The sequence below is a fragment of the Argiope bruennichi genome, chromosome 1 (assembly GCF_947563725.1).
Source record: "Argiope bruennichi chromosome 1, qqArgBrue1.1, whole genome shotgun sequence".
In the NCBI taxonomy this organism is placed as follows: domain Eukaryota; kingdom Metazoa; phylum Arthropoda; class Arachnida; order Araneae; family Araneidae; genus Argiope; species Argiope bruennichi.
This window is the reverse complement of record NC_079151.1, coordinates 134,425,424-134,497,512: the sequence shown is the minus strand read 5'-3', so window position 1 is coordinate 134,497,512 and position 72,089 is coordinate 134,425,424.

Here is a 72,089-nt window from a genome sequence, read left to right as displayed (position 1 = left end):
ATTTACCGTAGCTAATTTTTTTTTTATAAAAGGGGATGTTCATATCATATAAATAACCACAATTAAATTTACGTTTTCGCAATAATATGCAAAATATTGCAATTTTGTACTAATCTGTCATTATTAATATATTTTATTTCTCCCGTTATTCGTCCTTAAAACTAATTTATCTCTTTGTAATATTTCAATTTTTATATAACTGTAATATTTCATATTTTGTAATATAATATTCAGGAATTCCCTTGACTAAATTGTTTTTCATCCACTCATTTTTGTAATTAAATATAGTTAATTTTAAATTTCTGCCTGGATATAATATTATAAATATTATTTCTTATGAGATAAAGAATTTTCTATATAAAACAGTTTTAGATACATACATATGAGACGCATGTAAAAGAAAAATAAGTAAATTCCAAAAAAAATAATCATTCAAATAAAAACAAAAGAAACACGTTTCCCTTTGGTTAAAATAAAACATTAAATTTCAAAGCATGTTTGTATTTCATAATTGCGAATGCTATTTAGATATCGATTTTTAAGATTCAAAATTTAATTTGAATTTCTGAATGACAATATTTAATAAAGAAAATTAAAAGCTAAGCACATGGGAAGTATATTTGGAAATGTAATTATTACAAATGATAAAATATGCCATGCAGTGACTGAAAGTCTTAGATGTAAATCTTAAGCCAAACAGCCTATTTATGGTAACTTCTCAAGGAACAGCCCAAAAAAAAGTAGGATGTATAATTTCATTTACAAATATTAAAAGATAATTACGTGAACAGTTAAAAACACAATTATTAATAAAATTTTCTAGAAATTTAGAGCATTTAAAATTTGAACCATTACGAATATCATTTTATATCTTTATATAGCCGCAATGACTTTTATTCATAATAAGAAATCTGAATACGCTAATGTTAACTAATACAATTAATTTTAAAAAAATGGATTCTTAATTTTTTTTTTTCCTTAAAATAAAAGGAAAAAAATAATTCTTTAATTATTATAAATAAAATTTCCATATCATAATATCCCATTATTAAAATTTTCAAATCACAATTGAAAAACCTGAAGCATATATTCAGAAAAAAATATAACCTGGAAACGTCTTAATATCCCTTAGAAATGTCTACAGATTTCGGTATATGGATTTAATTTAAATATCCATAGTTGAAGGTTTTGTTTGTTACAGTGATTCATTTTGAAAATATACGAAGAAGAATTTATTAGAATTCACAAAGTAATTCGAAACATACATTTATTGCCATTTTTTCCATATCAAGCTTTTAAAAATAGGAACTAATATTACTGGGAGGGGAAGGGATTTCTTACTGTCTGTCCATGACAAGAATATTGGTAGACAATCTTCTATGTTTACGGCGGGCGCTATAGAAACAGGTTGCGGTAGGGATGATCCATTTTCAATGGGTGGAATCGGAAAGAAGTCTGGGGGGGGGGTATTCTTTTCCTTGGCGTCAATGTGAAGCGATAACAGAAAATCTATTGCTCATTCGTCTTCTCGCTTTAATCGCAGTTGCACGTATCTTTATATTCGCTTAACTTATTTCTTTTATATTTTATTAATCTTTTCTTTGGTTAATATTAACTGCATTTTATTATTTAATATTTTTTTTTTGTCTCGTAAATTTTGACATCCTTTAAAATGCCTTTTCGATTTAAGAAAGGAGAGACTTTAAAATCACAAGCACGTAAAATTGTGCATAATGTTGCAGAGTTCTGCTCCGAAGAAGCTGCAGCAAAATCTTTGAAGGTTCCTCTTCCACAAGCCATGAAAAGAGCTGCTCAGGCGACTGGAGTGTCGGAAGGCACTATTAGGAAAATTAAAAATGAAGTTTCGACACTGGACAAAACGGAAGTTTTGAGTACTCCTGGAAAGCACCGTAAAAGGCCTATTGACCGAAATTGTGAAATTGACGACTTCGACAAATGTGTTATTCGTCAAACAGTTCAAGATTTTTACGTCCAGCAAAAGAAAGTGCCTTCTTTAAGAAAATTACTTCCCGTATTGAGAGAGAAGTTGAATTTTCATTGGAATAAGGAATCATTGAGGAAAGTTTTGCATTCAATGAATTTTCGCTGGAAGAAATGCGCGAATAAAAGAAAATTTCTCATCGAAAGACCTGATATTGTGTTTTGGAGAAACAACTACTTGCGAAAAATGAGGCAGTACAGAAAAAGTAAATGCCATATAGTTTTCATTGATGAAACGTGGGTCGACAGTAATCTAACATTTAGAAAATGCTGGCAAAGTGATACAATTTCAGGAGCCGAAATAAATGTAAATTCCAAAAATCGATTGATCATTGTGCATGCTGGCTCGTCCACGGGATTTATTCCTGGCGCTCAATTAATTTACAAAGCGTCAACTAAAACTGGTGATTATCATGGCCAAATGAATTATGAAAATTTTGGAAATGGGAGTTGGAAAAACTCATTCCAAATTTGCGCCCAAAAAGTGTCGTGTGCATGGACAATGCTCCATATCACACAAAAGTTGCAAATCCGACACCTACCAAATACAGTACGAAGAAAGAAATGACCGATTGGCTGATTAATAACGGAATAGAATGCGATATGAAAATGAGGAAAGCGGAACTGTATTCGCTAATTGATAGGAATCGCCCTAAAGAAATCATATATAAAATTGACAGCATAATAAAAGAAAATGGGCATTATGTCTTGCGACTTCCCCCCTACCATTGCGATTTAAATGCGATTGAATACGTTTGGTCTTCAGTCAAAAGACTCATCAAAGAGAGAAATATAACAGGAGACTTAAGTTTAGAAAACTTACAGAATCTGTTGTGCGATGCTTTGGGCGGAGTGTCTTCCAAGGAATGGGAGGCTCATTGCCGTCATGTGGAAAAACTTGAAAATTCTTATTGGGAAAAAGATGGAATTTTAGAGGAAGTAGTAGACGAACTGGTAGTTCAAATTGGAAGTACTGAATCGGATTCCGATTCAGAAGAAACGGAATCATGTGACAGTGATTCAGAATTTTTTAAAGAAACTACACAACTGTCACTCGATCTCTGCTAGTTTTGTCATTTTAAAATAATATAGTTTTGCATTCTTTTAATCATAATTAATATATTTTATAAATAAAAAGTGAGTTTTAAAATTGCTTTTTTATTTCTTTTCGATTATTGAATTATAGATTATAGCAGAATGGAATTGTATTTAGTCTAATACATTTTGTTTCTGATACATTGTTATTATTTTCTATTTTTTTCATTAATGTGTTCTTGATTTCTACCATTCATGTTTGTGTTAATAATCAAAAGTTTCAGTTTAACATAGTTTTGATTGTCCTTATTTTTTAAGGTCTGTTTTATTTATTTATTTTGCAGATTTTACTAAATTTAAAGCATGAAATTTAGTTAGTTAATTGCTGATTAATTAATTTTTATAATTGTTATGATAATACTTTAAATTGTAGAAAGTGAAACGAAGAAAGAAACAATAGATTCTAATATTTATCAGGAAATAATAGAATATTTTAGCATGAAGTTACTATGGGCTAAATTAAGATAAAACCTTGGAAATTAATTAAATTGAAATTAGAGTTTAAAATATCATTATATATATACTTTTATAGCTTTTTCTGGATCAAAAACTTTTATTTAATGTTATAAACTGAAATTTAATAAAATAATTATCGTAAATTAGAATTTAACTTTTTAGCATAAATAAGATCGCCTTTTGAATTGATCGATATATGGAACTGGAAAATATAGAAATCCATTTCAGATTATATTTATAAAAAAAAATGCACAGTTCAAACTTTTAAAGCAAATTATACTCAGCTGTTTGTATAAGTAAAATTAATTGATCATCCATTTTGAATTTTTTATTTGAAAAGTGTATTGAAAATTTATTAAAAAAAAAGTTCTTGCAGGGAACTTTGAATTCCATTATTTTTTAAACAAGTATATTTCACAATTCAGTATTTTATTTTCATCGAAATTATTGAGTAATTTCCTTAAATCTACAGGTATAATTAATTTAGTTATCTACTATCACAATCATTGTCAAGATAAAAAAAAATGAGGAGGGGAAAAAAACCCCGTTGTTTTAACCTTTTGCTCTTAGTGTTAAATAATAATTATGAGAAATTGTATTTATAGTTTAAAAAAAAAGAATTACTTTGAAATTCAAAATAGTGATTCTATTATGCTATATGAAAATATTTAGAGATTAAAACGATTTAATTTCTTTTCTGGAATTGAATGAGTATATGCAATTATTAAGAAGTAATTCTATTAAATTTTTATCGCTAAATATTATTCAACTATATAATGGTATGAAAAAATATTATATTATAGGTAGCGCATTACTTTTTTTTCAATAAAATAAAGAAAAATAGTCATTTATTGAGACTTGTTGTCTCGCCTCTCTGTAGTTTCAATAGCTTTCCTTCTTAACTAGGATTTCAAGAATCTAAAAATTGTATGCACGTTAATGTGAGTTAGAAGGATTAAAGTATTTAACGAGATTCCTTTCTACTCAGGTGCACTGATTGTGATAGTAAAACGGTAGCAGATATGTATTCTCAAACGGTATTGATAGGCTTTGAATAGAAATGTGAAGAACATTAGGAGTGAAGAATTTTCAATCCCGAAATGATAAAATGCATGCAGGAATTTGGATCCTTTATTGCTTAGAGGATACATTGAAAGGAAAAGCTCATTTATCACTCTTATTTGAATTGACAGCTCGTGAGAAAATTTTTTCTTTGAAATAATTGAATTTCTTTTTCAAGCCGGGGGAAATGAATAAATGGTAATCTGGAATACAAAAACAAACTTTTACCGCGGTTTTCGTAGAATAATGTAAAGCGATATTGGGCTTATTTAGTTGGGTTCCTTTAAGTCTGGGACATCTGGCACGTGCATGAATGAACACTTGAATTATTTTAAATTCAGAATACTTTTACATATAAACTTTGCGAAATTAATTATGCTGTAAAAAGCTTGGGCATATTGAAAATAAGTTACAAATCACAGTTTGATTTTTAAAAATCTGAAAATTGATAGTGTGGTAATCGTTAATTTTGTGTTTCGGGAAATAGTATATACATCAGAAAAATAAATATAGATTTGGAAAGGTTTCAAACCTATTTAACAATGAGCATTTTACTTTAAAACAAAATAAAAGCACTTTTATAAAATTTATGAAATAAGTACGATTAATTATGTTAAATTACGATTAATTATGTTAAATTACGATTAATTATGTTAAATTAGATTAAATCGCGTTTGCTGCGGAGAATTTGATATTAATAACTTATATAAATTTAGAGCAAATGAAATGAAGACGATTAATGTTTTGTCATGCATGATTTTACTTCTTAATTTTTTTTTCTTCTTGTGTAGTCGTTAGACATACAAATATTTATTCAGTTTTTCTATTTGATTTGTTTTGTTCTTTGTATACATATGACAGGAATGCCGGATATTTTCAATATTCCGAGTATGGAAATGATTTTCAGCTGAGTGAATTATTTTTTTAAATTTATTTTCAAGAATTAAATGCAATAATACCAAATATCGCCACTTTGGCGCTAAACGTGCCAATGTAAGAAACTTGAATGAATTTCTACCTCTGCGAAATGAACTCTTCCTACAGTAACCTGTTTCTATAACGCCCGCCGTAAACATAGACGAATGTCTAGCAGTATTCTTGTCGTGGACAGACAATATGTTTGAAGAAGCATTTCGAGAATTTCAATATTCTGATTGCCCACGACTCCGAAGATCTTAGAATTTAGATGATTAACACTCAAAAGCAGTCGTTCATATTGTTAAAAGTATTCAGAAACAATGCATAAAATTATCTAAATAAAAAGTATCCAAAAATGAAATTTCCATCGTTTTATCTAATTATAAATCGAGGACAACAACTACAAAGCACAATGTTGAAATCTTCAATTGCTTGTAAACAAGTTTATTTACTGCTAACAACAAAGTAAGTATAAAGGGTTTTGCTTTCAGTATTTTCTATGGATGATAATCTTAAATACATAGCCCACATAGTCTGGTTACCTTTAAATTCGCACCAATAAACAAAGACACACTCTTTCCTTAACCTTCCCTCATTTTAGAAGTTTCACTAAGAATTTCTGAAATAAATAAATAAAAGCGTTTGATAAATTTTCAGTAAAAATAAACGATCACGGTCACGTTTTCGGGAACTTTGTCGTTACGGCACAAGCATCGTTAAAAATGAGGAAAAAGGAGGCGGACTAGACCGTTACGTGAGGAAAATATAGGACAGATTCAATAAAGGAATGACTTCTGCGCGCTGCTTTTATATCTACTAGATAGCGCGGAAGACAATGCCGCTTCCATAAATTGGAGGTTTATATCCTGTGGAAAAAATCAGTTGTGTATATAGAAAATTCGAATACATTGCGAATGCGAATTTCGCTTTTGTCCGAAAGAGCACAAGTATATGTTTGACAATTTCAACTTCGCCACATATTAAAATATAGTTTTGAGTTAATATTTTGTTTATCTAAAATTTTTAATCTTTGGATTTAGTAATAGTCTGGATCTTAATAATGTAGAAGCAGCTACAAAAATGGTGACAATTAGGGATTGCAATACCGGGATACCGAATGCCGGTATTTTGAGCCATTTGCACAATTTTGTAATACCGGTGTTCACAAGTTTAAATACGGGTTTTTCGGTATTTACTAGAAATTTTTAAAATTGTCTCCACTATATGTTCAGGTATCGCGAACATAGCAATATAGTATACGTTTTTGTTTTTAGGTCACCCTAACGGGAGAAATTAGCTAATTAATGGCTTAATTAATTGCTTAAATCTAAATGAGCGAAACATGGATTATCCCTGAAAGAAAATATCGTATCCATAACGACTGATGGAGCAACAATTATGAAAAAAGAAAGTTGATTGGTGCAAATTAGCAGTTGTGCTATGCACATGGAATTCAATTAGGAGTAATAGATGTATTATACCAAAAATATAAAGAACAGAAGAATCCAAATACTGTGGATATAGGAACTTCGGATTCCAACTTTGAAAATAGTAAGAGTGAGAGTGATATTGACAATGAAGATAATGGCAATGTAATTGTCGAAGAAGATATTGCTAATGAGGATGAAATATTAATAAGTAAATATCTTATGTTATTTACATAATTCTAATGATTTTAAAAATGAAAATGAAAAGAAGAAAAGAAAATATCCAATTCAAATCTGATTAAGTTAGAGTAAAGTTTCTTTTAAAAAAATTTCCCACAAACCTATCCACATTCAGAATTTGGTTCAATTATCGAAGATTATGATGTCACTACTGTCGATAGTGAAAAGGAATTATCTCTTGAACAAAAATTAGAATTAGTGATAAATAAAAAAAATTCAACGAGCCAAAATACAATACAGAAATCAGCTATATCCAAAATCATTCTACGGGAAATCGATTTATTTGAAAATGAGGAATTTAGAGGTAAATACTTGAAAAAGCCATATCGCACATTGCTAACAGTACCACCAACTAGCGTAGATGCCGAAAGAGCGTTTTCGACAGCTGGTAATTTTTACACAAAATTACTTTTCAGGCTTAATGACAGTAAAATTGATGCATTAGGTTTTTTAGATCACATTTCAAAAATTTGTAATAGTACCACAAACTGAATAGTGATATTTACACTTTTTTTGTGATTTAAATAAATAAGATGTTTCTTTACTTTTTGTGATTATATACTGTTATAATTTATAAGTTTCAGATTATTTTTTGTGATATTTACACTCTCTAACAAAACTGGCAAATAAAAAAGAAACATCTGTGTTTTCTTTCTTTTTCCAAAATTTCTAATGCCGGTATTAAAACCGGTATCCCGGTATTAAGATTTAAAAATACCGAATACCGGTATTGCAATCCCTAGTGACAATCGAAGAGTTAATCATCAATCTTAATATAATACCTCTCTTTGAAGGCGCATCTAGTCATTTGCAGTGGTGAGTTTAATCCATGTTGTTAATACACCCACCACGGTGTCGAGAACCAACCACCACGACCTCCATTGAGATTATGGCGATATTAAACTTAAAAAAGTGTCATATAAAGAATAGAACGAATTATGGTTTAGGAAAATTCCACTAGAAACTATATAAATAAATAAATGATAAAATTTTTACGCTAGAATCTTCCACAGCAGATAAACATCTCCTATTTAAATCAAGATGTTATGAAATAAATATTTATTATAAGATGTTAAATATTCTTTTTAACTAATACCCGAATTTTAAAAAAATCCTTTTTAAACATTTTAATGGAATTTAGTCTATAACAGCATGTACGATTTAATTAGCAGCAATTAAATATTTTATAGTCTTTTTGTTAATAATATTTTCACATTTTTCAATTTTGAATTTAATTTATTGAAACTGTGAGTATGTGCTTTAAGCACTAAATTGTCTTTCCTTCTATAAAAGTTTCCAATTTGTCTTTAATGCTATAGAACTGCTGTAAGATTAACACTATTTGGAATAATCCGTTGATGAAATGACATGTCTACCAAATTAAAAATAATTAGAATATCAGATGCAGTACAAAACAGGTATTGGAACACTTAGAAAATCTTCTAAATTATTTCTGAATATTCAAATATCTCTCCGTAAATGTTTAAGTGCGTAACTTATTCACGACTTTATGTCGGTCGTAAATTTTACTTTTCTCACATTTTTTCGTTTAAAAAATAAACAATGACTTTCAATTAGTATTTAGGAACCAGCAGGAGCAGGTCTCACCAAAATCTTCTAGTATAATCTTTCATAAAGATGTTATCCCAGAGAGCCCTTCGCATATATTTGGCGTACAATAATTACAAAATACTAACTTTTGGCGTGAATTTAGCACTTTTACTGAATCCATCGCGTCATTATTAGCGAGTAATTTGGCGATTAATCACGGGCATGCTGTTAACAGTATTCGAAATTCGAATCCATGTTCTGCATGTGTTGTTACCAAGTGATTGAAGTAAAAATTAGACCCAAAACTACACTTGTAATCAAAAATTTCCATATCAAATTTGATAAATCATTGCATTTCTGAGTTATCGTGTTTACATGTTTTGGCACAAAACTTGACAGGCATCTAGACTACAGATGCTAATTCTGTGTATATGATTTTATTTATCAGTTCTATTAGTTTTGAAGCTATCATGTTAACTTATATTCGAACAGCCGGAGAAATAGACTTCAGCGGATTGGAGTTAGCTCAAAAATTGAAAAAAATCTACAACTTTGGTATAAAGACCGCATACCAAATTTTAGTCTTCTAGCTCAATGAGTTTTTGAGTAATCTTTGCCTCAGACAGATAAACAGATAGACAGACATTTTCCATTTTTTTTATTCCATTATTTCAGAAGGGTCTAAAGCATGGAGGACAGACAAAATTTCGAGTTCGAATTTCTTGACGATTACTTTGCTTTCTTTACTCTACATATACGAGAAAGTAGAAAAACCCATTACGAAAAAATAATTTTAAAAAAAGGATTATGGACACTAAAATAAAATACATTTATTATGTTGGGTAACAGAGCCGCCCATCAAAATATAAACAGGTGTAATATAAATATTAAATGAAAGAATACAGTAGCGCACTTTTTATGTCAATGAAAAGTCAAGAAAATTTAAAAAATAGGGTATCTAAGTCAAAAAGAAAGAAAAGGCTGGTTGGATATGTATAACAGATTAAGTAAATTGGTATTCATGATCCAAAATACAATTCTATAAATAAGAGAAAATCTTCTAAATAAAAATAAGAGTACCTGTATCAGTTGGCGCCTATAAGGACATATTAGTTGAGAAACAATTATTGAAATTGACATAGATATAACTTAAAGATAAAAATGTTAATTTGGAAATGTTGCTTTCGAAATTTTAATACACATTCTAATCATCAAAATTTAAATGTGCTTCGGTGCATTCTCACTATAATTCTTGAAACACCATATTTATCAATACAGTATTTTTATATATTCTAAAATTATATATATATGTGTGTGAATTTAATTGTTTTGCGAATTTTCATGTTAAGTTTTTAGTATTTTTTAGAACATATTTTTATTCCATTTCTTTGCTGACAGCACCATTTTATTGAATGATGTTGTCAGCAAAGAAATGCAATTAAAAAAAATCTTCAAAGCCATACATTTATAAATCTAGCTAATAACATTGAAAGAAGAAAAAAAAAGCGACATTTTTTTTTTTTCAGTGCCGATAAACATTAATTTTCCAGAAAGCCCTTAGTTAAGATGTTAGCAAAAAAGTTTCTGAAATAAACAAAATTCAACGATAAATATTTGTAAAAATAAGAAATTCCTTCGTCACGTCTTCTGGAATGTTTTTACATCATGGAAGTATCGTTAGAAATAAGGAGAAAGGCTATGGACTAAGCTTTTCTGTGAAGACAATATCGACCAGATTAAATAAAAGGACATCTTTCCTTATATTTTATATATATTTAGGGTACTGAAGTCAGTCACAATGAACGTCGAAAAATTGATTCCACTTATAAAAATAATATGCTGTACTTGTAAAGAGGCATTGAATTTAAAATGAAAAAATAAATATCCGAAATAACAAACATTTTTAAATTGATTCAACTTATAAAAATAATATGCTGTGCTTGTAAAGAGGCATTGAATTTAAAATGAAAAAATTCATATCCGAAATAACAAACATTTTATTCCTACTGTATACATTCGTATTGCCAAGCAAGATATTCCAAGGATATTCAATTTTATTTCGGGTTGGAAAATAAAACTTTTATTGCTTAATATATATAATATTTATATATCAGAAGAAGAAGAATAAATATTGCATGTCCAGGAAAACTTTTGAATCAATACTTTTTATACTTCGCAGATAACAACTTCGAGTTCATCTGAATTATATCTATCATATTTTATTTTTAATAAAATATTTAATTCAAATTGATAATTTCATTGAATCAGGAATCAATTATGTAAATATTGCATTTTTTATTGTATTTATTTATTGCATTTTTTATTGTATTGTAGCTATATCATCAAACTGCTCCTACCTAGGGCACATCAAATATAAGGACGAATAAGCTCCGTTGTAGTAGTTGTTCTTGCCACCTTTGTGTACATAGAAACAACATGGTGTTGGCTATCCTCTGCTGCTGATGATACGTGCCTTTTACTCCATATGTTGCACCACAGCAAGTGATAGCTCTTAGGATTTAACTATAGTTTTCATCAATGCTGTCCTGGGGTCCAGATCTTCAAACTATCTCCTGATGCTTTAAGTTGAGATAGATATTGTAGCTCTACTATAGTTACCAGCAAACTATCAGTAACAATATTTTCTTCTGATAAATCTTCTTCTTTAGGATATATCCATATTATGAATCAAAAGACGAAATATAATAAACTCAATTGAAATTATAATATTCTTAATTGTAATTGCAAAACAATTTGTAGCACATAGAAACTTATCTTAACCAGTACTAATATGCTTTGGAACCTCGCTAATGAGGGTTTCGATGTTCTAGCATGTTTTCGAATAGCAAACAATATGCTTCTTTAATGTATATGATCATGGTTTGTAATATTATCCTTAGGTTAACAACTAAAATTTAAAAAAAGAATAATATAAAATATATCTTCTTATTCATTGGAAAATCCCCATTAAAATTACTATGCATATTTCCACATGAATATTATAACTTTCTTAGACAAATAACATATAACTTGAAATGTCGTATTTAATAAGGGTATTGGAAATTCTCGACAGTAAACTTTCTTAGCATCATGTGCTGGCATCATGTGCATAGAGGAATATTATTCGGCAAATTCTGCAAAATTATGCTTTTTGCTCTTGGGTTTTTTTTTTTTTTTGTCTATCTTCTTCATGCTGTCACTTCTCTTCATCATTTCTCTCTACTTTCCTAACAGCCATTACAATTTTTGTTTTTATTAAAAGAGAATGTGGTGAAAGAGAAAACAACTTGCATCCTCTCAAGTTTAAATTTCCTTCTCATTAGCCAATCTAACTTTTACATTACGAATCTGTTCTTTTTTAGAATTTCCATACGATTCAAACTCAAAATTCACCTAGCTGACTTTTTCAACATATTCCACATAGCGTTTGTCTACCATCAAACTGCACAAATATAAAAGTACTCAGACAGTACTTTATTCAATCTGTCTTGTATTTTTCTCACGTAATGTCCTGCCTTCAATGCTTTTTTTATTTTTCAACAAGTCTTTTACTGTAATAACGAAGTTCTCATGAACGTGATCGGATCATTTATTTTTCAGTGACTTTTATTTATGTTTCACAAAAAAACAAAAACAAAAAAATATATTCTGAGCTTCTAAGTTTCTCTGAAATTGGAGATAACTTGTGCTTATCGGCATAAAATGAATTTCTGAAGTCACTTTCAAATAGATCAAGAATAAAATTTAACGCCGTTATTCAGATTTCTAGTCTATTTAACTCGAAATGTTTTTGAATTTCTTATGAAAAATGACGGTATAAATTTTGATTATAGATATTTCATAATTTTGTTAGTGGTAATGTTATATTATTTCCTTTCACATGATTTTTCCTTTATTTATATAATAGCAATAATTTCTTCCAAAAGTGTATTAATTTGTAACTCGGATTAATATGACTAACACTAAATCGCTAACATCATTAACACTACATCATGACAAATTAATGTGTAATTGACAATACAGAAACCTGGAGGTAATATTAGATTATAACATCAATTAGTGAGTTGTGGATAATCAACTTTTGAATGAATGTAAAAGGAAAACAATCTCTGACCAAAGAGAATATTTTATAAAAATTACTCTTGTATTTTGCCTGGAAGACATTTAGCTTCTAAACATCATTAATTACTAAATATGTTAAAATAAGTAGGCAGTTTTTAAAAGAATTAGGCAAATATAAATTCAAATTAGGTAAACATGAAATTCAAAGTAGGCAATATTATCCTAGAAATGAATATATTAATAATTTAGTTGAGAGATTATAAGATAAAGGACAAAAGGGTTCATCATCAACAATTGAATAATAAGCGAGTCTTTTAGGTAATATACATCAAAAAATGATAATAAATTGTGCAAAAACTGTAAAAAGCCTATACCTGCAGCCAGGTTGTTCCACTTTCAAATGATCATAAAAGGAAAACTACTAGACCAAATGTTATCAAACTTGGTAATAGTTTAGAAAATAAAGGGAATTTCTTTTCCGAAAAAAAATCAATAATAGAGTGAAATGGCGCTGTATGCAATATTGTTAAGCAAACCAGGACATGAAGACACCAGTTTGAAACGTCTTACAAAGCATGTTCAATGTGAGTTATCTCCAAAACACTGTTTATGGTGATAATTTAAACAATTTGGCGGCACTACGATACATCTAAATGTGCGTGACATTACTTCTGATATGCTAAGAGCTACTGTTGAGAATGCAGTAAAGTGATTTAACTTGCTTTCAGAAAATGGTCTATTCCACATTGAACATGCTTTGTAACACTTTTCAAAAACGATTAAACACATTTTAAACCGGTATCTTCACGTCCTATTTTGCTCAACAATATTGCGTTCAGCGCCATTTCCCTTTGGTAGTAAATAAATTGCATTTTATAAAACCGACTATTAACTTGTGGCCTGCTGTCTCGGTTAGAGGGGCAGATGTTAAATTAACCAGACTACGCATTGGTCACACCCGCCTTACGCACAGACATCTTTTGTTTGGTCAGCGTCCACCGATGTGCTTAGACTGCAATGCTAATCTTACAGTTTTACACATTTTAATTCAGTGTCCTAAATTTAATTCTCATCGTGTGCGGTTTTTAAATTCATTAACATTGGAAGTGCATGAATTGGTGGGAGAACACCCTCACAGGAATATCTTTGAATTTTTAAGAGCTATAAATTTTTTCCATTTTATATGAAAACTTTTGGGATTTTAAACATTTTCTTGGAATTTTTTCCATAATTGGAGTCTGAATTTTAAGATCTTTGTCCTTTAAACTTATTGCGCTTTCTTTTTATAAGTGTAAAATGTTGTTTGTATTTTACCCTTGAGGAAATGTTTTGTTTAACAATCATATGGTAATATACACCTACCACTTGTTTTGGCGCAGCATAGCCACTTTTTATTTTTTTTTAACGGAAAAAAAAAATACCATGACCTCTTTTAAACTATTACCAAGTTTGATAACATTTGGTCCAGTAGTCCTTTTATGACCATTTCAAAGTGGAACTTTCATTGTAATCACCCTTTATATCTTCATTTTTCAGTTGCATAACATTTATTCTATTAAAACAATATTTATTTAAATCAAAATATAATATTTTTCAGGAAACTAGAGATAGCATACGTTCATTAAACTAATATAGAATGTTTGTATGTAATGACTAAATATTTGCACAGTAAATTCAAACATGTTAAAATTAACATCTCTGAAAGAATGGACCACGTGCAGTACGTAACCTTCAGCTAGGCTGGAGTATCTCTCAGATCTCTTGGATTCTATTATATCCTCGCTTATTTAATTATCTTCAAAAAAATTGCAGAGAGCAGAGATAAACGAGATTCGGCTATCAGTAAAACTCTTCAATAAACCGCACATCAGATCTAACGGATAACCAGGTCAAAAATCTATTTCTTTCAATTTGCACTTTATTAACGCATTTATAATTACACATTATTTTAATTTTTTACATCAAACTGGAATTTGGATCATGAATGACTGAACATTTGAATTTTTAATAAAATTGTTGCAATAAAAATTCGTAAGCATCTTTATAATATCACAATAACCTTCAAAAGGCTGGGAATGTGTAAAAAAATTCCGAATGTTTTCGGAAGCAATATGAACAGAACTAAATATGCTTCTTACATTTAAACGTAATTAATTATAAAAATCAACGACTAAGACATTTCGCATAAAAATATCTGCGAGATCATCGGACATAGTAATAATCAAAGTTAAAAGAAATCTAAAAACTTTCCATCTGTTCAATATTTTAAAAACATCTTAAGATGGCTTTCTTACTCTCTCTATTCTCTAAAACCGTCTTTCCAAAGAATTAGAATTTTTAATATATTTCGACATAAGGGATTACCATTAATTTGTACTTTTCTAAAATTACTGAAAATAACATCTAAAGAGCCTCCATTGAAGAGAATGTTATAGGCCGATGAGCTATAAACGTTGACTTGAACTCTAAAATGTCATGACTATTATTTTAATAGATATTAAAGATATTTTTTTGCTTGGTTTTGGTAAAAGATTAAGGTTACCTTGTGTAATTTTACGTGGAATATTCGGTGCAGAACTCTTAATCCGAATTTTTGACAAATTCCAAGCTACATTTTAGCTAGCATTTCCACCTTTCATCAATTATTGATTTTGAATTCATCGGTTAGGCAATTAAATGTTTAGATTATTAAATAAATATTAAAATATATATATATGGTGGCAATAATAACACTGAATCTCTACGAATGCAATTTATATTTGGAAAAAATGAATATATTAAATGAATAAATTAAAATATTTATTATTTAATACACGTGATCATTCATATAAAATATGTAAGAATTCGAACAAAATATAATAATAATATTAATGCATACAGAAGCATATAAAATGAAGTAACATGCAATTAACGCCCAGAATCGATTCTGAAATATAGTGTCAAAACTTCTTTTTAGTTACTCTCAGTTTGAAAACAATAATAATGCCATATAATGTTAATATATGTCACATTCTATGTTACGCCATACATTAGACTTAAATTTCGTCTTTCCTATAATATATTTTGTTATCAATTTATGTCATTCCATATTCAATTCAAATATCGTATGAACATAATTGTTTTAGAGATTCAAAATTTACCCCTATTTGCATCCAATCCAGTAGCATTTCTATTTCAAATAGTTCCATTAAATACTAACAATATTTTTTTCTCCATTTCCTTCTAGAGTTCGAAGGGCAATTGATAACTTAAATTACAGAGCTGAATCACCCTCCTGTTTATCTCTGCGAGTAAATTGCCACCTGTCCTAATTTCCTTTTTGGTCAGTTTCGTCAGAATGGTCATCGGGGCTGTCATTTGAAACGAAAATAATTGCTGGGGCTGTTATTTCTAACGGCACCCTTGAGAGATAAATTAGTGCGAAATGTTCTGAAATATGTGGAAAAATGAGAAATTTTTTTATCACCTGTTCTACTTGGTTTAAAGATTTTCTTAATTTTTTTCCTATAGATTTTATCTTTTTGATGAATAATTGTAAGGATTTCAAAATATCATCTTTTAAAAGGGAAGTTTTTACGAAGAAGATATAGTCATCATATATGAGATAAGGCAAAGACCAAACAGCAGAATTTTTTATATTATGATTATATGGATCTTACCATATGTAATCAACCTAAAATTAAGAGTTTAAAATTTTAAAGACTAATCCCTATGTATTTATTTTTATAAATTCTTCTTTGTATATCGATTCCTGATTAGCTGCATCATTCAATATTGCTGACATGATGAGGATATCCAGATACATTTCAAGGTCCTTTGAAAATTATTGATACGATGACAAGGGTGATAAAGATAAAGATCGTCAATATTGTGGTATATTTCTTCTTCTGAAATTATATGAATAGAAAACTTTTATGATACTCCTGTTAAATTAACCGAAGATTGCAAACTGAGGCATTTCTGTTGTCTTTGAATTGTTTGAAGATATAACATGAATCTTCGGTAATATATTAGATGCAACATTTATATGATTGAAATTTAGAACTTCTTCACTCTCTGTACTTTTTTTCTAAAGCATGCTTCAGATTGCAATGTATTTTTGTGTTTGTATGTTATTAACAATATTTTATATCGTATTGCTCTGAACCTAAGCGAAGAAGTAGATTGCTATTTATGAAAAGTTACATAAGCCGAATCGTTCTTGAGCCTCCTATTCCTTCCGTAACGTGATATTTAACCAGCCTTCTGAGCGAAATATCTTAATATAATATAGAAGAGAACTTAAAAATCATATTACTATCGTCAAAGAAAAGTCACTATTAACATAAATAGAAACTTATTCCTGTCTTTGGCTCAAGAAAAGGTCGCCATTATGTTGATTGAAATGGAAGTATCTTCCTAAAGGCCATAAGAGTTAAGGCCAATTAGAGATTATAAACAGTAATTAGCAATTACATTAAAATGTGAGATAATACTTTTGAATGAAATATCCCTAATGTTTTTCTAAATAAAATCCATTCCTGATCGAATCAAAGGTCATCATGACGGTTAAAGTGAAACATTCTACAATTTCACATTTAAGCTTCTTTATTTTTGAATAAAAATCGAAAAATCAGAACATGGACAAAAAAAATCAGTATTAATATACCTATATTCATTCATTAAAATTTCCAAAGTTTTATATTAATTTAGCCCTTAGTAAATTCATTCTCTTATTAAATGATACAATTCCACTTTCTCTACTTAATTAATTCAAAAGAAGCTTTATAAAATTGCTAAATCGGCTAAACGCCGACACTTTCACACGCTCGGCGTGAAGGGGTAAAAAATGTCCAATAAGCATATTCTTTTTTAAAAGATCCATGTGTTTCCCTTACATGTGATTGACATGCGTCAGAAATTCCTATCAGAATCTTTTAATATATTAGCACAGTAAAGAAATATTTTCCTTATCAAAATCTAAGGTTATATAAGACGAGGGATAATTTATCTCGCGCTTCTTCCCCACTTCTGCTTTGTGTCGCGCTGTGGCGGACGTTGCAATGTCCGCGTCTTTGCTTGTAAATGATTATACTTTCCCAATGGATTAAAAATAATTTAAAAATTACAAAGTCTCTTCACTGCTGGTCGAACCTGCATCCTGCTTCATATATATATATATATATATATATATATATATATATATATATATATATATATATATATATATATATATATATATATATATATATATATATATATATATACAAAAGTATTAGAATCAAGTTAATAGGAAAAACAAAAAATCAAATAAAAATTAAACTAAAAAAAAATTACAAAAAATATAAAAAGAGAATCCGGCTCAAGGGTCACCCTCAGGCAGGGATTCAAAGAAAGGGATTTTTTCTGTGAGGAAATACATACATTGTCTAATAATGATTCCTCGTGACTCGAAAATCCCCTGAAATTATGTTCAAGAGATATACCATTTTAACAGAAAGGAAAACAAAACAACAAATTAGAAGAAATTAACCACAACAAAGTAAAAATACAATAACAAAAATAACAATAAAAACAAAATATAGCACTAAAATTAAAAATTAAAAACGAAAAGGCCAGTACATACCATCAACAGTCAAGGAAACTTTAAACTATCGATTGTGATTCCCTGTTTTTAAAAACTAACGGTAAATTATGTAAACAGACGTAGGCACCCAGCGCCATCTATTGAGTGATCCAATATGCAAGGAAAGTTCTATTTTTATTTAAGCCAAAGGATTAGTCCCAAACCATACCTTGTTTAATTAAAAAATTGACATTACAGTAATTTCTAGGAAATTCATTTTTAATTAAATTTTTAAGGAGGTTGTTTGATGCTTCAATATAAGAATTTTTATTATTGCAAACCCTTTTGATCTTGTTAACTTGTGAGAAAATAAGATTTTTGAAAATTTTAGAGTTTAGATTGGAATGGTAGTTACATAGTTTTGTTATTTTAAAGTTGAAATCATCCCTTTTATCGTATATACCAACTATTGTTTTATCATTAGCAATTTCGATTTTTAAATCCAGAAAGGTAGCCTCAAGTTGATTTTTATTTGTATCTTTTAGAATTAAATCTTTTGGATAGCAATTAGTAATAATGTTAGTATTGTCGAAGTTAATCAAAAGTAGGTCATCAATATATCTCCACCCGTTTATTAAATTATATTTAATTATTTTTTTCTCATAGTAATGCAGGAAAATATTAACTAAAGCACTTGAGAAAGCTGTTCCCATTGGAATGCCCTTGACTTGTTTATAAAAATTAATATCATTAAACACGTAATTTTCAGTAATATTAAAATTACATAACTGAAGCCAGTTATTTTTAGGAATGATATTTTCATTTAAATATTCGTCATATATAAAAGTGCAGACCTTTATTAATTTTTCATGAGGTAGATTAGTGTATAAATTTTCGAAATCAAAAGTATTAAGTTTATTAATGTTGTTATCTTTAAGAAAATCCAATACTTCGTTGTTACTAGAAATAATAAAGTTGTCTTCATTTTTTATTTTGTCCAGGATAATTTTTAAGTATTTAAAGAAATTTTTACCCGTATAGTAATTATAACTGCCAGTGCTACAGGTTACGAATCTGAATTTTAATGGATTTTTATGAAATTTAACTGTTGGGAATAAATAAGGATAGTTAAGAGAGCAAGTCTTAGTTTTGGTTTTTTTTTGCGAAAGCTAGCATTCTTTTATCTAATTCCTTTTTTCCGGTGTTCTTTAACATATAAGTTGCATTAGAGTTATATTCATTAATTAAAAGTTCTTTATAATAATATTTACAAATTAAACAGAAATTATTTGCTGATTTATCTATTACTGTAATAACAAATTTTTCTTTTAAATTTTTTATTTCGTTTTTTAATGTTTTACTAAAATAAATCCCACGTTCTTTAGATCTGTCAAAATCAGTATTCATTTTTAGTTTAAATTCCTTTTAAATTCTCACTTTCAATTCCCCGAAACCTTCCGCTGGCCAATGTTAGTTTCTAGATAATTTGGCAATAAAAACATCCAAATCATTACCAATAGAAATAAAAATTTTGTTATGTTTTATTTTTTCTCTTAATCTAAATTTTGTTCCTCTTCCCATCAAATCTCTTAAAGAGTTGGATTCAATAATTTTTAAATTACCTGTAATAATATGACCTTTATCAATATCTATAAAATCTTTATATTTTTCTTTGTTACAGTAACAGTCTGTTTTATTTATTTTATCTAAATTTTTGCTATAGTAATTATAATTACAAATTTTTTTCTTTAAAGTTGAAGTGTAACTAAAAGCTATTGAAACAGTTGTTTTATCTGCAAGAGGAAAAAATATATTATTATTATGTATAATTTTGGGTAATGTTAGATATTCGAAGTAAATATTAAGAATTTAATCGCACAGTATTCTTTGTAAACATTATTTTTATTATTAAAAAGTAAATCGTTTTTTTCCAATGTTAAGTTTACATTTAATAAGATCTAGAATAATACATTTAGTGTACGAATTTTTAAACTCTAATTCCCCGAAAACTATGTAACTACCATTCCAATCTAAACTCTAAAATTTTCAAGAATCTAATTTTCTCACAAGTTAACAAGATCAAAAGGGTTTGCAATAATAAAAATTCTTATATTGAAGCATCAAACAACCTCCTTAAAAATTTAATTAAAAATGAATTTCCTAGAAATTACTGTAATGTCAATTTTTTATTTAAACAAGGTATGGTTTGGGACTAATCCTTTGGCTTAAATAAAAATAGAACTTTCCTTGCATATTGGATCACTCAATAGATGGCGCTGGGTGCCTACGTCTGTTTACATAATTTACCGTTAGTTTTTAAAAACAGGGAATCACAATCGATAGTTTAAAGTTTCCTTGACTGTTGATGGTATGTACTGGCCTTTTCGTTTTTAATTTTTAATTTTAGTGCTATTTTTTGTTTTTATTGTTATTTTTGTTATTGTATTTTTACTTTGTTGTGGTTAATTTCTTCTAATTTGTTGTTTTGTTTTCCTTTCTGTTAAAATGGTATATCTCTTGAGCATAATTTCAGGGGATTTTCGAGTCACGAGGAATCATTATTAGACAATGTCTGTATTTCCTCACAGAAAAAATCCCTTTCTTTGAATCCCTGCCTGAGGGTGACCCTTGAAAAAGTCTTCAGGCCGGATTCTCTTTTTATATTTTTTGTAATTTTTTTTTAGTTTAATTGTTATTTGATTTTTTGTTTTTCGTATTAACTTGATTCTAATACTTTTGTATCAATTCATCTGTGTTTTAGAAGTAGCTGCAATTGCTCTCTCTAAATACTATGAAGTTCTTTTTTGGTTTTAGTTTAAATAGGTTATAAATTTAAGTAGTGATTTCGAAACTGTTTTGTTTCGTTTTCATTTTAGTTCCGTTTTCAAACTTTTTCTTACTTAAGATTGGTTACTCGTTCTTGCATTTGGTTGGAATTTAACTGCATGTGCGCTGTTCCACGAACTGCAAATTTTTAAATAAAATATTTTTTTTTTGGGGGGGGGTCAATAGGCTTTTTGGTGTATTGCCTAAAAAATTTAAGAATTTTCAGATCATATTTACTTTTTCGAGAATTTCTTGTTTTTTGGCGTTTGGGAAATATATTTTCATTTTAATGAATAAATTAAACTATGCAAAAAGTTAATAACTAATTTATCATAGCGCATGGCCCGTCGCGCGCTCTACCAAGGGGCACTGTGGATAGCTTTGTGTCAGGAGCATTCGCGGAGAAAAAATTACTGATACAATTGTTTTGTTTAAAAAATATTAAAAATACAAAAAAATATAAAATTTGTGGAAACGGAAAGTGTAAGACATGTCCATTAGCAGATAAGGAACAGATCAAAAATGAAAAATCAAAATTACAAATATTCTGTAAAAACAAAAATTTGATTTATCTCCTTAATTGTTCAGAATATAATTTAAAATATATTGGCCAAACTAGCACCGAGCTTAATTTGAGAATTAACAATCACAGATCCGATATAAAAAACTTCATAAAAAATAGGAACACTGACTTCGAACTGGAGCATTTTCAAAACCATAACTTTAACAATATTAATATCTACATTCTAGAAGACAATATTAACGAATTAAACAAAAGATTAGATCTGGAAAACATTTATATTTGCAACCTGAAAACTTTATTTCCTTATGGTCTCAATAGTAAATTAAATGGGGAAGGTTATGCAGATTTAAACAATAATTGCATTTATAACAAATTTAACATATTTATAAATTTTCTAAATAAAGATAACTTTTCTAAAAGATTTAAAAGAGGTAAAGGGAAAGGAGGCAATTTTCAAATTTTATTTGAGGAATTTCAAAATTACTGTAATCTGGAACACAATAGTGAAAACATTCACAAAATTAGGAAATACATTTTTGTCTTAGAAATAATAAAATGAAATGTTTTTAAATAATAAATTCGGGGAATTAGAGTTTAAAAATTCGTACATTAAATGTATTAGTCTAGATCTTATTAAATGTAAACTTAACATTGGAAAAAACGATTTACTTTTTAATAATAAAAATAATGTTTACAAAGAATACTGTGTGATTAAATTCTTGGATATTTACTTCGAATATCTAACATTACCCAAAATTATACATAAGAATAATATATTTTTTCCTCTTGCAGATAAAACAACTGTTTCAATAGCGTTTAGTTACACTTTAACTTTAAAGAAAAAAATTTGTAATTATAATTACTATAGCAAAAATTTAGATAAAATAAATAAAACAGACTGTTACTGTAACAAAGAAAAATATAAAGATTTTATAGATATTGATAAAGGTCATATTATTACAGGTAATTTAAAAATTATTGAATCCAACTCTTTAAGAGATTTGATGGGAAGAGGAACAAAATTTAAATTAAGAGAAAAAATAAAACATAACAAAATTTTGATTTCTATTGGTAATGATTTGGATGTTTTTATTGCCAAATTATCTAGAAACTACAATTGGCCTGCGGAAGGTTTCGGGGAATGGAAAGTGAGAATTTTAAAGGAATTTAAACTAAAAATGAATACTGATTTTGACAGATCTAAAGAACGTGGGATTTATTTTAGTAAAACATTAAAAAACGAAATAAAAAATTTAAAAGAAAAATTTGTTATTACAGTAATAGATAAATCAGCAAATAATTTCTGTTTAATTTGTAAATATTATTATAAAGAACTTTTAATTAATGAATAAAACTCTAATGCAACTTATATGTTAAAGAACACCGGAAAAAAGGAATTAGATAAAAGAATGCTAGCTTTCGCAAAAAAAAACCAAAACTAAGACTTGCTCTCTTAACTATCCTGGCCTGTTCACCCTATACGAGAGGTTGATGTCAAATTGACACGCCTCCGTATAGGACATACACGCTATACGCATAGACACCTCATTTTTGGCGAGGCGGCACCTAAATGTCCCACATGTCGTGTGGATTTCACCATTAATCATATTTTAATCGAATGCCCATCATTTAATTCCTCTCGTTTATACTTTTTTAAGTCATCGTCATTAACTTTACAAGACCTGGTGGGTGAGAAATTCCACCCGAACACTTTTAAATTTTTAAAATCCATTGGCTTTTACACCTGTATTTAATACTTTTAACTTTTGTTCACGCTTGACTTCTTCAACGCTTTATTGTAATGCGTTTTTTGCACCACTGTTTCATTTAGATTTTAACCGTGTACGTACTGGAACATTTATTTTTGAATTTGAATGTAGATAACTTTTTCTTTTATACTTTATCATGTCTGGTTTTATAGTTTGGTACATGATTTTACCATTTGCTTGGCGCAGCATGATCAAGTATGGTTCTTGCGCCAAAAAACCCTAACGAACCAACCAAACAACCTTAACTATCCTTATTTATTCCCAACAGTTAAATTTCATAAATATCCATTAAAATTCAGATTCGTAACCTGTAGCACTGGCAGTTATAATTACTATACGGGTAAACATTTCTTTAAATACTTAAAAATTATCCTGGACAAAATAAAAAATGAAGACAACTTTATTATTTCTAGTAACAAAGAAGTATTGGATTTTCTTAAAGATAACAACATGAATAAACTTAATACTTTTGATTTCGAAAATTTATACACTAATCTTCCTCATGAAAAATTAATAAAGGTCTGCACTTTTATATATGACGAATATTTAAATGAAAATATCATTCCTAAAAATAACTGGCTTCAGTTATGTAATTTTAATATTAGTGAAAATTACGTGTTTAATGGTATTAATTTTTATAAACAAGTCAAGGGCATTCCAATGGGAACAGCTTTCTCAAGTGCTTTAGCTAATATTTTCCTGCATTACTATGAGAAAAAAATAATTAAATATAATGTAATAAACGGGTGGAGATATATTGATGACCTACTTTTGATTAACTTCGACAATACTAATATTATTACTAATTGCTATCCAAAAGATTTAATTCTAAAAGATACAAATAAAAATCAACTTGAGGCTACCTTTCTGGATTTAAAAATCGAAATTGCTAATGATAAAACAATAGTTGGTATATACGATAAAATGGATGATTTCAACTTTAAAATAACAAAACTATGTAACTACCATTCCAATCTAAACTCTAAAATTTTCAAAAATCTAATTTTCTCACAAGTTAACAAGATCAAAAGGGTTTGCAATAATAAAAATTCTTATATTGAAGCATCAAACAACCTCCTTAAAAATTTAATTAAAAATGAATTTCCCAGAAATTACTGTAATGTCAATTTTTTAATTAAACAAGGTATGGTTTGGGACTAATCCTTTGGTTTAAATAAAAATAGAACTTTCCTTGCATATTGGATCACTCAATAGATGGCGCTGGGGGCCTACGTCTGTTTACATAATTTACCGTTAGTTTTTAAAAACAGGGAATCACAATCGATAGTTTAAAGTTTCCTTGACTGTTGATGGTATGTACTGGCCTTTTCTTTTTTAATTTTTAATTTTAGTGCTATTTTTTGTTTTTATTGTTATTTTTGTTATTGTATTTTTACTTTGTTGTGGTTAATTTCTTCTAATTTGTTGTTTTGTTTTCCCTTCTGTTAAAATGGTATATCTCTTGAGCATAATTTCAGGGGATTTTCGGATCACGAGGAATCATTATTAGACAATGTCTGTATTTCCTCACAGAAAAAATCCCTTTCTTTGAATCCCTGCCTGAGGGTGACCCTTGAAAAAGTCTTCAGGCCGGATTCTCTTTTTATATTTTTTATAATTTTTTTAGTTTAATTTTTATTTGATTTTTTGTTTTTCCTATTAACTTGATTCTAATACTTTTGTATCAATTCATCTGTGTTTTAGAAGTAGCTGCAATTGCGCTCTCTAAATACTATGAAGTTCTTTTTTGGTTTTAGTTTAAATAGGTTATAAATTTTAGTTGCGATTTCGAAACTGTTTTGTTTCGTTTTCATTTTAGTTCCGTTTTCAAACCTTTTCTTACTTAAGATTGGTTATATATATATATATATATATATATATATATATGTATATATATATATATATATATATATATATATATATATATATATATATATATATATATATATATATATATATATATGTGTGTGTGTGTGTGTGTGTGTGTGAAGCAGGTAATAATTTAATTAACTTGGTAATAATTTAAAAGAGGTCATGGTATTTTTTTTCCGTCAAAAAAAAAAGTGGCTATGCTGCGCCAAAACAATATATATATATATATATATAGTTCCTTTATTCTTTATATCACAATGTCAAATGTCAAAAAATTGGTTTACTAAGTTCTATAAATTCTGAATTTTTGAACAACTAAGTATTATAGATCAAAATGTTTTCCAAATATAAATGAATTTGTTAAATAAAGTTTGTTTGTTTGTATGATCAATCTTATATGTCGCGTAACTTAAGTCTAACTATTAATTATTTCTTTTTTGTTTGACAATATGAGTAGAAGAGTTGCTCTTTATTGCTAATTAACTAATTAAAGATTCATACTTTTTCGTATAGAGTTATTGGTTAAATTTCAATGAAATACGATTTCTTTTTTCAAAATTCGATAATGCAATAGATTATTTAGATATTTAAACTTACTAGAACGATACATGGAATTTTATTTCAATGAGTGACTAATTTTTTTTTTAAATGAAATAACACCATAAGTCGGTACAATAAGGTATTTTGAGATTGTATAATGTGCATTGCGTTTGGTAAATAGTTATTAAATATGTTCTTAATTGCACACTCATATTCTATCGTCCTTTACAATGAGAATGTCTCAACATTTTCTTTTTGAAATATCAATGTCCAGTTCATCATTTTCAAGGAGATCTTAATTGAATGATATATCAAAAGTATATCAACTATCTTGAATGAATCATTCAAATGAATAGAAATGGTCTTTTCATTACCTAACCAAACGCCTCTCTTATTTCGAGAACTCTCTGTTCTTGATAAAAAGAAAAACAATGACACTCCAAAATGGATCCAGAAAGGGATTATGAAACATTTGAATGGTTTTAATCATTAAAATTTAAACATCTTAGAGTATTTCCTATATTCACTAAAGAATATATGAACCTTAGGCATATGAAACCTGCCTATCATTGGAAATAAGCATGTTTTAAGCAGCTTCTAATAACCTCACTATTTTCCAATTGGCGAAACAGACTTTGATGGGAAGAAACATCAAAAATAGTATCAATTAACAAGGAATGAACAGAAGAGCAAAGTGGAAGTTAATGGAAATGTTTAGTGTTAATGGATCATTTGATGGTTTAGAAACTTGCGCTTTCACTTCCAGTTTCCAGAGAAATATCGATTTTGAGTGCATCCTGGCAGTTTAAGTCGCAGTCTCTAAACCATTATTTGATTAAATAGATTACTGTAATATTTAAGTACATACAAGTATTGTATGAGATCTTGAGATAAGAATGATAAGCAGACATTAAATATTAATTTTTAGATGTCAGTGCAGAAGTAATTAGTGAAAGAAATCAATGTTGTTTTTATGTTTTCAGTTTTTCTTAAAATGAAATTTGAATATTTTGCAATATATACGGTGCTGAGGATTTATTACAAAAATATATATAAAAATTACAAGGAATATTGACGCCTTTTTAATGTTGCGTATTATTAACACGTCTTTAAAATGCTTTCTCATTGCATTTTGTTATTCCAAAAATCCAACCGAGGGAGCTAGATGCGGTCTGATGGCAATTCTGGAAGAAGTTTGCAATCAATATTCATGTTATCCAATTTTCATATTTCGTTCGTTTGGATATTTTTCATGGGATTTTATGTGGAAATATCTATGCTTCAGAAATCTCTTGCTCTAATTTACAGAAATCTGTGCCCATAGTAGTTTTGAAGTAGTTTAAAACATTGGATTTCAAAATTAGATCAATATTCTATCTATATACATTTGTTACCTCCGAGTTGGGATTTTAGGATTTATTTCTCTGTGGCTAAAAGGGGGTAAAAAAACTGTACCAAGTAAATGAATGAGCCTTTACGTGCTGTTTCACATCGATATTGACAACCATTTTGATAACATCGATGATCATGAAGCCCATCAGCTCGGTTATTCACAAGTGAACACATTAAATCAAAAATGAGCAAATATGCAATAATAAGGTCTGAATTATGGTTTTAACATAAATTTGCATTAAATTGTTCTTTAAGTTCAAAATGCTGATTATTTATGGATCTTTTTTTCGTGCATACGTGTAAAGATTAAATGCAACAAATACAAATAAACTAGTTTGATATTATGTACTTTATACAAAATTTGTAAGTATGTATTAAATCAAAAAATATTAAAATGCCCGAAATACCAGTACAACGAAACTATGGCGGGAGCCCGAGACATTTGGATATCATATCGTAATTTTTTCGTCCTGCATTAAATGTGGCTGAGTGAATATTGGAAACGTGTGCTTTGGAAACGAGTTTGCTGGATAAGGAGTTTTGATGATTATTCTCAACAAATGTCCGAGAAAAATATTGTTAATAACAATCAGAAAAGCGGTTTTCTATTTTGTATATCAGCTCTGTAATTATATAGGCTATCATTTTAGAGTTTGAGGAAGGTAGGGGAGTATTTTTGAAAGAGAAACTTGGACTTTATAGCATTTTGAAGTGTCTATACACGTATAATCTTATTATTGGAAAGGTTAAATCTTCAATAGAATTGACGAGCATTAAAATGCTCAAATCGAATTCTTGATTCTCTTAATTCAACAAGAGCTGAGAACAAGTTACTCGGTATGTTGTATAAGGAGATATAAATGTCAATGAGCGAAGCATTCGATTTACAGAAAAAAACCTTTAAATAATTCTTTAAACCAAATCTGAAAGGAATATGACATTTCACATGATTGGAATCCAAAGAGATAATAATAATTTATATCTATAAAAAGATAAATATTATAAGATCTTTTACTACTTTGATTCACAAATAACAACCGTTTCAGTATTCTTAGGCAATCTTACTTATTTCTCAAAGAGGTTATTAGAAATAACAACCAGAGTTATCATTTGCCTTCCAGATGACCATACCATTGCCTAATCGGTAGAACTGACTTTGGAAGGAATCGAAGACAAGGATTGGAATTCAAAGAGATAATAATAATTTATATCTATAAAATGATAAAATATTCTAAGATATTTTACTATTTTGATTCACAAATAACAACCGTTTCAGTATTCTTTGGCAATCTTACTTATTTCTCAAAGAGGTTATTAGAAATAACAACCAGAGTTATCATTTGCCTTCCAGATGACCATACCATTGCCCACTCGGAACTGACTTTGGAAGGAATCGAAGACAAGGATTGGAATTCAAAGAGATAATAATAATTTATATCTATAAAAAGATAAATATTATAAGATCTTTTACTACTTTGATTCACAAATAACAACCGTTTCAGTATTCTTTGGCAATCTTACTTATTTCTCAAAGAGGTTATTAGAAATAACAACCAGAGTTATCATTTGCCTTCCAGATGACCATACCATTGCCCACTCGGAACTGACTTTGGAAGGAATCGAAGACAAGGATAGAGACGGCAGGTATTACTTTAATACGTCGGAATCAGGACAAGAGAGATTCAGTTCCGTAATTTGAATCATAAACAACACTTCGAACGACATAGAATGGGTCAGTGGAAACATTTCGGCTGGAAGTTAATGGAAAAGCGTGATCTAAATGGAAGGGATCATGGGTCGAATGCCGTTGAACATTCATTTCTACTAGCTGGAGAGATACCGCTTTTAAATGCCTAATATCTTGGTAGAGCTAATTGTTACAGAAGTTGAATTATCAATAGACTAAAATATTTAAGCATAAAATTGCTACTAGGGGTGTATATAAAGAAAATTGAGGGATTAATTTACTTATTTTTTCTATTTTATAATAAGAGTTAGAATAAAGAAATGTAATTTGTTAGTTTCTCTCTTTCTTAATAGTAGCAATATATACACATTTTTTGCATAAATTGAATTGTTACAGTACTAAAACAAATGCATATTTTCATAATCGCTTTAGGATGCATCATTTTATTAAAAATATATCTTACTTAAACATAATAACTCTAAATTGCAGGGTTTAAAATATTTGATGTCAAAATTATTTCTTTGTTATTTTTATTTACCTTTTCATGTTTTATTTTTTAGAGTTACATTTCAATTGTTTCGTCCACATTTTTATTTAGATAAGTTCCAACAATTAATTTATTTGTTACATAACTAATTAATTCGAAAAATTTATGTAATTATTAATAGTTTTCAGTATTTCATAGCTTTTTATTGTTTAATTTCAGGTAATTATAAATATTTCTTTTTTAAACTTGGCATTTATATCTTTAAAATTCAATGTCTCTTAGTCTCATTTAGTTTTTTTATTTCTTTATTTAATTGTTTAAAATTACTAAATTATTTATGAAAGAAATACTAAAAGATTTATATAGATATATCTTCAGGTATAAATTCTCTATTTATTTTTTGATACTTATACATATTTTACAAGAATACAAATTCTGTTGGTAGAACCTGAAATGCATGATGAAAAATTTCAAGTTCTTTTAAAATAAAACATATAATATTTATTATATAAATTGTATTATAAACATATTTATTATATTATATAAATTGTATTATAAACATATTTATTATAGTATATAAATTGTATTAAATAAATTGTTTTGAAGAAGATTTTATAAAATTTTTCTACTATAATAATATTATAAATGTTGTAATAACGTTATGCTTTTTAGTATGAAAAATTACGATTAGTAAACGAACTTTAAAATAGTTTCCTTTATACAAAGTGGTTATAATTAAAGTACCACTTTGAAATGGTCATAAAAGTAAAACTACGGTACCAAATGTTATCAAACTTGGTAATAGTTTAAACGAGGTGATGGGGATTTCTTTTGTGGAAAAAAATTCACAAACTCACCACCAGGGATGAAACGGCGATGCATGCAATATTGTTAAACAAAATAGGGCTTGAAGGCATTGGTTTAAAATGTGTTTAATCGTTCTGAAATATGTTACAAAGATTGTTCAATGTGGTGTCCACCATTTTTACCACACTTCCCACCACAGTAACTCCACAGTAGCTACTGCTCTTAACATATCAGGAGGAATGTTAAGCACATGTCTGTGTATCATAGCTTTCAATTCCGCCAAATTGTTTAGATTATCACCATAAAAAGTGCTTTTAGTTAACCCCATATCCATAAGTCATATTGGTTGATGTCTTGTGACAGATATGTCCTAGAAATGGGGACGTTTCGGCCTTATATCCGTTCATTCGTAAAATATTGTTTAAGTAAGTGCATGATAGATGACCAATATGCGGTGACGACTCGTCCTGCATAAAAATCGTGATGTCTAAAATGCCAAGTTGCTGGAGTTCAGTTAACACGAAACGTTTCAACATTGACTTTAAGTTAAAAGCAATCACATTGTATGCAATAGATCCAACTGTCGACTGCTCTTTAAGAAAAAAAAAAGTTCAATTATGAAATTAGCTGTCATGTTATACCAAACGAAAACTTTAGGAGAATGCAGTGGAACTAGGTAGATATCATGAGGGATCTTATGAGGGAGAGATTTAATTTTCTTTCAGAAAACGAAATCACTACTTAAATTTATAACCTATTTAAACTAAAACCAAAAAAGAACTTCATAGTATTTAGAGAGAGCAATTGCAGCTACTTCTAAAACACAGATGAATTGATACAAAAGTATTAGAATCAAGTTAATACGAAAAACAAAAAATCAAATAACAATTAAACTAAAAAAAAATTACAAAAAATATAAAAAGAGAATCCGGCCTGAAGACTTTTTCAAGGGTCACCCTCAGGCAGGGATTCAAAGAAAGGGATTTTTTCTGTGAGGAAATACAGACATTGTCTAATAATGATTCCTCGTGACTCGAAAATCCCCTGAAATTATGCTCAAGAGATATACCATTTTAACAGAAAGGAAAACAAAACAACAAATTAGAAGAAATTAACCACAACAAAGTAAAAATACAATAACAAAAATAACAATAAAAACAAAAAATAGCACTAAAATTAAAAATTAAAAACGAAAAGGCCAGTACATACCATCAACAGTCAAGGAAACTTTAAACTATCGATTGTGATTCCCTGTTTTTAAAAACTAACGGTAAATTATGTAAACAGACGTAGGCACCCAGCGCCATCTATTGAGTGATCCAATATGCAAGGAAAGTTCTATTTTTATTTAAGCCAAAGGATTAGTCCCAAACCATACCTTGTTTAAATAAAAAATTGACATTACAGTAATTTCTAGGAAATTCATTTTTAATTAAATTTTTAAGGAGGTTGTTTGATGCTTCAATATAAGAATTTTTATTATTGCAAACCCTTTTGATCTTGTTAACTTGTGAGAAAATTAGATTCTTGAAAATTTTAGAGTTTAGATTGGAATGGTAGTTACATAGTTTTCGGGGAATTAGAGTTTAAAAATTCGTACACTAAATGTATTATTCTAGATCTTATTAAATGTAAACTTAACATTGGAAAAAAACGATTTACTTTTTAATAATAAAAATAATGTTTACAAAGAATACTGTGCGATTAAATTCTTAATATTTACTTCGAATATCTAACATTACCCAAAATTATACATAATAATAATATATTTTTTCCTCTTGCAGATAAAACAACTGTTTCAATAGCTTTTAGTTACACTTCAACTTTAAAGAAAAAAATTTGTAATTATAATTACTATAGCAAAAATTTAGATAAAATAAATAAAACAGACTGTTACTGTAACAAAGAAAAATATAAAGATTTTATAGATATTGATAAAGGTCATATTATTACAGGTAATTTAAAAATTATTGAATCCAACTCTTTAAGAGATTTGATGGGAAGAGGAACAAAATTTAGATTAAGAGAAAAAATAAAACATAACAAAATTTTTATTTCTATTGGTAATGATTTGGATGTTTTTATTGCCAAATTATCTAGAAACTAACATTGGCCAGCGGAAGGTTTCGGGGAATTGAAAGTGAGAATTTAAAAGGAATTTAAACTAAAAATGAATACTGATTTTGACAGATCTAAAGAACGTGGGATTTATTTTAGTAAAACATTAAAAAACGAAATAAAAAATTTAAAAGAAAAATTTGTTATTACAGTAATAGATAAATCAGCAAATAATTTCTGTTTAATTTGTAAATATTATTATAAAGAACTTTTAATTAATGAATATAACTCTAATGCAACTTATATGTTAAAGAACACCGGAAAAAAGGAATTAGATAAAAGAATGCTAGCTTTCGCAAAAAAAAACCAAAACTAAGACTTGCTCTCTTAACTATCCTTATTTATTCCCAACAGTTAAATTTCATAAAAATCCATTAAAATTCAGATTCGTAACCTGTAGCACTGGCAGTTATAATTACTATACGGGTAAAAATTTCTTTAAATACTTAAAAATTATCCTGGACAAAATAAAAAATGAAGACAACTTTATTATTTCTAGTAACAACGAAGTATTGGATTTTCTTAAAGATAACAACATTAATAAACTTAATACTTTTGATTTCGAAAATTTATACACTAATCTACCTCATGAAAAATTAATAAAGGTCTGCACTTTTATATATGACGAATATTTAAATGAAAATATCATTCCTAAAAATAACTGGCTTCAGTTATGTAATTTTAATATTACTGAAAATTACGTGTTTAATGATATTAATTTTTATAAACAAGTCAAGGGCATTCCAATGGGAACAGCTTTCTCAAGTGCTTTAGTTAATATTTTCCTGCATTACTATGAGAAAAAAATAATTAAATATAATTTAATAAACGGGTGGAGATATATTGATGACCTACTTTTGATTAACTTCGACAATACTAACATTATTACTAATTGCTATCCAAAAGATTTAATTCTAAAAGATACAAATAAAAATCAACTTGAGGCTACCTTTCTGGATTTAAAAATCGAAATTGCTAATGATAAAACAATAGTTGGTATATACGATAAAAGGGATGATTTCAACTTTAAAATAACAAAACTATGTAACTACCATTCCAATCTAAACTCTAAAATTTTCAAAAATCTTATTTTCTCACAAGTTAACAAGATCAAAAGGGTTTGCAATAATAAAAATTCTTATATTGAAGCATCAAACAACCTCCTTAAAAATTTAATTAAAAATGAATTTCCCAGAAATTACTGTAATGTCAATTTTTTAATTAAACAAGGTATGGTTTGGGACTAATCCTTTGGTTTAAATAAAAATAGAACTTTCCTTGCATATTGGATCACTCAATAGATGGCGCTGGGGGCCTACGTCTGTTTACATAATTTACCGTTAGTTTTTAAAAACAGGGAATCACAATCGATAGTTTAAAGTTTCCTTGACTGTTGATGGTATGTACTGGCCTTTTCTTTTTTAATTTTTAATTTTAGTGCTATTTTTTGTTTTTATTGTTATTTTTGTTATTGTATTTTTACTTTGTTGTGGTTAATTTCTTCTAATTTGTTGTTTTGTTTTCCCTTCTGTTAAAATGGTATATCTCTTGAGCATAATTTCAGGGGATTTTCGGATCACGAGGAATCATTATTAGACAATGTCTGTATTTCCTCACAGAAAAAATCCCTTTCTTTGAATCCCTGCCTGAGGGTGACCCTTGAAAAAGTCTTCAGGCCGGATTCTCTTTTTATATTTTTTATAATTTTTTTAGTTTAATTTTTATTTGATTTTTTGTTTTTCCTATTAACTTGATTCTAATACTTTTGTATCAATTCATCTGTGTTTTAGAAGTAGCTGCAATTGCGCTCTCTAAATACTATGAAGTTCTTTTTTGGTTTTAGTTTAAATAGGTTATAAATTTTAGTTGCGATTTCGAAACTGTTTTGTTTCGTTTTCATTTTAGTTCCGTTTTCAAACCTTTTCTTACTTAAGATTGGTTATATATATATATATATATATATATATATATATATATATATATATATATATGTGTGTGTGTGTGTGTGTGTGTGTGTGAAGCAGGTAATAATTTAATTAACTTGGTAATAATTTAAAAGAGGTCATGGTATTTTTTTTCCGTCAAAAAAAAAAGTGGCTATGCTGCGCCAAAACAATATATATATATATATATATAGTTCCTTTATTCTTTATATCACAATGTCAAATGTCAAAAAATTGGTTTACTAAGTTCTATAAATTCTGAATTTTTGAACAACTAAGTATTATAGATCAAAATGTTTTCCAAATATAAATGAATTTGTTAAATAAAGTTTGTTTGTTTGTATGATCAATCTTATATGTCGCGTAACTTAAGTCTAACTATTAATTATTTCTTTTTTGTTTGACAATATGAGTAGAAGAGTTGCTCTTTATTGCTAATTAACTAATTAAAGATTCATACTTTTTCGTATAGAGTTATTGGTTAAATTTCAATGAAATACGATTTCTTTTTTCAAAATTCGATAATGCAATAGATTATTTAGATATTTAAACTTACTAGAACGATACATGGAATTTTATTTCAATGAGTGACTAATTTTTTTTTTAAATGAAATAACACCATAAGTCGGTACAATAAGGTATTTTGAGATTGTATAATGTGCATTGCGTTTGGTAAATAGTTATTAAATATGTTCTTAATTGCACACTCATATTCTATCGTCCTTTACAATGAGAATGTCTCAACATTTTCTTTTTGAAATATCAATGTCCAGTTCATCATTTTCAAGGAGATCTTAATTGAATGATATATCAAAAGTATATCAACTATCTTGAATGAATCATTCAAATGAATAGAAATGGTCTTTTCATTACCTAACCAAACGCCTCTCTTATTTCGAGAACTCTCTGTTCTTGATAAAAAGAAAAACAATGACACTCCAAAATGGATCCAGAAAGGGATTATGAAACATTTGAATGGTTTTAATCATTAAAATTTAAACATCTTAGAGTATTTCCTATATTCACTAAAGAATATATGAACCTTAGGCATATGAAACCTGCCTATCATTGGAAATAAGCATGTTTTAAGCAGCTTCTAATAACCTCACTATTTTCCAATTGGCGAAACAGACTTTGATGGGAAGAAACATCAAAAATAGTATCAATTAACAAGGAATGAACAGAAGAGCAAAGTGGAAGTTAATGGAAATGTTTAGTGTTAATGGATCATTTGATGGTTTAGAAACTTGCGCTTTCACTTCCAGTTTCCAGAGAAATATCGATTTTGAGTGCATCCTGGCAGTTTAAGTCGCAGTCTCTAAACCATTATTTGATTAAATAGATTACTGTAATATTTAAGTACATACAAGTATTGTATGAGATCTTGAGATAAGAATGATAAGCAGACATTAAATATTAATTTTTAGATGTCAGTGCAGAAGTAATTAGTGAAAGAAATCAATGTTGTTTTTATGTTTTCAGTTTTTCTTAAAATGAAATTTGAATATTTTGCAATATATACGGTGCTGAGGATTTATTACAAAAATATATATAAAAATTACAAGGAATATTGACGCCTTTTTAATGTTGCGTATTATTAACACGTCTTTAAAATGCTTTCTCATTGCATTTTGTTATTCCAAAAATCCAACCGAGGGAGCTAGATGCGGTCTGATGGCAATTCTGGAAGAAGTTTGCAATCAATATTCATGTTATCCAATTTTCATATTTCGTTCGTTTGGATATTTTTCATGGGATTTTATGTGGAAATATCTATGCTTCAGAAATCTCTTGCTCTAATTTACAGAAATCTGTGCCCATAGTAGTTTTGAAGTAGTTTAAAACATTGGATTTCAAAATTAGATCAATATTCTATCTATATACATTTGTTACCTCCGAGTTGGGATTTTAGGATTTATTTCTCTGTGGCTAAAAGGGGGTAAAAAAACTGTACCAAGTAAATGAATGAGCCTTTACGTGCTGTTTCACATCGATATTGACAACCATTTTGATAACATCGATGATCATGAAGCCCATCAGCTCGGTTATTCACAAGTGAACACATTAAATCAAAAATGAGCAAATATGCAATAATAAGGTCTGAATTATGGTTTTAACATAAATTTGCATTAAATTGTTCTTTAAGTTCAAAATGCTGATTATTTATGGATCTTTTTTTCGTGCATACGTGTAAAGATTAAATGCAACAAATACAAATAAACTAGTTTGATATTATGTACTTTATACAAAATTTGTAAGTATGTATTAAATCAAAAAATATTAAAATGCCCGAAATACCAGTACAACGAAACTATGGCGGGAGCCCGAGACATTTGGATATCATATCGTAATTTTTTCGTCCTGCATTAAATGTGGCTGAGTGAATATTGGAAACGTGTGCTTTGGAAACGAGTTTGCTGGATAAGGAGTTTTGATGATTATTCTCAACAAATGTCCGAGAAAAATATTGTTAATAACAATCAGAAAAGCGGTTTTCTATTTTGTATATCAGCTCTGTAATTATATAGGCTATCATTTTAGAGTTTGAGGAAGGTAGGGGAGTATTTTTGAAAGAGAAACTTGGACTTTATAGCATTTTGAAGTGTCTACACACGTATAATCTTATTATTGGAAAGGTTAAATCTTCAATAGAATTGACGAGCATTAAAATGCTCAAATCGAATTCTTGATTCTCTTAATTCAACAAGAGCTGAGAACAAGTTACTCGGTATGTTGTATAAGGAGATATAAATGTCAATGAGCGAAGCATTCGATTTACAGAAAAAAACCTTTAAATAATTCTTTAAACCAAATCTGAAAGGAATATGACATTTCACATGATTGGAATCCAAAGAGATAATAATAATTTATATCTATAAAAAGATAAATATTATAAGATCTTTTACTACTTTGATTCACAAATAACAACCGTTTCAGTATTCTTAGGCAATCTTACTTATTTCTCAAAGAGGTTATTAGAAATAACAACCAGAGTTATCATTTGCCTTCCAGATGACCATACCATTGCCTAATCGGTAGAACTGACTTTGGAAGGAATCGAAGACAAGGATTGGAATTCAAAGAGATAATAATAATTTATATCTATAAAATGATAAAATATTCTAAGATATTTTACTATTTTGATTCACAAATAACAACCGTTTCAGTATTCTTTGGCAATCTTACTTATTTCTCAAAGAGGTTATTAGAAATAACAACCAGAGTTATCATTTGCCTTCCAGATGACCATACCATTGCCCACTCGGAACTGACTTTGGAAGGAATCGAAGACAAGGATTGGAATTCAAAGAGATAATAATAATTTATATCTATAAAAAGATAAATATTATAAGATCTTTTACTACTTTGATTCACAAATAACAACCGTTTCAGTATTCTTTGGCAATCTTACTTATTTCTCAAAGAGGTTATTAGAAATAACAACCAGAGTTATCATTTGCCTTCCAGATGACCATACCATTGCCCACTCGGAACTGACTTTGGAAGGAATCGAAGACAAGGATAGAGACGGCAGGTATTACTTTAATACGTCGGAATCAGGACAAGAGAGATTCAGTTCCGTAATTTGAATCATAAACAACACTTCGAACGACATAGAATGGGTCAGTGGAAACATTTCGGCTGGAAGTTAATGGAAAAGCGTGATCTAAATGGAAGGGATCATGGGTCGAATGCCGTTGAACATTCATTTCTACTAGCTGGAGAGATACCGCTTTTAAATGCCTAATATCTTGGTAGAGCTAATTGTTACAGAAGTTGAATTATCAATAGACTAAAATATTTAAGCATAAAATTGCTACTAGGGGTGTATATAAAGAAAATTGAGGGATTAATTTACTTATTTTTTCTATTTTATAATAAGAGTTAGAATAAAGAAATGTAATTTGTTAGTTTCTCTCTTTCTTAATAGTAGCAATATATACACATTTTTTGCATAAATTGAATTGTTACAGTACTAAAACAAATGCATATTTTCATAATCGCTTTAGGATGCATCATTTTATTAAAAATATATCTTACTTAAACATAATAACTCTAAATTGCAGGGTTTAAAATATTTGATGTCAAAATTATTTCTTTGTTATTTTTATTTACCTTTTCATGTTTTATTTTTTAGAGTTACATTTCAATTGTTTCGTCCACATTTTTATTTAGATAAGTTCCAACAATTAATTTATTTGTTACATAACTAATTAATTCGAAAAATTTATGTAATTATTAATAGTTTTCAGTATTTCATAGCTTTTTATTGTTTAATTTCAGGTAATTATAAATATTTCTTTTTTAAACTTGGCATTTATATCTTTAAAATTCAATGTCTCTTAGTCTCATTTAGTTTTTTTATTTCTTTATTTAATTGTTTAAAATTACTAAATTATTTATGAAAGAAATACTAAAAGATTTATATAGATATATCTTCAGGTATAAATTCTCTATTTATTTTTTGATACTTATACATATTTTACAAGAATACAAATTCTGTTGGTAGAACCTGAAATGCATGATGAAAAATTTCAAGTTCTTTTAAAATAAAACATATAATATTTATTATATAAATTGTATTATAAACATATTTATTATATTATATAAATTGTATTATAAACATATTTATTATAGTATATAAATTGTATTAAATAAATTGTTTTGAAGAAGATTTTATAAAATTTTTCTACTATAATAATATTATAAATGTTGTAATAACGTTATGCTTTTTAGTATGAAAAATTACGATTAGTAAACGAACTTTAAAATAGTTTCCTTTATACAAAGTGGTTATAATTAAAGTACCACTTTGAAATGGTCATAAAAGTAAAACTACGGTACCAAATGTTATCAAACTTGGTAATAGTTTAAACGAGGTGATGGGGATTTCTTTTGTGGAAAAAAATTCACAAACTCACCACCAGGGATGAAACGGCGATGCATGCAATATTGTTAAACAAAATAGGGCTTGAAGGCATTGGTTTAAAATGTGTTTAATCGTTCTGAAATATGTTACAAAGATTGTTCAATGTGGTGTCCACCATTGTTACCACACTTCCCACCACAGTAACTCCACAGTAGCTACTGCTCTTAACATATCAGGAGGAATGTTAAGCACATGTCTGTGTATCATAGCTTTCAATTCCGCCAAATTGTTTAGATTATCACCATAAAAAGTGCTTTTAGTTAACCCCATATCCATAAGTCATATTGGTTGATGTCTTGTGACAGATATGTCCTAGAAATGGGGACGTTTCGGCCTTATATCCGTTCATTCGTAAAATATTGTTTAAGTAAGTGCATGATAGATGACCAATATGCGGTGACGACTCGTCCTGCATAAAAATCGTGATGTCTAAAATGCCAAGTTGCTGGAGTTCAGTTAACACGAAACGTTTCAACATTGACTTTAAGTTAAAAGCAATCACATTGTATGCAATAGATCCAACTGTCGACTGCTCTTTAAGAAAAAAAAAAGTTCAATTATGAAATTAGCTGTCATGTTATACCAAACGAAAACTTTAGGAGAATGCAGTGGAACTAGGTAGATATCATGAGGGATCTTATGAGGGAGAGATTTAATTTTCTTTCAGAAAACGGTGGACGTCACATTGAAGATGCTTTGTAACAAGAAACGTTTACGCACATTTTAAACCAATGGCTTCATGTCCTATTTTGTTTAACAATATTGCATACATCGCCATTTCCCCCATGGTGATGAGTGTTTGAACATTTTTTGGCGGAAAAGAAATTCCCAAGACCTACTTTAAACTGTTACCAATTTTGATAACATTTGGTCCAGTAGTTTTCCTTTTAAGACGATTTGAAAGAGGGCATTTAATTATAAACACCCTATATATTGATCCATTCTTTTTCTATCATGATTTGACTAAAAAACGAATTTCGATATTTTGCTTACATTGATAAAAATAAGAATTATAAAGGTATTCTTTATATTTATTAATATCTTTACTAACTTAAGGTACAGCACAGTTAGATATTTGTTGGTCTTTCAGACGTGTTTGTTTAATTGATACGTTTCCCCTTTTCTGAAATTGTTAAAATTGTTTTTAGATGAAAAACATGGTTTCCCAACATTTATTTCAATTTTAATGATCAACTTTTTACCACCTTTAATCATTTAGGTTGACTATTTTTTCTTCAAAAACAATCATCTTTTTCAACCTCCTTTGCTTTTAATTCCAAATCTGTTGGATATATTTCAGTCTTCCAAAGAAAAATATGTTTTATTTTCTGTCAAAGCAATTAGTTCAGCATCAGAAATGGAATATATGCGTAGGTTGGAAAAGCCAGAAAATATCTCTATGGTTTTCATTATTGAAGTTCATTGAAAGCCGATATACTGATCTATACACGACTCGAAATGTAGAATTCATTTCCATTGTTCTTTCTTTCAGAGTTAACTCCAGAGTAATTATTCGCTCTGCAGTTCATGCGCCCCTGTCCATTCCTGAAAATCTGCCATCGCTATTCGATTGATGGATTTGAAGTGCATCAGGCGAATAAGAGAAGCATTGATTAACTAAATAGATATAACAATACAATTCGCCTGTGATAGATGTAAAATTTCCCTTGTAAACTTATAGATATGTTTGGTATAAGAATAATTTATGAATCAGGTGCTAATGCGTTTTCATTTTCTTTCTGTGCACAGTAAATTATGGATTTTTTTGGTGCCTCATTTATTGAATTAAACTAGATGTCATTTATACATACGTTTGTAGGACGAATATTGATTAAATATCATTTCGTTAGCATTTTTCAAGTTTGAAATTGTTAATTATGTGGTGTTATGCAGGAAGGCTCATAAACAGGAAATACGCCATAGTTGTTTAAATATGAATAAATTTAATGGGATTATTATTATTATGTAATTGGATTATTATTCCTGAATTACATTATTATTATGAAATTTTATTATAAAACAGAATAATAAGCTTATAGAATCATTTGCTAATTGCATAAAATATAATGCATTCAAATTCTTGGTTAAATAGTGCTGAAAAATATACATTCTTTACACAAAATGTTCGATAAAAGGGAAGCATTATTCGAACTGAAAACTCATACATTATAAGACGATTTCTTTTCTAGTGAATGCTTAATCGATCTATATAATTTGTGATAATGAAAATTGCAAGGCGACATGTCCGGGCAGTAGGGCGGATGGTCGACCTGCTCCCATCTGAACTTGGCCAGTTCAGCGTTTGTGAACCTGGAGACGTGTGGACGCGCATTATCATAGAGCAGAACCACATCCTCCGCGAGTAGCCCCGGTCTTCTGTTCTTGATGGATCTGCGTAGTCTTCGGAATGTTTCACAATCGGAATTAATGGTTCTTCTGTGCTCGAGGAATTCAACAGCTAGCTATCCTTGGACTACGAACAAGACGGTGACGGTCAGTAGACCTTGCCTACTGACGCCACGGCTTTGAACTTTTTAAGAGGCAATAACAACGTATGCTTCCACTGCATGCTGTCCCGCTTTGTCTCTGGCTCATAGTGATGGTAACAGCTCTCATCACTTGTGGCGATCCGCTCCAGGAAAGCGAAGTCTTCATGACACCGAAACAGATGTTGAAGAGCAAACCCCTTACGCAGTTCCTTGTGCTATTCGGTCGGTTGCTTTGGAACCTAATGCTTGCACACTCTCCGATAACGCAAACTGTCTTGAACAATTGTCCACTCTGTTCCAACGCTGACATCCACTTTCACCGCCAGCATTCGCAATGTGACACGTTTATCACTTCTCACTAAGTTGTCCATCTATTCGATGAGATCTGCCGTGATGACCGTGTTTGCCTGGTCTGATATTGGATCATCAACCAAACTCTCACGGCCTCCACGAAAATGGGCACTCTATTTTCTCACTGACTTGTCTGACACACAGTCGGATAACGCCGCGCTGCTACTAAATCGTCGGACTTTGAAATGTGAAAGTCATCATGTTTTCACATGTAATGTCACGTCAGTTGAAGAACGGTCTTTATAACAGCATCTGCTCTCTCCTGCGCGTCCGCCTGCCCTCGCATGCCCCGATCTACGCCGGAGACTACAATCGCATCCCTAGATGTCTTGCTACGATCTCCCATAGCGACATAGGCATATATGTTAATGGTTACGTTGTTACGACGATACGTACCTTTTCATTTGAACTCCCCTTGTATAAACATGCCAATCAAATTTTGTTTATCCAATTCAACTCCTTCTTGGTGTAGATAGTTTTTCCCTGTCATTGCATATTTTCTCAAATTATGCTGAATATTTCTTTGAATCTGGAAATGTTGTTTAATTTGAATGTAAAGGCTCTGAAAACAAGTTATATAAAACAATATTATAAAAGTAATAATAGGTATAATTAATGAATTACTACTTTGTGGACTGAAAGTCTCGGAAAAAGCAGTAATGAGTTTTAAAGTATAACATATTTCTCATTTTCATAATATTCCCTATTTATTACTTCATGTGTATTCTGTTATATTTGTGGTATTAAATCTTTACCAGCTTACTTAAATGTAATAATTTTACATGTTTTTATATATTAGGTTCATTACTCTCAATTTGATATCATATATCCAAGCGCATTTTCTGTTGCAATAAACAAAACATCTTTAAAATTCTTTCAAATACGGATGGTTTCACGCAAAAAAGATAATGGTTACTTTCAATTAACTTGCTTTATTTCACATTCACACTTCATTATTATGTTTGAATAAAATCATGGAAAAGAACAAATAAATAAAATATTAGGATCAATTTCATTTTTTATTTAAGAAGTTATTTACTGTTGGATGCCTCTTATAGTTCTGAAATGTTATAAAGAGAAATTAAATGATTGTAGGCAATGTGATAAGATAGATATCGAAATGATATTGAAGATTATATCATATAATATATTTATTTTAGAATTCTAATAAAACAAAGCTTCTTATAGCACGAAGGAAAAAAGATGAACGAAATCTTATGGAATTCTGAATGTAAAATAACTGAAGTTTTTTTATTAATGAATTATAGTCCATCAAGACATTACTGAATTCACCCTTCAATGCGCTGATTAATTTATGCATGTTTTCCCGAGGACAGATTGCCAGAGTAACTAACTCTTTCACAGATAAATGCGAAATATCCGATTCAGAACTGTCCTCCCTTTTCGATTGGTAGCTATTTGGAAGACCAAATGACCAGGAAGGATAGTACGTCCCCGCAATTTGAATAATAAATTACCAGAGAAATGAACGCAACCGGGTAGGCCAGAGGATTTCTGCCAAAATATAATGTAAATATTTGCTCTAAATTATATAGCCCATAGTTAGAAAGTTAATAGATATTTATCTTCTGCTTGTAGTGTAATAACACTTCTCGAACTTTTTTTATATATGTGAAGAGGGAAAAATAAAATCATTTTCCTTTAGAACATTTAATATCTTCAAGTGTTATTAAGCAGGGAATGTACTATGTTTCAATGGAGATTTTCAAGTTTCAATGACGTTTCGTAGTTGATGGAATAATTCAGAAACTGTTTGATGGAATTTCTATTAAAGAATTATTTTCAATTCCTAAGTCCTTGCATATGAAATAATTTTACATACAAATCAACTGATCAGATGCTATTATTTATCAGATTGGATACTATTATTTATTAACTGTGCTGTCTTTCGTTCTTCAAGATTAAGCGTTTTAACATCTATTGCATTCTTCCCTTGCCTAAATCATCTTTTAATTAAAAGCGATATGCATTTATATTACAATATGGCTGCTACGGTCTTTTTCAGTATTCCTACATGACTGACGTTTCAATGAGAAATTAGAAGAAAAAGTTTTAGAAACTAGCAAAATTTACTTGATGTATTATTATTTGCTAATTATTTTAAGAAATATATTAGGCTAATTTCCCTATCAACATTGTTACAAACAATCGAACAACAGAATAAACAATATTTGATAGCGGTTTTTCTGACTTGATTATTGGAAAAGAGAATAGAAATAATCAGGTAGATTTTAAAACGTTTTTTTTCGTAAAGGCACAACAATCACATAAGGGCGGTTCTGCATGGAGAATTACTCATACGTAAGTATTCTATACTTTTAAGCCTATTATTGTGGAAAATTTAGAATTCCATTAGAGCTAATGCAATGATTCAAATCCATATCAATAATCTAATTTTATTTTAACTCTAAGGGAAAATCTCCCATAGTAAGATTTCTCAAATCTTCAAATTGATTTTATTATACACAAGAAAGCTGAAATTTATAACCATCTTAAATTTTACGTTCATAACATATTTTAAACTCTACTTATGTGTTCTTGATCATATGCACATTTTATTTGAAGGGATTCCAATGTCCATAAACACGAACAATCAATAAAAATATTATTTCTATCAAAAATATATTACACGGTAATAGAACAGCTTTCATTCCTTTCTCAAGCATGTTTAAAACATTAAAAAGCACACAAAAAACATAGTTTAATGAAAAACTTTTTATAGGGTAATACTTTCTGAAAAACAGATATTAATTTTAAATTTGATAAATTTAATAATCTTTTCACGCTTAATTATAAACATCAATAGAAAATTGAATAGAAGATCATCATCTAAATAATTGCAATCGTAGTATTAAAAAATAAATAACAATGCTTAGTGTTTAACACATTTAAATATATTTTCTTAATAAATTGTTATTTTTTAATATAAAAACTTATTTAAGCTGGAGGTCATTTTTGCAGATATTTTGATATTAGTTTTAAAATTTAAAAGGATCTCAAATAAAATTGAGCGTACTGTAGAAAAGATATAAAACATGAATTTCTCTATCATAAAAATTGACCATTTTATTTAAAGAAAACGTAAAAAGAAAAAGAAAGTGCTTTCATAAGCTACTCGTACAGAATTTAATTTATTCACAATTTCATTTCTGTCTTTAACAAAAGCCCAGGATTTTATTCTACAGACGTTAAGCAGCTTAAAAGTGCTCACAAAACTTCCACAGATTCTGTCAGCTAATAAGTTCAAAAACTTCGTCCAGACCTTTTTTTGAAAAGTGGTTCTGAGTTTATAAGTTCACAAAGCCGTTCTAAGGTGGATAAATGAAGTTCTGATGAATTTTTAGTAGAAATAAACAACATAGGTCACGTTTCTGAGAACTTTGTCGTTACAGCAAAAGCATCGTTAAAAATAGAGAGAAAAGCGCCGGAGTAGGCTTTTACGTGAGGAAAATATAGGACAGATTCAATAAATGAACTTTACCTTTTTATATTTTAAGAAAACAACACTATATGCTAGAGTCGCCATCGTTTCCATAAATTTAGGCTTAAATCTTGTGGAAAAAATCAATTGCAACCTTGAAGAATACGAATAAACATTATTTAGAATTTGCTTCCTTCCTAGAATTTTCTTGAGCATATTTTAGTATTTTTGTTGTATCTTTAGTTGATATCAGAGCAGATATTTTTAATGAAAATGAAATTTTGTCACTTTATTGAAAATGCAAGAATAGATATTATCGACTATTTATCAAAAATTTAAGGAATTTAATAAAAATGGGGAAAATATCCTATGCTCATTTGGCACATTTTGCTTCAAGGATATATATGAATCAGAATCGGGAAAAGAGAAATTGATATTATAGAGATGATTTTTTTAGTATTTTTGAATGCACAATATTCGTTATATTTCAGATATTTAATTTTCGAAAAACTACAATATCAAATTCAGCAGCGGCACAATTTCCGCTGCCGTGTTCCTAGCGTGTTGCTGTATTTCGTAGAAGTTTCAGCAGATACTTAGTATTGGAAGGTTTTAACCGTTTCACTGCTGTTCCGAGGCAACTCTCCTACATATTCTGTAGTAGATTGCCAGTTTTTGTTTCAAACGATGGTTGCAGGATGTAAAGCAATGACATTATTGCGATAACTCATTTTGCATCCTGAACACCACGGCATAGAATTTGTTTGGTCTTTTGAGACGCAAAAGTAATAAAAAGGTTAAGTATCTAACAAAATGACTCAGCTTTTATTAAGATATAATCTGGGGATGTAGGTAGGTCATCACCGTTATTTTCATTACCAGATATAAAAAATTGCAAAATATCATATGAAATGGATCGTTATCATCCTCTGGAATAAAGAAAAAAAATCTTTTTGAGTTTCTGAAATGGAAAGCCTTTCAACAGAGTTTTTCTGATCAGACAAATTTAATGCGCTGAACGAAACTATGAAGTCACTAAAATAGCATTATTGTTTCACAAAACAGAGCTTGCAAATGGCAGCAATCACATTTTCATTACATTGTCCTGGTCTTCAATAACATAACAGATGGCAAAGTTTTTATCCCTCTCTAATAGCATATATTGGCATTTCCGATTCTGAATGTTGTGATTTAAGATTTATATGTAAATTGTATTACCATATTTTATGTATATGAGACAGATATACTAAAGCATTTCTTTCTTTAAATGCTATTATTTAACTTGCTAATTATTTTGATTACGTTTATTTTTATAAGTTAAGAATTATTTCTTAGATCCTGAAGATATTTTATATTATCATATTTCCCTTTTCATTTACATTTTAAGGAAACGTAAAGACCCCACTACTCTCATATATTTTAAATGTGAGTCAACTTCCGATTTTTAATATTTTTTTCCTCTTCAAGCAAAAGTAACTGCTTTTATTTCAGAATTTTTATGTATTATACTATGTAATATTTCTTACAAAGTCAAAAAAGAAAATCTCGGAAGTTTCAGGAAAATAAATGCTTTTCTTAGTTTCAAAATCAAGCAGTTTAGCAACAAGATGAAAATTATTCATAATCTAACCAGTTACAAGTTTCGAAGTATTTCTGAATCAACTTAAAACAGTTCAACGGTTTCCAGTACTGAAGTTGTAATACTCGTTGGTGTGTTTTCTAAGGCTCCTTCCATTTCCAGTCTCCGACTATTTCATTTATTTCTATGTGTGGTCATGAAGTCACGGACAGATAATTATACGCTCCATTGTACAGGAGAAATTCATATTAGTTGGAGATGGAAAAGAAATGTGTTGCAGCAATGAGAAAGTGGAGAATTCTGCTATGTAGCTGGAGTCATCAATTGACTTTGGAAATAATGGAAGTGAACATAGAAAGAATATCAACCGAAAGCTAATGAGAGGAATTGATGAAAAGAGAATGCTTTATGAGTTAGATATTATTGAGCTTTCGCAGGCATTCTGAAACAGTATAAATATTTGCTATTGCAGCTGGATGCATATTTTTAGAAATTAATCTGACAGCACATTGTAAAATTAAAGAATTGGTTCATAGTATTTTTTTTTCTGCTCATTGTTTAAATTACACTGCAGAAATAACAAAAAAAATTCGAATTTTTGTATTTAACATGTGTTCTAGCTAAATTTCAAACTCTTTAGACTCAAAGGTCCTTTTTTATAAATGTCATCATTACTGGCAACTAGGGATTGCAATACCGGTATACCGGGATACCGAATACCGGTATTTCGAGCCATTTGTACAATTTTGGAATACCGGTATTCACAAGTTTAAATACCGGTTTTTCGGTATTTACTAGAAATTTTTAAAATTGTCTGCACTATATGTTCATGTATCGCGAACATAGCACAATAGTATAAGCTTTTGTTTTTATGTCTCCCTAAAGGGCGAAATTAATTAGCTAATTAATGGCTTAATTAATTGCTTAAATCTAAATTAGCGAAACATGGATTATCCCTGAAAGAAAATATTGTATCCATAACGACTGATGGGGCAACAATTATGAAAAAAGTTGAAAAGTTGATTGGTGCAAATCAGCAGTTGTGCTATGCACATGGAATTCAATTAGGAGTAATAGATGTATTATATCAAAAAAAATAATAATAATAATAATAAAAACAAAAACAGAAGAATCTAAGTACTGTGGAAATAGAAATTTCGGATTCCAACTTTGAAAAGAGTGAGAGTGATAGTGACAATGAAAATAATGCCAATGTAATTGTTGAAGAAGTTACCGAAGTAGAAAATGTCTTATGGTATTTACATAATTATAACGATTTTAAAAATGAAAAAGAAGAAAAGAAAATAAGCAATTCAAATCTGATTAAGTTTAGCGTAAATTTTCTTAAATTTTTTTACCCACAAACGTATCCACATTCAGAAGAATTCGGTTCAATTATCGAAGATTATGATGTCACTACTGTCGATAGTGAAAAGTAATTGTCTCTTGAACAAAAATTAGAATTACAGATAAATAAAAAAAATCAACGAACCAAAATACAATGCAGAAATCAGCTATATCCAAAACCATTCGACGAGAAATCGATTTGCTTGAAGATGAGGGATTTAGAGGTAAATACTTGAAAAAGTATATGGCACATTGCTAACAGTACCACCAACTAGCGAAGATGCCGAATGAGCGTTTCCGACAGCTGGTAATTTTTACACAAAATTACTTTTCAGGCTTAATGACAGTTAAATGGATGCATTATGTTTTTTAAGATCACATTTCAAAAATTTGTAATAGTACCACAGACTGAATAGTGGTATTTACACTTTTTTTGTGATTTAAATAAATAGGATGTTTCTTTACTTTTTTTTTGATTATATACTGTTATAATTTATACGTTATAAATTCTTTTTGTGATATTTACTCTCTCAGACAAAACTGGCAAATAAAATAAAGAAACACCTGTGTTTTCTTTCTTTTTCTAAAATTTCTAATACCGGTATTAAAACCGGTATCCCGGTATTAAGATTTAAAAAATACCGAATACCGGTATTGAAATTTTGGTCCGGTATTGCAATCCCTACTGGCAACCTATGTTTGCCCTTAGTTTTAACGAATCGATTTTACTTACATATTTTAGCATTTAACGTAAAATAATTAAATTTAAAATGGCTCTTATTATATTTTTATGTTTTACATTTAAAATCTTATTTTTTTACACTTGTTTTCTTTGCATGTAATAATATTTGTGGCAGTAATCGTTTGTAGATACTATACCTATAAATGAAATATTGTTTTCTGATTCTATTCAATATATTTTAGGAAGAACTTTCTTTTTAGAAAAGGGACTATATTTAATTTTTTCTTGGCCTTTTGTTCACAAAACTAGAAAATCGACAGTAGTTTGGTGATTTTTTTCAATATTTCATTAATAGCAGTCGTTGTTTATATCATTTCTTATCCGTTTTGGAGTACTGCCGTCTCAAGTATCCGATTTTTTTATTTTTTTTATTTTCTAAATGTTGTAACATATTTATGAAATTTATAATGACAAAATTACAAATCAGATTTAAGCAGATATCAAATTTACATTTATGTAAATCTCATATATGTATTATTCATCATTGAGAAGTTAAAAACAAGCTTTTTCCAAATAAAGGAGTTTTAAATGCTAAATAAAAAATTTTATTAAGTAATCTGAAAAAATTTGAATTTTCAAATTTGATGAAATATGAATCAAACGCCTTACAAATTCTTAACAAAGTATAAAAAAACCAAAGGAATTAAATAAACAGTTCTCTATTATACAATATAAAGTTCTGACAGACAGGTGAGATTTGTCTTATTATTTAGCAGATTATTAGTTTTTATACTTGGCACTGATTTCAATCGAATATGAGATCATGACCGAATTTTACAGTATATTATTTTATTTGTTATTTGTTTTGCTTTTACAAAACCTATTTTATTGTGACGTAAATTCGAAATAATACCTATTCTAACTTCTTCATACTGAAATATATGTGCTTTCTAAATTTAAAAAAAAAACATAAATTTTACTACCATTTTTTTATTAATAAATTGAATTACAGAACTTGGATTATTTTAATTATATTATATTCTTTACTCTTTCATTTATTAGTTCTTTGTATAAATATTATAATATCATTATTATGGAAAAGTTTATATAGGATATATGATTTAAAAATATTTAATAATTTTAACTAAGTTTCGAATTATTAAAATAATAGGGCGTCAGTCAAAACACACAACTAGACGAAGTTTCAAAAGTCATGTATTTCAGAATGGTATGGAAATTGATTATAAAATTCCATCGTTGTAAATAGCAATCATTCAAATTAAATGAAAATTTGCAATATGTATTTAACACGAGTCCTTCATATCTTTTCTTATGGTTTCTTCACCCTGGTTTATATATAGCATAGCTGATTTGGTTATTTAATCAAAAATTCAATAAAGTTACGAATATCAAAAAAAAATCTATGAAATTTCGGAAACGATATACCAATATATTTTGAAACTTGTGAAGGGCCTCTCTTGATTCCAAAATAATTTATTTAATAACATAAAATGATACGGCAGAAAATATATTAAATAATCCTAAGTGTTTCAATATTTTCCTTCATAAAAATGATAACTATCAAAAATTGCCAGTTTCCCCCACAAATAACTTTTGCATAGAATCTAAGTGGAAATTTTATTTAGCCTAACTAAATTAAATCATTCACCAACCATTTGATCATTTCCTCCGAGCAGATTTATTTGTCCGAGTAACCGCTGGAAATAACTACCAAAGTAATTATCGGCGCTTGGATGATTGTGCCAGAGATCATTCGACGGAACTGACCATTGGGGAAATGAAGGGGTGGTGGCAGGTGGCAGTTCAGTAAATCAGAAAGACAAAAGGGAGATTCTGATCGGCCATTTGAACCATTACTCGCTTTCGAACATACCGACGAGGAAAGTGGAAGAATTTCTGCTGGAAGTTAATGGAAATGTTTGGTGTAAATGTAACGATTTAAATGGCTTTGAGAACTCCTTTTCACTTTCAACACCAGTATTTAGAGTTGATTGTTGAGCATGCATTGGAAGAAAATTAATCAAATGAGTGTTCGGATATTTATGTTGTTGAATTGTACCATTGGTATGCTGTCAAACATGTGTTGAGATTAGCTTACAGTTTACGGCCATAGTATTAATTAAATTTTTGTCAGCATCATACTAATGCTCTTTCAGAGATAAAATACTATATATATCTATCTCAGCCAGATTTCCCATTGGCAATAAAGCATGATAATTTGATATAGTGTCTTTAGGAAAAGAACCAAATATATCCTCAGTAGTTAATATACTAAAATCATTAATTAAATGAAATCTACTATTGCAAACTTCAAGTTATCATGGAAGAGCATTATTTTGTTTAAGTCATGTGGCATTGATGCATGATGGACATCCTCGTCAAGTTGTAACTTTTTGTTGGCAATAAGTCGCCAAGTGTGACAACCTTCTTTATCATTTTCTAATAACCTAAAACTGATGCCTCAAAAGCGATAAATCGCCAATTTTTAGGTCTCAAAAACCCCAAAGCAAAATAACTTCTTGTTCTCACATGATAATAAAAAGCCATTAGAAAATTACAAATAACTTTCTTTTTTAAAAAAAATACATAAGATACTCTACAGTGCATACAAAAATTTATTTTTTAACATATATTTTTGATTTGATAATTGTCCTTTTAGTGATTAATGCTCATAAGATTTCTGCATTTCCAAGTAGAAAACGATGGTATAATTTAAAGCTAACCCATTTTAGATTTTCATTCCTTTTATACAAATAATTTCTTTGACGTTTATGCAAAGAAATCTTAGTACTTGTGTAAATAATTGATTTTTATAATATAACATATAGATTAAAAAAAAATTATTGACTTACGCAAACTAATTTCAAAATAACTAACTCTAAAATATGTAAATCTGATTCAATATTTCAATATTATGTATTAAAGTTGAGCTTTGACAATACGAAACTGTTCAAAAGTGTTCAAATATATCAGAAAAAGTATTATATTTGCTCTTTATATATATATATATTTACTTTTCTGGCGGCGAAATATATAAAAAGAAAGTATTGTAACTATTGGAACATTACAGCATAAGATCTCGTCAAACTTTTGATTTTAGACTATTTAAAAATGAAAGGAACACAATATATAAAAATTTAAAAGGCATTAAACGAAATAATTTTGATATGATGTCTTTAAACTTTAGAAATTTCTATTTTTAATTCAATTTCTACAAATCAATGAATGGAAAGTTTATGTTCTATGTATACATATAAAAATGATGTCTTAAAACAAGGAGTTTGAAATATAGGATGATTTAATATTGTAGGAAAAAGTCAGAGGATTGTTAGTAGACACAAGTTGGATGTAAAAATTACAGGGAAACAAGATAGGTGAAAATCCTGAAAAATGCAAACAGGGTCTCATAACGCTGGAATTCGAAGTGCAATAATAACTACAAAAATATTTATTTGATTTATTATTACAAGATTTGTTAAAAATGGTGACCCCCTGGTGGTCTACAAGGACTTAACAACTATTTCCAGATGACAACTTAAGAATGCCAAATATGCTTTTGATGTTTGTCGCTGCAACAACAATCTGCACTAAGAGATTTTCCATTATATTCGCAGTGATTTCATATGATAAAGTCATGTGATCTAAGATCCAGTTAACATGATGGCCAAGTAAAGCGCACACCGCGTCGAGTCCATCTCCTTGGATGTGTAATCTTAATGTGTTTAGTCACGGCAAAAAAAAAAAAAAGTTCTAGATTACCCCAATGCATGAACCACGCGATCGTTGCTTTTTGGCTAGAACACTTAGCAACATTTCCTGAAGGGCGGGCTGTAAAACGGTCCGTTGCTTCATTCGGGCGATTGGTAACAGATACGACCATAGGAGGTAATCATCGAGGTTTCCTGCTCATACATTTATATTTGACCTTTGCTGAGATTCCCATAACGCACTAGTAGGATGTTTAACCATCGGTCGCAACTGTCCGTTGTATGCGTTGCCACTAATTTCTGAACTCAGAATCTGCATGAATTCTTCGCAGTTTTTCACCCTGCCAATGTGATTTGAATCAACGTTGTTTCAATGAATTTGTTGTTTCTATTAGTGTCCGCGAACAATACTTTGAGGTTGTCGGTTCAATATTAGAAATATTTGCATAAAATACAACATTAAATTTTTTTCAAAAATTGTTGAATTGTATTAAATTTCTGGTTAAATTCATAGAGGAATTGGACGCTTGTATGTGTACATCTATTTATGTGTACGTCTGTGAATGAAAGCAAAAACTAAAGAATGGCATTCGAAAAATTATTATCACATTAATATAAAAAATTTAAAGTTTTGACGAATTTTGAGTTTTCTACATAAGGATGTGCTTTTTTTTTGTATACAGGGAAATACAATAAAATTCTCAAATAAGAGGTTTAAAAAAACCTGTGGAACAATTAAATATGAAATTTTAGCCAGTATCAAACATGAAATTCAGGAAATATAAGTGTTCTAAAGCTAGGAAAGCAAAAACCTCAAAGCAATATTAATAATAATAGTTTCATGCAAAGCATTACTTGAAAAAATAGTACAAAATAGCACACAAATATAAATATTCGCTAATAAAATTTCATTCTATTTTTCTTTAAAATTTCAATATGTCTGAGTTATTTTTTTAAGATATAATTCCTAACTTAGTAGATTATAAACTTTATGTTTTGCTTCATTCTAAAATCTTATTATTTCATTTTTTTCTGAATTCATTAAAGTATTTCAAAACATCATTGCTGGGATTATAAGTGAATACTGAATGAGCCCAATCGTACAATTATTATATTTACACCACACATTTCCATTCATTTCCGGTAAAAATTATTTTACTTCCATAAATATTTTCCATGGCGACTAATGACTGAAACATAGGAATTTCCATTTTGTCCATCTGAATTACCAAACTGCCATCTGCCATCGCATTTCCTTCAATCTCATTTCCTCAATGAAAGATCCTTCTACTGGTCTCTGACTCAGTCATCCAGGCGCTGATAAATACTTCGATTATTTCCAGTGGCTACGAGACAGATAATTCTGCTTATCGGACATTATCACATAGATGGAGAGTTATTTAATTTAGTTTGGTAGGATCAGAGATCGGTTTAGAATCTATATAAAGGTTCTTCTTAATAATGTAATTTAGGAATGTCAAAGTAACGAATACATCATTGATTTGTGAAAAAAAATACAGTTAGAAATATTGATAGACTCTAGGAGAATTATTTTCTTTTTCTTTGATTTGTATGAATGGTGACTATAAATCAAAAGCTCTTATTTTTAGTACTCAATATAAACAAAACACTGTGCCAAGCGCCATGCTACTTTATATCTGTGATATTTAGAGAAAAAAAATAGATATTTTGCATAATAGCTGATTGAAGTCAGTTTATCATAACAGTTTAAAGAGTTAATAATGTTGTATGTAAACACATGAACATGAGGACGTTCTGACATTGAACGATAAAAATTATTTTAAGGGCTCGATGCATTAATATATGCATAGCATTAAAACATTTGCTATATTTTGATTTAAAATTAAATTTAAATTTTAATGTAATATTTTATATTTTGGTTTCTTTGAAATGCTGCAATTATCGCTTAATCGCTAAGTAGTACTACAGTATTTAATTTCTATTTTAAAGTGCCTTTTTGAGTTTCTTAACTTTTATTCGTCGATGTAATTGGGCGGGTGTGTTTAATTCAAGGAAAGATGCTTTCTTGTCTTTTTCTTATTTATTTCCTCACACACACTATATAACAACACAAAAGGACGATGATCACACATATATAAGGAAACACATAATATGTACATTTAAAAGAAAAAAATGCCGCTAACAAAAGAGCGAGCGGTACCTGCTGGACCAATTTATACACCAGTTCTCAGGTTGAAGTGCTTACAACAAAAAAGCTCTAATGCGCTTCCCTCACATTCCATATATACAAATGGTCCAGAGCCTATTGCGCCATCTATGTTTAGTATCAATTTGTACTGTATAAATAAGTATAAGAATAAAAAATACAAATAAAATAATGAAATGAAAAACAAAAAATTACAAATAATCAAATCACATAAAGTCGAAGAGTTACTTTTTTACAAGTTTTCAGTAATTTTTACAAACCAAAAATTTAATCAATAATGTTTGTTAAGTATAATTTTATCAAGAAATATGATTTGTTTTACGAATATTTTAAGCACAAATTCCAAAATTTTAAAAAATTTTAAATTTTTGTAATCATTTAATTGAAACCGTAAACATATAACCTCATGATGGGAAGAAATGAAATAAGCAATTCTCTGGCAATAGACAAAGAAGCTAATTATGTTTAAAAAGAGGACAAAGAATGTGATAAAAAAGGATGAAACGATATATGGAAACAAAAGATAACTCGACTCTTACCAGAAAATTCAAAATTATCTCAAAAGGCATCGTGGGATTTCAAAATTAATTGCTGAAATATATAAAAAAAAAAAATCTGCATAGCTAACAGAATTCAAACATTGAGAATGAAAGATGAAAGATCAGAAACCATATAAAAATTTCATAATTTATTTTCTCTATTGCTCAACAAGGTTGCTTTAATAATTCAAATGAAAAATAAAGCAATTTTAAATTTTCCACTTTGTCGCCATTTTATTTTTTCCCCAATCCACACGCAACTCCAACAACAAATCCCGGGAACTCAATTCTCTTCTAGAGAATGAAAGTTGATGTCCAGTAATGTCCAGTTTATAAAGTTTTCAATTTCCATGAAATGTTTCCTCTATCTTCTGGCTGAAATACTTTCTCTTTCCACGCCATATCCTTTGAAAGGCAACTGAAAATTCAAATTATCAAGCGGAATCGCCAGACCTATAATAACCCTAATGTTCCATTTTCAACTTCGGTCAGTTCCTTTTATGGAACGGATAATTACTCCATTCTGTAATTTCCAATGGCTCCGCTTAAAAATAAATGACACCGCCCAAAATTGGAAATGCACTGAAAATAGAGTGCATCCCGATGGTCAATAAATTATAATAATTGTAGTCATTAAACTGTTTTGAGTCGTTCCTGGTTTGGTTTTGAAAGTGACCACTGAGTTGTTTGAGAATCGATTTAGTCTTGTTCCCCTGATGAATAATTCCGAATCAGGGGACATTAGTTCTATTGTTACAGCACATGAACATATTTGTTAACTTCAAATTCAGCTTGAGAATATTACAAAGATTTATTTTACAAGTGTACAATAAACATTTGCTAAAGCAATTACTTTTATTTCGCTTATTGTAGATATAAGCTATTTTAACCATGTTATATACTTTTTCTATATCTCTTCCAACATTCCAACAACACAATGTTTAAATATGACTGAACTGAAAAATAATTGAAAAATAATAAACAAGTAATACAACTGAAAAATAATTTGGCTTCATAGCTGAATATTGTCTTAAAATATGTATAATTTATAAATGTTTATATGCTAGTTTGATTACTTAAATCTATGACTCCCACCAGGGGCGCCTCAGAAATGAGGAGGGGAAGCTTCCAGTATGGTGATTGGTTCTCGCAATCCTGGTGGGTACAGAAATGATGGGGGGTCGGCTACTTCCTATCGATGACGGGTTGTATTTCTTACTGGAAGACGTTCGCCCTTGCCAATGATGGCCCTTATGATTCAACCACAATTCCCGCCAGTCACCAGTGGTCCGATTATTCAGATTTTTAGTTGTGCCTTCGGGCGGGTTGGAGTAACCGGACATGGTTAAGGTTAATGTTATTTAAATCTATCAATACTGAAAGGATTCAAATGCATGTTCAACGGAAGTACGTCGGGTGCGCGGTATTCTTCGATATCACAACGAAATTTCTCTTCCGTTTGTTATGATGATCGAATACCCGAGGTGTCTGCTTTGTTCGTTGAAGATGCTCACCTAGATGGGAATGGGAAATAGTTAGGGGTTCTGAAACATCTCAAAATATGTCCAAGCAAACATTTGCTTAGTAACTATCAGCTAAGTATATACCTTTTTTTGATATCAACTGCCATAAAACATGATCCTCTGACATTGATGCTTTTTATAGGGGAATTTTCTTCGTCTTTGTAAAAGAAACTCGTGAATTCCAATATTCTGAAATATCTGAAATCGAAAAGTCTTAAGAATGAAAGAATTACTAATACAGAAATTGCATCTTATTTTGGTGAAATACAAATATTATTCAAGTTCAGTTGTAAATGTATATAATTATACGTAAAGGAAGTAATCAATAAATGGATTTTTTTTTCTGATAATGACATTCAGGATAATTCCAAAGCTGAAATATCAATAAGCGGCAAAAATATGACTAAATAATTCTTATAATTTTTATAGAATCAGAGTAATTGCATCTTTCAATAGTTTAAACTTAAAAAAAAATCTGTATCTTCTTTCATATGAAATAAAAGAAAAAAACAAGTAATTTGTAGGGTTTTTTAAAAACAAAAAAAAATTCCAAAATGAGTGATATTTCCCTGACTTTCTAGCATACTTCTTTATTTTCTCTTATAAAAATGGCAGACATATTGCAAAGCAAGGATCGCTAGAATCACAAAAATAAATGTATTCCTTTGGAATCGAAAAATATTTCAAAACAAAAGGGAAAAATACTCAGCATGGGAATTACATATATTTTGAATGAAATGTTTGTATGAAAGAAGCAACATATGCAGTTTTGACTCGTCTCTTCTGAATTTCACAATATAGTCTCACTATATGACATGTATTATGCTACCTAACATAACGAAAAAACTTGCAATTTAATTTTTTTTCCTTTTAATTACATGAATCCAGATTGGATACAAGCAAAAATTCGACACACGAGGCCAGATGGTAAATTTCATTGATAAAAATGATTCTCTTTTAAAGTTATGACGTTCATATACACGTGAACATACAGTCTAAATGACGATCATCCCTTTTATATATTTGGTTCAATATTCGAGACGAAATGTTCAATTTTGATTACATATTTAAATCCTAAATTTCATTTATCGAGCCTTTATTTTTTCTGTTTATTATGTTCACAGGCATTCGTATAGACAACAATCATCCTATGCACAAATGATATCGAGAACTTTACCAGAATTTAAAAATTTTGTATAACATGCCAAATTCCAGGCGTTTATCTCAAAGAGATTTAGAGTTATAGTATTTATAGACAGATAGACTAATATGATTAAAAAAAAAAGATTTCACACATTGAGGCAGCATAAATGTGAAAATGATCAAATGCTTTTAAAAGTTTCCATATTTTATCATTTGTCTTTCGTTTATGTTAAAGTAGAAAAAACATAACCATTCTGTTAAAAAGGTAATTTTATTTCTATTCCATGCTTATCGGTCAGACATATAAAAACGAATATAGCTATTGTCATTAAGAAATGAGAATTAAGTAATGTATAAAAATTTGACTCATCATTAATTAGATTCTTTGTCTCGATTATTTCCATACTTTAAGATTAAATAAATGACTAAATAGGGAAACTCAAATAAATAACATCACAGCTAGTCTATAGACTACTGACCTTATCTTCCAAGTACTTAAAAATAGACAAAATAACTAACAGAATCTCAACCGAAATATGTGACGAAAAGTCTAAATCAAAGCCAAATTTGATTTAAAGAAAGGATTCTGCTTTTAAATAAAGGCAATCACAAAATGATCATACTGATCACATATTGTGTGTCAGTTAATTAAGTATAATCCCAAGATCTTTCAGGATATATCGATAAAAAATTTTGGACACTTTGAAGCAGTCAGATTTTTTTTAAACACATTATAATCTTTGTACAAATAATAATTTGTATAATAAACACATTATAATCTTTGTACTTAAGACGCAAAACGAACAAAACAGGGAGAACAAAACCACTTCTCTAATTTTTTTCTTTCCTATTCCTGAATTATGATCAGTAAAGACACTTTTCTTTTAGGTATCCAGCACGAATCGTCTTCATTAAATTAGTATAAATACAGATGTTGCATTAATTTCTCTTTTAACTTAAATTGTGACATTATCTGTGTGAATTTTTATTACTTTGAGCTTTTCACTAGCTGAGAAAAAAAAGTTATTCTTCATCTTACATCCTTGTGTGAAATCGACTTTCATAGAAAAACGGTAATATGTGCTCCACTTTAAAAGATAATTTCAGTAAACTGACCTATTAAATATATTTTATTTTAGGATATTTTAATTGTACTATTTGCAGGTAAAAGTATGAAGTCATGACATTTTCATCATATTATTTCTATGAGAATCTTTCTAATATAGGCAATTGAAAGCGATAACATGAACCTTTCATATATAATAGCACATTCTGAATGTGAAATTGAAAACATGGCCTAATCTGACATGAATTATAATAACGAGGAAATTCCAAGTCAAATATTATTCATAGGAAAATCATTTTTATGAAACATAATTAGTAACTGTGCTATTGTTAAGAAGAAATTGAAAATGCGTAAAATATCCAGTACAAATACCAAAGAACAAAGGACAATATTTATTCACATTTTTTAGTACGATCAACCTGATTTGTATTGCTAGATTTAAACCTCAGATAAATAGATAGATATCGTTGCGATTTTATGACATAATGAATGTTTTTTTTTCACTAAGTACCTATATTTAATGCAGTGGAAAAGAACCCTTCCGTGATTGAATCAATCATATTTCCTGGCATAACAGCTTAAAGTTAATTTTTTTCTCTATTCTCTGCAATGTTTTTCCTGTAAAAACAAAGTCCCTTGAAACTGGACCGAAGTTGTTTATTTTTACCAAAAATCCATCAAACTTTCATTTATTTATACTAAAACTGCTTTGCCAGCTTTGCAAACAGAGAGCTTTCCAAAACATTTACAAAGTTTCTGCACTTATTAGCACTCAGAATCTGCGAGAGAATTGGTGTGTATTTTTAAGCTGCTTAACTTCTAGAGAATAAAACCTGGCATCTTTGTTAAAAACAGATCTAAAATTTAGAATAAATTAAATTCTTTATAAGCAGCTTATGATTGCTGGATTGGAATTTAAAGATTGCTTTTAAAATGGATGTAAAAGTTGAACTAATCAAGCACCAACTCAGTTTATAAACATTTTTTTTTAAATTGTAGGTATTTTAATGATGTTGAATTTCTAAATAATTAAAAGAACTAACATATAAACACTTTTGAAGTTAATGAATACTTGAGAAAATGGCAATTGTCATCTTATTTGATGGATATAAATTACGTTTAATACATTCTACCATATTAAGGAAGTTCAGTTAATTAAATTATAATTTCTTATGAATAATCATTATAGGCAATTCCATTATTATTAGAATAACTGCACGAATAATTGCTGTGAATATTTACAATCGTTAATTTCCATTAAATGCTTTATGTGTAACTTGTTAAAGCTTCCTTAAACAAAATATTTTTAAGCATGAAATTATTATAAAGCGGTACTGGTTTATTACCTGACACCTGTAAGCTTTTTAAGTACATGAAACTTCTTAATAATATCAAATTTCATGGTCCCAGGAGTTTATGCTAGTAAAACTATAAGATTATGGAAAATTTATTTTTTAAATACCCATTGCTTTTATGGCACTTCTCTCTCATGCAGAATCATATTCCCTGAATTATAATCTGAATCTTTTTTTTCTTTGACTTCAAACAATAACTGAAAATCCTTTGTTTTAAAAATTCATGAAGCCATCAAAATGGTTTGAATTTTATTGCAACAAAGAAAATTATTATTGATTACATAAAAAAAACCCTTAAAATAATCTTAAATTCAGAAAAAATTGCGTAATAATCAATTTAATACATCAAAGTGATCATTTTTAAAAATTTAGAATGGTGAAAAATTATTTTTTTACAATTCTACTTTCGGAAGTTCTCATTAAAAATTTGCCAAAATATCTCCTTATTTTTAATCATTAAAAATTTATGTTCAATTTTTGAATAATAGATTTTAAATAGACATTAACAAACTACAAAGTATATATTCGCGGAGATCAGTCATTTTAGTTTAAACGGTCTGGACTGCATAGTAATAATGCGGATTTTTATTTAATGTTATTAGGAATAGAAATAAAATCAAAAGAAATGGTTTGATTGCAATAATTATAATTCCTCTCGTTTCGGGGAAATGACCTCTTATAGATGAATTAAAAGATAAATTACTATACATTTTATTTCCATTTTAAATTCAATGTGTTTAAATACGCAAGAATAGAATGGATAGGCATTTTTTTATTATTATTATTATCTAATAAACAGTTCGAAATACGCGCTGTATTTTTTTTTTATATATAAAGAGATTTATAGAATTAAACTTTCAGTGAAGGAGATTACAATGACAAGAAATGAGATTTACAATTAAAATGAAATAGAATTAAAGAAAATATTGAATAAATTTAGTAATACAAAAAATTGGTGATATTTCTTTTACAACTAATAGCTATAAAAAGTGTTACTTTAATTCGACTAAAGTAGCTCTAAATTACTTGCATTTAGAGCAAAATTTCAATAATTCACTGTATTTTCCTTTTAAGATAGCAATACCGGTTTAGTAGAAAACGAATATTACATTTAAACTTGAAATATTCAAGTGTTTTGTAAATTCAATTTGAACTCTTGCATCAGATAATAAGTATTAATAGCTGAACACTCTAAATGGAACATTTAATACATCAGCTTCTTGGAACTTGAAAATGAATTCTCATTAACAATCGATGCATCAGTTATTCCATTTACATTAAACATTCCATTAACTTTCAGTAGAAATTTTCCCAGTCACTTTGCAGTTCATTTCCCCATTAATTTTTTATTCAAATAAAACAGGAGCAATGCAATCCGTCTAAAGAACCAAGTCACCATTTCTCAAATAGTCAGTATAGTTTAGCGCTGGAGAGAATAGTTAATCTGGCTGTTATTTCCATACAGTATGCATTAATGTGTATGCCGGCTATCTTCATTTTCTGTAAAATAATAATGGATGACTTTCAGATATTTGCAGCCTTTCTCAATATATGCATAAATTATCTAATTGACACTGAGCTGATAGTCCAGAAATTGGAATTTATTTCTTTTTGGTATGAACCGATTGCTGACGAACTAGAATATGAAATTTAATTTACATTTTTACGTACCTTTTTAATTTTAAGCTTCAGTGATGATCGTTTTTGAAGGAAGCTGTTATGATTATTAACAGATTCTGGTTTCAGAACAAAACAAAAAAAAACTTTTCGCTGTAATTCAGAAATAAAAACTTTTCCATGATGTAGAGACACATGTGCACATAATCATACACGCATGCAGATTTTATTGAATTATGATAAACTGCACATCTATAAGTGCATTTTTATCACCTAGAAACGAGCAATAACACGTTCTACATAGATAATTTAGTAAGGGTATGATTTGAAATGGGAATAAAATGAAATTTCTCAATATCATTCAATTAAATTCAAATGATCTGTAACGTTAAGCAAAACTGCAAGGAGTGTGAGAATTTTTTTTATCTATATATTTTAGATTTCACAATTCTATAATTTTATAGAAAATAACTATATAATAATTTCAAATCAAGGTATGTTTTAACAAAAAGGTTAAATGCAAAAAAAAAAAAAAAATGAAATTGAAGACAAAAGTTTAACTTATATTAGAAGCATTAGAAGATCATCAAGCACGTATTTCTTTATTATTGGACTTACCTAGTAATCAAAATATCTAATATCTCATGTTTCGAAAAAAAACATTTGATGTTCAACAGTGCACTGAATATGCTTACAAATCTAAAATATTAATATTTGCCTCTAATTCTTTTCCAATTATAAAATAGAGATTACAAGCATCTAAAAGTTTTATAATTTTGTAGCGTGAAAATGAATGTCCAATAAAATCTAAATCACCCATCAGCATTTTCAATATCGTCACACGTTTCAATTAACTTCAAGCTAAAATCTTCCCATTCGAAGTGCATTTCATAGCCTAATTGGGCGAATTGTTTCTTTTTTTATTCAAATGTATTAAACTGCCAACTGCAGTTTCTATCCTTGCATTCGAATTCCCACAGAAGGCAGTTAGTTGGAATGGGCAGTAGAGCAGTCAAATATATCGAGAATAATTACTTTGAGCGCTATTTTCAACATCCATCTTAAGAAATTAAGTCCTTGTTGAGAAATATATGGAATTTAATTGCGGTAGCTATTTGAATATGATATAATAAATTTATATGATTGAATATGATATAATAAATTAATATTAAATTAAATATTTCATTTGAATTTTTATTAAATCAAATTGGTTTCGCTTTGGCCCCCCCCACTCTCCAAAAAAACCTCAATTGAATCAGAGTACGAAAAATGTTAAAGAAATAAAAAATAAGCTAAAAACAGAAAATTTACTGTTAAAGCGATAATCTATTTAAATGTTGGAATTAATGACTTTATCTTCCAAAATTATTTTCTGAATTTGAGTTTATGAATTGAAACTCAAAAAAAAATTATCTTTCAATGATATATTTCCTTTTTGTTCAATGTCTTTCTTTACTTTAAATTTCTTTAAATAAATTAATTTAATTCTCTGCTTGTAACAATGATTTTGTGTTAGGATTTCATTCAAACTCATCAAAATAATCGATCGCGTGCTTTTACCAATGTTAAAATCAAGATTTAAAAAATTCTATTCTTTAGGCATAGAGTTTGAAATAGCACTTTTAATTTCGATTTTATTTTACAGTATATAAAATTTTTAATTTACATCCTCAATAATCTGGGACGGATTCATTCGATTCAATACATGTTTTTCATTCATATCCAATAATAGAGTAAAATTTTTAAAAGAATACATTCCGTATTAATTGTTTAACAGCCTAAAAAGTAACTCACTTGGGCTAACAAGCTGGTAGACTAAGTTGAGTAGTTAGTGATATACAGGGTGATCAAGAAATAAGGAGGTGTTCGGAGTCCTATAGCATATTATTTATTGGATGAAATATAACAAAATCTGGCCACCATACACATTAAAGTATGCTGTTTTGATTTATCAAGAAAAATAAAGTACCTAAAACGCCGTTAGGGGAAATCCACATATTATGCGCTGCAAGCGCATAATATGTGGAAAAAATATACATAACTGCAAATGGAAGCAGTAAATAGCAACACACCAAATACCAATGAAAAACCTTTATTATAGCAACTTGCAAATTCTTCTCAAGGTGACCACCAACTTGATTTCCAATAATTGCATACGGTACACGAGGTTTTCGATGATGACTGGCAGCATATTGGCATTTATTCGTCTGACATGTAACGTTGTTTGACCATTTAAAGCAGGAATGTCAGGAACATGTCCTTGATATACAGCGCCTTTCAAGTGAACTAGAACCGGCTCACAACCAGAAATTGCCAAGATTCAGATCAGTGTCATCAATTAATGGGTGTTATCTTATACGGATAAAATTTCATGATCTTAAGCAATATCTTCGGCATCGTCGAGAAAGGGGTATCTGTTTGTCGGGATATTGAACGTGCACTGCTGGTAACCTGCTTATAAACTATTGCCTGATCCATAACGGCCGTTGCAACTTCTTCACCTTATTCCTGCTTGATTACAGCCTCGGCATGAACACCAAGAATCCCTATTGTTTCAAATCTTTCAAGTAAATCATTCTTCGTAAGTTAGTTATGGTCATCGGCCCTCTATGTAACTGTTTTTACAGGCGGTATTCACGAAGAGCATTACTAGCATTTTCATTATGCTGATATAACAGCTTGACTAATAAGGCGCGTTCACGTAGTGACAACGCAATCGGTTTGCGAATTCTTGGAGAATGACATAAATTCCCGCAACCCTTCCTTTTATTTTTGATGTCATATCACACAATACCCGTATAAACAAATTACATAATAAAGTTTTCGATAGCAACGCCAGGATTTCCCCATCGGCATTTTTTTTTTTTTTTACTAATTTTTTTTCTTGATAAATCGAAACTGCATACTTTAATCTGTATGGTGACCAAATTTTGTTATATTGTTTCCAGTACATAACACGCCACAGGACTCCGAACACCTCCTGTTATTTCTTGATCACCCTGGGTATTAATAACTATTATATATACCTATTAGTAATGAATATTTTGAAAAGTTATGAAGCTAGTTATGAATATATCATTGAATATGTTTTCTGGATTAAACATTTTATTAAATCTCGGATCGTATCGGTTTGCAAAATTATTTAACATCTACTGGTTTTATTGGTGAATTAAATTATACATTATGCCTGAAAAACTGAAAGATACTCTTTCACACAGCACACTCAAATTATTTCATGTTTGAAAATATGTATAGAAAATTTAATTTTAATGTTTGTTATATCTTAGTTCAAATAATTATTTCCAGTCAAAATATTGATGGTTCAACAATTACAAAGCAAGCATCAAGTTTTGTGCAGCAATGTCACATCATTTCTGTCATCAAGAAACGTATTAATAATAGAAAAAATTGATTTATTAAATTTCAACTTCTGACTGTTTAAAATTTAGTAATTCCCCCAAATATTTTTAAAAATGAATTTTGATTTTTTATTTTTTATTACAGCATACTAAGATGATTTTTTTGCAACATTTTAAAAGATGAATCAGAAAATGAAAATTATATTTTAAGACTCCAACTAAGCAAATGTCTATCTGAATTCAAAGAAACGAAGTTCTCATCTACAACGGAGATTACGTTTATTCCCACCACTTCAGGTCAAATATTCAAGAGGCTACCGCAATTCAGTTCCATATATAGCGCAGCAAGGATTTAATTTCTCAGGATGGATGTTGAAAATAACGGCCGAAGTAATTATTCTGGAAATAATTGGCTGCTCAACTGCCCATTCAAAGTAACTGCTTTCTGTGGGAACTATAAGGCAAGTATAGAAAACGCAGATGGCAGTTTAGTACATCTGAATAAAAAGATGAACAATACGTCCAATTCAAGTCATAAAATGCACTTCGAATGGAAAGATTTTAGCTTGAAGTTAATGGAAACGCGTAATGTTAATGAAACGGCTGGCATGTGCTTTAGAATTTACTGGGCATTCATTTTCACTCTATAAAATTAAGCAACTTTTAGATACTCGTTGCATATATTGAGTTTGTAAAATGAAAACTTGGATTGAGACAAAAGTTAATATTTTAGATTTGTGAACACATGCAGTGTATTGTTGAACAAAGAAAATTGTTTCAAAAGATGAAATACTATTAATTCGATAACTAAGTAAACTAAGTAATAAAGAAATGCCTATATGGGTCGGGATGGCCTGGTTTTTAGAGCTTTGGATTCGCGTCCCTTTGGTTGCGAGTTCGAACCCCACTGTGTGTGGTGGCTGGCGCACGTATATATCTGTCGTTGTCACAAAGTCCTCCATGTCGGGAGTAATTCCACTGGGGGCACTGGATCAGGGGTGATCGTTCTCTGATTCAGGCCTAAATTACGATCTGTGGATAATTGAATGAAATGCATGAATGATGTCAGCCCCATAAAAAGGTTTGTGATATGTCTGTAGCTAAGTCGTATTCTTATCCCTAGATGGCGCTACTGAAAAAACAAGAGACTTACCCTTGGCTTAAAATCACTGACTTCTAAAGTCAGTCGGCTTGTCTATGACAAGTGGCATTAGAAACAACAATAACAGAAATACATACTTGATGATCTTCTAATCTTTCCATTATGGGTTAAGTTCATGTCCTTAATTTATTTTTTTGCATTCTCAGTCTTTTGAAAGAAACACATTTTAATTTGAAATTAATTATATATTTGTATAATTAATTATACAATTATAATTTGCGGAATTTTAAAATAAGAATTATATACAGAAAAATGATTCCTCAAATATTGTCAACTTAGCCAACTTTTTCAGGCTGTTTGAATTGCATTCGAAAACCTCATTTAATGTTCTTTACAAAGCAAATTCTTTCTGAATTATCTATGTAGAATATGATATTCTTCGTTTCTAGCTCAAAACATTGATACTTATGGATGCGTAGTTTATCATAATTCAAAATCTCTATCTCTGAGTTACAGAAGTAACTCCTCTTTGCTGAAACAAAAATCTGTTAAGAATCATACAGCCTCTTTTATCAAAGGTCATCGTTGAGGCGTAAAACTAAATATGTGTGTTAAAATATCAACTTAATTGCATGTTACATTTCTTCAGCAATTATTGCATGGCAAAAGGAAACACATTTTTCCTATTTCTTGGCAGTCATGTTAATATCCAGCTGATGATGATTGCATATTTTGGGAACAGAAGAAAATATTTGAAAGTCATCCATTATCACTTTACAGAATGTCGAGGTAGTTTGCTTATATATTAAATGCATACTGTCTTGAAATAACCGATACAGTATTTATTCCCATCTGTGCTAAGCTAACCTAACTATTTGAGCAATGGGCGTTAGGTTATTTAGTTGGATGGCATTGCTTCCTCTTTATTTGAATAACAAATTTGTAGATAAATGAACTGTAACGTGAAGGAGAAAATTCTACTGAAAGTAAAAGGAATGTTTAATGCAAATGGAATATCCGATGTGTCGATTTCTATTGGGTATTCATTTACAAGTTTCGTAAAGCTGATGCATTAAATGTTTCTGTTGCTGTGTTCAGCTACATGAAGTTTATTATTATCTGGTTCTGGAGTTGAAATTGAATTTACATTGCATTTGAATAATTCATGTTTAAATCCAATATCTGTATTTCACTAAGCCGATATTGCTAACTCTAAAGGAAAATGAAGTGCATTATTTAAATTTTGCTGTAAATGGAAAAAGTTTATAGATGTGGTGTCGAATTTCTTATATACTTTTTCTGATTATTTTATTTGAAAAGAATATAGTTAATTTTCGAATGTATTAATAAATTCATTTCATATTTCTTTATTTCTGTTTCACTTTAAATGTAAATTGCTTCTTTCTAGTTTAAATATAAAAGGATGTAATCTATTTCGGACTCTTAAATAATCAAGGCATTATAACCTATCCATTGAGTACCCACATTTTTATAGATAAATATAAAAACAGACTTAAAATCCATAGTAATTTTTTTAAATTTACATGTAAGAGGTTCTTTCACCAAAAAAATTTATAATTGTAGCAATCGAAAGCAATTTTCTGCTCAATTTCTTCTTTGGGAGAATGTAGAGAGCCTTCGCCAGAGTATGTGTAATAATATCCTCAGCTAAACCAGTTAGCCAAAGAATTAAGTGCAACTATTAAACCAGTAAAGCAATTTGAACATTCCTATACCGACTTGTTTATATTTGACTGTTATTAATCGGAAATAAGTAATAAGAATGGATTTTGTGCTATGTGCGTTTGTGATTCATATAAATAATGATTGCAATTCCTCTGCAATCAATAACACGAAATCATTTACTACTTGATATAAATAACTTGAGAAAATTTAATTAATAACAGAAATTAGTAAAATACATTCATAAATAAGGAGCATTAATAAATATTAAGTATGGAATATCTCAAGAATTGTTCCATTATAATAACCAAAACTAGTTTTTCTTTCCCAAACACCCAGTTGCCTTTTCTTCAGGCACAAATTTTCTAGCACACGTTCCACATTGAGATAGAATCGAACAATGTATCTGTGTACAACGAAATGCGAAAGCCTTATTCAGTAGCAAACTCACGTTTGCTGGCCTTTATCACATACTTGTGCAAAATCTAAAGGCTCGGATCACGTACGTTTTCAATCGTTTAAAGATATCCTCGAATAAAAACATCACGTACAGTTCTATCAGTACACATTAGAATCACGTCCTGTATTTATTTCTACATACGTAAAATAGAATATCCACCAGTCGATTAAGTTTCTTAAATATTATCTTTTAACTAATGAGTAATCTTTGTAACAATTTCGCAGGTAAAACATTATTTTGTCCAATATTGTACAATATTATATTATATAATCCAACTATAATGTTGCGTAACGCATTCAATTTCATAAACTATTTATTCTATTAAGATATATGATTGACATATTAATGTTAGTCCTTTGAGATATAAACAGCATTATTGAAAACCAAAAAGTACATATGAGGGGTTATCCAAAAAAAAGTTTACAGGCAGCAGAGTTTGGAAAGTAGAAATTGTGGATGGGAATATTGTTACGCAGAGTGGAGACAGATGGTGCTATTTGTCTTAGACCGCTCGTTCGAGCAGATAGTGTTAGTATTGAGACCTGAAATAGCGACAGTAATGGCGGGATGTCTAGAAAAGTGGTCTCGTATACAGGTGCAAGCCATGATGGGTCAATAATCTGTTTCCATCGGACATTCACAGACAATACGTTGAAGTGTACGGGGGCGAAGTAATGAGTAAAAAACAGGTGGTGAAATGGTATCGTTCTTTTGAGGCGGGCAGAGAGATTGCTGAAAAAGTTTAGGTGGGAGGTCTGGAGTCACCCCTCATACAGCCCCGATTTGGCTCCCAGTGAATATTTCCTTTCCCCAGCATTGAAGAAACACTTATCCAAAACAAGGTTCATATCAGGCGGTGTTGTTTAATAAAGTGCCGAGGACTGACTCAATAGCCAAGGACCTGATTATTACGAAGACGGATTATACAAATTGGTCCAGGTTTCAACAGGTTTGGTGATTACGTAGAGAAGTGTCCACCACATATGTTTCTTAATTACTATTTGTACCCTGGGTCTATTATTAATAAAGCATTTTTCCTTTGCCTTGTAAACTTTTTATTAGATCGCCCCTCGTAGATTTCATTGAAAGTAAAAGGGAATTTCCTCCCCGGTAACTTTATCTCTTACTCTACAAAAAAAAGTTTTATCCCATTTCCTCAGCATAAAAGTTTGAATTTTGAAAAATGCCAGAAATTCTTTATATGGCATTGATAAACGATAGTTACCAATGTAGAATTTCAGAATGACTCTAGAATTTTACTGAATCATTCACATTTTTACCTTTCGATGGGTGAAAAAATTTTGAACAAAACTACGTATAATTTTATTGGCAAGGACACATACCGAACTTTATTGATTTAAGTCGTTACGATTATGAATTATCGCTTTTATATGCAAGCGAAAATACAGAATGACAGATGAATAAATAACTGTTCGAAGAATTTTGTTCAAGTATCTATATTTTAGATTCTGCACTTGTGTACCAAATTTTATTTACTTAATTCTTTCCATTTTTTCATAAGAGTGCAAAATGCAAATGTTCAAATGCATTGCAAACACCAGATAGCCACACTTCCTTTGAGTGGATTTCGTTCAAAATTTGATAAAAATCGACAAATTTGGTCTAATTCCAAAAACCGAATTTAAGCCATCTAACTCTAAGTGTTTTTGAATTATCGTGTTCACATACAGATGGATTGAGTGGAATATTCCTAAAAACGTGTTATTTGAACTCAGTGAGTGGGGAGTTTTCAAAATCTTGTTCGAATTTGTTAGACGATTACAGTACTTTCTTCTTTTTTTCCGAATAAATTTTAATACCAATTTCTTAAATCTTAAAAAAACATGTATTTTAAAATTATTTTATATTATCACTCTTCTACACTATCTTGAAAAAAAAAATCTGAAACTAAGCAAATGGTCGTTGTAAGTATTAAATTGTAAAAAATCCTTATAAACATAAGAGCATAAGAAAAATATCAAATTTATATCCATTTGTTTAGTCAAATATATGGATAAAACTCTTACTCCATTGTTGTTGTTTTTTCCCAAAATGAGGGTATTTTTAAAGTTTAACTTGATTTCTACAAACTGTATGATACACGATTGAATGACTCAAAACGCTCTAAAATATTGTCACGTAGAACTATAGTAAAGAACTCAATGACACATATAAGAGGTAGAGCTAAACCAATTTATTAACTGAACTCAGAACACAGTAACTGACATATCTTCTGCTTTTATAAGAGCAGAGAAAGTTCCAGAACACTCTTCTGGAGACAGTAAGAAAAGTCCAGAACACTTGTCTGGTAAACTAAAGAAATGTCCAGTATCTTCCGGAACATGAAATAAAAGAAAACATAAAATCGAGGTATTAAGTATTTACATATACTATTAATCGCATTGTCTCTGGCGGGATTCGAACGTACGGTCTCTTGATTATGAGACCAGCGCAATGACCATTCGGTCATGGAGATTCGACTGTCTCTTTTTCAATGTGGCAATATTATGAGACTTCTACACTATCTTCGGGGGAAAAAAATTTGAAGCTAAGCAAATGGTCGTTGCAAGCAATAAATTGTAAAAAATCCTTATAAACATAAGAAAAATATCAAATTTATATCCATTTGTTTAGTCAAATATATGGATAAAACTCCTGCTCCATTGCCTTTTTTTTTCAAAATGAGGTTATTTTTAAAATTTAACTTGATTTCTACAAACTGTATGATAGACGATAAAATTTCCCCAAACGCTCTAAAATATAAACTTTTACCCCAACTTTTACCTGCAGCTACCCATCACTGGGAGTTATTAACAAAAATTACATTTCTGAGCTTGATGAATCTTCATGATATCCTGCATTCCTGAACAGCCCTAACATCTGTAATGATTGATTTCTTTATGAATCCTAATTGGCGCTTTATAGTCTTCAAGTCAAGCTCTCCCATTTTATCACACATCTCAACTCGATACAGGAGAATATATAAAAATGTAAACTTCTTAGTTTCCCCTTCCTTACATTTGTTTATTTAAGCATCGTATCCTATCATTACCTTCCATTTCCGAAAATCTATGGGCATATTTGCTATGCTACGTGCATTTTACGAAATAAACAAATTTACATGTACATGTGTACAAAAATACATGTTTGCTCATTTTATGTTTATATTAAAATTATAGAATAAC